This window comes from Ovis aries, chromosome X (assembly GCF_016772045.2).
Source record: "Ovis aries strain OAR_USU_Benz2616 breed Rambouillet chromosome X, ARS-UI_Ramb_v3.0, whole genome shotgun sequence".
Taxonomy (NCBI): Eukaryota; Metazoa; Chordata; class Mammalia; order Artiodactyla; family Bovidae; genus Ovis; species Ovis aries.
In genome coordinates this window covers 59,605,730-59,677,818 of record NC_056080.1, presented here as the reverse complement: position 1 = coordinate 59,677,818, position 72,089 = coordinate 59,605,730, and positions in this window count along the sequence as shown.

Here is a 72,089-nt window from a genome sequence, read left to right as displayed (position 1 = left end):
ATCTAGGTTGCTTCCTTGTCCTGGCTATTGTAAATAGTGCTGCAACGAATATTGTGGTACATGTGTCTTTTAGAATTGTGGTTTTCTCTGGGTATATGCCCAGTAGTGGGATTGATGGGTCATGTAGTATATTTATTCTTGGTTTTTAAAGGGATCTCCATACCGTTCTCCATAATATCTGTATCCGTTTACATTCCCACCAGTTTACATTCCCACCAAACGTTGGTGGGAATATAAACTGATACAGATATTCTTTTTTTTCCCACATGTCGCCAGCATTTACTGTTTGCAGAATTTTTTGTTATAGCCATCTTAACAGGTATGAAGTAATACTTGACTGTAGTTTTGATTTGAATTTCTCTAATAATTAGTGATGTTGAGCATCTTCTCATGTGTTTATTGGCCATCAGAAAGTCTTCATTGGAGAAATGTCTGTTTAGGTTCCTGCTCAGTTTGTGATTGGGTTGTTTGTTATTCTGGCATTAAGTGATATGCACTACTTATATATTTTGGAGATAAATCCTTTGTCAGTTGTTGAATTTGCAATTTCTTTCTCCCATTCTGAGAATTGTCTTCTAATTTTGTCTATGGTTTCCTTTGCTCTGCCAAAGCTTTTAAGTTTAATTAGGTCCCATTTGTTTATTTTGATTGTTATTTCTAGGAGGTAGATCAAAGAGGATCTTGCTGTGATGTTTGTCAAAGGATATACTGCCTATGTTTTCCTCTAACAGCTTTATAGTTCCTGGTCTTCCAAATAAGTCTTTAATCCATTTTGAGTTTATATTTGTGTATGATATTAGGAAGTGTTCTGGTTTTATTCTTTCACATATAGCTATCTACATTTCCCAGCACCACTTACCAAAGAGGTTATGTTTTCTCCATTGTATATTCTTGCCTTTTTTGTCCAAGATAAGGTGCTCATAGGAGCATGGGTTTATCTCTGGGCTTTCTATCCAGTGCCATTTGTTTATATTTCTGTTTTTATGCCAGGAACATACTGTCTTTAGGACTGCAGCTTTGTAATATAGTCTGAAGTCATGAAGGTTGATTCTTCCAGCTCCGTTTTTTCTTTTTCAAGATTGATTTAGCTATTCAGGGTCTTTTGTGTTTCCATAAAAAATTCAAAATTTTAAATTCTAATTCTCTGAAAAAATGCCATGGATAATATATGTATTGCATTGAATGTGTAGACTGTTTTGGAGAGTATAGACATTTGACAATACTGATTCTTCCTATCCAAGAACATGATATATTTCTCCATCTGTTTTTTTCTCATCCATGTCTTATATTTTGCTGGATACAGGTCTTTTGTCTCTTTGTGAAAGTGAAAATGAAGTCGCTCAGTCATTTCCGACTCTTTGCGAACCTTGGACTGTAGCTCACCAAGCTCCTCTGTCCATGGGATTCTCCAGGCAAGAATACTGGAGTGGGTTGCCATTTTCTTCTCTTTAGGTAGGTTTATTCCTAGATGTTTTAGTGTTTTTGTTGCAATGGTGAGTGTAATTGCTTCCTTAATTTCTTCCTGTTTTTTCATTGTTCATGATTAGGAATGTAAGGGATTTCTGTGTATCAATTTTATATGCTGCAATAATAGTGTTCATTGATTAGCTCTAGTAATTTTCTGGTGGTGTCTTTAGAGTTTTCTCTGTATAGTATCACATCACTGGAAACAATGAGTTTTACTTCTTCTTTTCCAATCTGGATTCATTTTTTTTTTTTCTTCTGTGGTTGCCATGTTAAAACTTTCAAAATTATACTAAATACTAGTGGTGAGAGTGGGCACCTTTGTCTTGTTCTTGATCTTAGAGGAAATGCCTTCATTTTTTCACTGTTGACAATGTTTGCTGTGGTTTTGTCATATATGGGTCTTATTAGGTTGAGACAGATTCCTTCTATGGAGTGGAGAGCCTCAGCTCCATGTCGCTGGAGCAGTGAGGGGCCAAGAGGAGATACCCCATGTCCAAGGTCAAGAACAGTGGCTGTGCTTTGCTGGACCGGCCGTGAGGAGATACCCCACGTCCAGAGTCAAAGAAATCCCTGTAAGATGGTAGGCGCTGGAGGGGCTGTGAGGAGATACCCTACATCCAAGGGCAAAGGAGAAACCCTAGAAAGATGTTTAGAATCAAAGCCTATTCCAGCCAGAGATGCTAAGAGGATTCAAACAAACCTTAATCCAGGGACCTCACAGAAACTGAGTCAGAACTGTATCTGAGCATCTCCTGTGGAGGTATGGGATAGCAGTGGACTGCTGCAGGGACAGGGGCTCTAGGTGCAGCAGACTTGGGTATGGCATAAGCCCTCTTGGAGGAGGACACCATTAAACCCACCATAGAGCTAACAGAACTTATAGAGGACTGGGATATAGACTCTTGGAGAGCACAAACAGAACCTTGTGCATCTGGACCCAGGAGAAAGGAGCAGTGACCAACACAAGAGACTGACACAGATGTGCCTGTGAGTGTCCTGGAGTCTCCAGCAGAGGCATGGTTTGATGGTGGCCTACTGCAGGGTTGGGGGCACCGAGTGCAGCAGGACATACATGGCATCTTTTGAAGGAGATCACCATTATCTTCACTACCTCCATCATACTTTCAGTTCAGTTCAGTTCAGTCGCTCAGTCATGCCCGACTCTTTGTGACCTCATAAATTGCAGCACGCCAGGCCTCCCTGTCCATCACCAACTCCCAGAGATCACTCAGACCTATGTGCATCGAGTTAGTGATGCCATCCAACCATTTCATCTTCTGTCGTGCCCTTCTCCTCCTGCCCCCAATCCCTCCTAGCATCAGGGTCTTTTCCAATGAGTCAACTTTTCCCATGAGGTGGCCAAACTATTGGAGTTTCAGCCTCAGCATCTGTCCTTCCAATGAACACCCAAGACTGGTCTCCATTAGGATGGACTGGTTGGATCTCCTTGTAGTCCAAGAGCGGAGAAGGCAATGGCACCCCACTCCAGTACTCTTACCTGGAAAATCCCATGGACAGAGGAGCCTGGTAGACTGCAGTCCATGGGGTCGCTGAGGGTCAGACATGACTGAGCGACTTCACTTTCACTTTTTATTTTCATGCATTGGAGAGGGAAATGGCAGCCCACTCCAGTGTTCTTGCCTGGGGAATCCTAGGGACAGGGGAGCCTGGTAGGCTGCCGTCTATGGGGTTGCACAGAGTTGGACACGACTGACATGACTTAGCGGCAGCAGCAGCAGTAGTCCAAGAGACTCACAAGAGTCCTCCAGCACCACAGTTCAAAAACATCAATTCTTCGAGACTGAGCTTTCTTTACAGTCCAACTCTCACATCCATACATGACTACTGGAAAAACCAGACCCTTGATTGCTGCTGCTGCTAAGTCACTTCAGTTGTGTCCAACTCTGTGTGACCCCATAGACAGCAGCCCACCAGGCTCCCCCGTCCCTGGGATTCTCCAGGCAAGAATGCTGCAGTGAGTTGGCATTTCCTTCTCCAATGTATGAAAGTGAAAAGTAAAAGTGAAGTCACTCAGTTGTGTCCGACTCCAGGCTACCCATGGACTTCAGCCCACCAAACTCTTCCATTCATGGGATTCTCCAGGCAAGAGTACTGGAGTGGGTTACCATTGCCTTCTCCATACACTTGACTGGACAGACCTTTGTTGGTAAAGTAATGTCTCTGCTTTTTAATATGCTGTCTAGGTTGGTCATAACTTTCCTTCCAAGGAGTAAACATCTTTTAATTTTATGGCTGAAGTCAAAATCCACAGTGATTCTGGAGCCCCCAAATATAAAGGCTGCCACTCTTTCACATTGTTTCCCTGTCTATTTGCCATGAAGTGATTGGAATGGATGCCATGATCTTAGTTTTCTGAATGTTAAACTTTAAGCCAACTTTTTCACTCTCCTCTTTCACTTTCATCAAGAGGCTCTTTAGTTCTTCTTCACTTTCTGCCATAAAGTTGATGTCATCTGCCTATCTGAAGTTGTTGATATTTCTCCCAGCAATCTTGATTCCAGTTTGTGCTTCATCCAGCACAGCTTTCTCATGATGTGCTCTGCATATCAGTTAAATAAGCAGGGTGACAATATACAGCCTTGACATATTCCTTTTCCTATTTGGAACCAGTCTGTTGTTCCATTTCCAGTTCTAACTCTTGCTTCCTGACCTGCATATAGGTTTCTCAAGAGAGAGGTCAGGTGGTCTGGTATTCCATCTCTTTCAGAATTTTCCACAGTTTATTGTGATCCACACAGTCAAAGGCTTTGGCATACTCAATAAAGCAGAAATAGATGTTTTTCTGGAATTCTCTTGCTTTTTCAATGTTCCAGTGGATCCTGGCAATTCGATCTCTGGTTCCTGTGCCTTTTCTAAAACCAGCTTGAACATCTGGAAGTTCACAGTTCACATATTGTTGGAGCCTGGCTTGGAAAATTTTGAGCATTACTTTGCTAGCATGTGAGATGAGTGCAATTGTGCAGTAGTTTGAGCATTCTTTGGCATTGCCTTTCTTTTGAATTAGAATGAAAACTGACCTTTTCCAGCCCCATGGCCACTGCTTAATTTTCCAAATTTGCTGGCATATTGAATGCAGCACTTTCAGAGAACGGACTTTTGGACTCAGAGGGAGAGGGAGAGGGTGGGATGATTTGGGAGAATGACATTCTAACATGTATACTATCATGTGAATTGAATCGCCAGTCTATGTCTGACGCAGGATGCAGCATGCTTGGGGCTGGTGCATGGGGATGACCCAGAAAGTTGTTATGGGGAGGGAGGTGGGAGGGGGGGTTCATGTTTGGGAATGCATGTAAGAATTAAAGATTTTAAAATTTAAAAAATAAAAAACTAAAATTAAAAAAAATAAAAATAAATAAAAAAAAATGAAATAGCTTAACTGGAATTCCATCATCTCCTCTAGCTTTGTTTGTAGTGATGCTTCCTAAGATCCACTTGACTTCACATGCCAAGATGTCTGGCTCTAGGTGAGTGATCATACCATTGTGATTATTTGGGTCATAAATATCTCTTTTGTACAGTTTGTCTGTGTATTCTTGCCACCTCTTAATATCTTCTGCTTCTGTTAGGTCCAGTATTGCATCCAAAGTGCAGTACTTGGATGCAGTCTCAAAAATGACAGAATGATCTCTATTAGTTTCCAAGGCAAATCATTCAATATCATGGTAATCCAAGTCTATGCCCCAACCAGTAATGGTGAAAAAACTGAAGTTGAATGGTTCTAGAAAGTACTGAATGACCTTTTAGAACAAACATCCAAAAAAGGTGTCTTTTTCATCTTAGGGGACTGAAATGCAAAAGTAGGAAGTCAAGAAACACCTGAAGTAACAGTCAAATTTGGTCTTGATGTACAGAATGAAGCATGGCAAAGGCTAATAGAATTTTGAAAAGAGAACACCTTGGTCACAGCCAACACCCTCTTACAACAACACAAGAGAAGACTCTATATGTAGACATAACCAGATGGTCAACACCGATCACATTGCTCATATTCTTTGCAGCCATAGATGGAGAAGCTCTATACAGTCAGCAAAAACAAGACCAGGAGCTGACTGTGTCTCAGACCATGAACTCCTTATTACCAAATTCAGACTTAAATTGAAGAAAGTAGGGAAAACCACTAGACCATTCAGGTATGTCCTAAATCAAATCCCTTACTATTATACAGTGAAAGGGAGAAATAGACTTAAGGGACTAGCTGTTAGAGTGCCTGATGAACTATGGATGGTGGTTCATGACATTGCACAGGAGACAGGGATCCAGACCATCCCCATGAAAAAGAAATGCAAGAAAGCAAAATGGCTGTCTGAAGAGGCCTTACAAATAGCTGAAAAAGAAGAGAAGCAAAAAGCAAAGGAGGAAAGGGAAGATATACCCATTTGAAGGGAAGATATACCCATTTGAATGCAGAGTTCCAAAGAATAGCAAGGAGAGATAAGAAAGTCTTCCTCAGTAACCAGTGCAAAGAAATAGAGGAAAACAATAGAATGGGAAGGACTAGACATCTCTTCAAGAAAATTAGACATACCAAGGGAATATTTCATGCAAAAATGGGCACAATAAAGGACAGAAATTGTATGGAACTAACAGAAGCAGAAGATATTCAGAAGATGTGGCAAGAACACACAGAAGAACTGTACAAAAAATTCTTCATGACCCAAATAATTATGATAGTGTGATCACTCACCTAGAGCCAGACATCCTGGAATGTGAAGTCAAGTGAATCTTAGGAAGCATCAGTACAAATAAAACTAATAGAGGTGATGGAATTCCAGTTGAGCTATTTCAAATCCTAAAAGATGATGCTCTGAAAGTGCTTCACTCAATACACCAGCAAATTTGGAAAACTCAGCAGTGCCCACGGGACTGGAAATGGTCAGTTTTCATTCCAATTCCAAAGAAAGGCAATGCCAATAATTGCTCAAACTAGTGCACAATTGCACTCATTTCACAGGCTGGTACAGTAATGCTCAAAATTCTCCCAGCCAGGCTTCAACAGTACATGAACCATGAACTTCCAGATGTTCAAGCTGGTTTTAGAAAAGGCACAGGAACCAGAGATCAAATTGCCAGTATTCACTGGAACATCGAAAAAGCAAGAGAGTTCCAGAAAAACATCTCTTTCTGCTTTATTGACTATTACAAAGCCTTTGACTGTGTGGTTCAAAATAAACTGTATAAAATTATTCAAGAGATGGCAATACCAGACCACCTGACCTCTCTCTTGAGAAATCTATTTGCAAGTCAGGGAGCAACAGTTAGAACTGGACATAGAACAACAGATTGGTTATTTAACTTATATGCAGGCTACATCATGAGAAACACTGGGCTGGAAGAAGCACAAGCTGGAATCAAGATTGCCGGGAGAAATATCAACAACTTCAGATATGTAGATGACACCACCCTTATGGCAGAAAGTGAAGAAGAACTAAAGAGCCTCTTGATGAAAGTGAGAGAGAAGACTGAAAAAGTTGGCTTAAAGCTCAACATTCATAAAACTAAGATCATGGCATCCAGTCCCATAAATTCATGGCAAACAGACGGGGAAACAGCAGAAACAGTGAAAGACATTATTTTTTTTTGGGGGGGGGGGGCTCCAGAATCACTGCAAATTGTGGCTGCAGCCATGAAATTAAAGGATGATTACTCCTTGGAAGGAAAGTTAGGATCAACCTAGATAACACATTAAAAAGCATAGACATTACTTTGCCAACAAAAGTCTGTCTAGTCAAGCTGTGGTTTTTCCAGTAGTCATGTATGGATGTGTGAGTTGGACTATAAAGAAAATAGAGTGCTGAAGAATTGATGCTTTTGTACTGTGGCATTGGAGAAGACTCGTGAGAGTCCCTTGGACTGCAAGGAGATCCAACCAGTCCATCCTAAAGGAGATCAGTCTTGAGTGTTCATTGGAAGGACTGATGTTGAAGCTGAAACTCCAATACTTTGGCTATCTGATGTGAAGAGGTGACTCATTTGAAACAACTCTGATGCTGGGAAAGATTAAAGCCGGGAGGTAAGGGGGCGACAGAGGATGAGATAGTTGGATGGCATCACCCACTCCATGGAGTTTGGGCAAACTCCAGGAGTTGGTGATGAGCAGGGAGGCCTGGTGTGCTGCAGTCCATGGAGTTGCAAAAGGTCAGACAGGCCTGAACTACTGAACTGAACTCACATTTCTTCTTTACTTACTTTCTGGATAATTTTTTGTCATAAATGGATGTTAGGTTTTGTTGAAAATGTCTCTGCATCTATGGAAATAATCATAGGGCTTTGATCTTTCAATTTTTTAACACAGTGTATCACACTGACTGATATGTATTCATTGAAGAATCCTGGCATCACTGGGGCAAACCCCACTTGATCACTGTGTATGATCCTCTTAAAATGCTGTTGGATCCTGTTGACCAGAATTTTGTTTAGGATTTTTCCATCTATGTTCATCTGTGATGCGTGCATGCTTAGTCACTCAGTCATGTACAACATTTTGCGTTCCCATGGACTGCACACTGCCAGGCGCCTCTGTCCATGGAATTTTCAAAACTAGTAAATTGGGTTGCCATTTTTTCCTCCAGGAGATCTTCTTAACCCAAGGATTGAACCTGTATCTCCTGCACTGGCACACAGATTCCTTACCACTAGGCCACCTGAGAAGCCCTTTATCAGTGATATTGGCCTTTGATTTTCTTTTTTTTTTTTTTTTTCTAGTATCTTTGTCTGGTTTTGATGTCAGGGTGATGGTGGTCTCATATAAAGTATGTGACAGTTTTCCTTTCTCTGTACTTTTCTGGAAGAGTTTAAGCAGGATACATATTTGTTTTTGTTGTTCACTCTCTCAGTCATGTCTGACTTTTTGAGACCTCATGGATTGCAGTATGTCAGTCTTCCCTGTCCTTCACCATCTCCTGGAGTTGCTCAAACTCATGGCCATTGAATCGGTGATGCCATCCAACCATCTCATACTCTGTCATCCCCTTCTCCTCCTGCCTTGCTCACACTCAGAGCTTGGCTCTTTGCATCAGGTGACCAAATTATTGGAGCTTCAGCTTCAGCATCAGTCATCATCAATTTGGCAGGTGACAGGTAAGGTGGTCTGGTATTAGTTCTTCTCTAAACATTTGTTAGAATTCTCCTGTGAAGTTATCTGGTCCTGGGATTTGGTTTGGTGGAAACATTTTTTATCACAGTTTCGATTTCAGTGATTGTGATTAGTCTGTTCATATTTTCTATTTCTTCATGATTCAGTCTTGGTAGGTTGTGCTTTTCTGAGAACTGTCCATTTCTTTCGGGTCCATTTTATTGACATATAGTTGTTTATAGTAGTCTCATGATCTTTCATATTTCTGCATTGTTTGTTGCAACTTTTCCTTTTTCATTTCTAATTTTATTAATTTATTTTCTCCTTTTTTGTTGAATTTGGCTAATAATTTGTTAATTTTGTTTATCTTGTCAAAGAGCCATCTTTTAGTGTTATTGATCTTTGTTATTGGCTACGTTTATTTTTCATCTATTTTTTTCCTTCTACTAACTTTAGTTTTTTCCTATTTTTCTAGTTGTTTTAGGTGTAAAATTAGATTGTTTATTCAATATTTTTCTTGTTGCTTGAGGTAGGCATATATTGCTCTAAAATTCCCTCTTAACACTGCTTTTGCTGCATCCCATAGGTTTTGAGTTGTCATGTTTTTATTTTCATTTGTTTCCAGCTTTTAAAAAATTTTTCCCATTGATTTTTTTCAGCAACAGCCTCTTGGTCATTCAGAAGTGTATTGTTTAGCCTCCATATGTTTATGTTTTTATTTTTTTCCTGTAGGTGATATCTAACATTATATTGTGGTCAGAAAAGATGCTTGAAATGGTGTCAATTTTTAAAAAATTTAACAAAGCTTAATTTGTGGCCCAAGATGTGATCTATCCTGGAGAATATTTCATGGGCACTTGAGGAAAGATTGTAATCTACTGTTTTTGGATGAAATGTCCTATATATATATCAATTAGGTTCATCTATCCAATGTAGTGTTTGACGCTGTGTTTCCTTATTAATTCTCTCTGGATGCACTGTTCATTGGTTTCAGTAGGGTGTGAAAATCCCCCACAATTACTGTGTTACTGTAGATTTCCCCTTTTATAAATGTAAGCATTTGTCTTATGTATTGAGGTATATATGTATACACACACACACATACATGTTATATCTCATTCTTGAATTAATCTTTTGATTATTACATAGTGTTCTACCTTGTCTCATATAACAGTCTTTTTTAAGTCTATGATATCTGATATGAGTATTGCTACTCCTGCTTTTTTTATTTATATTTGTATGGAATCGTTTCCATCCCATTACTTTCAGTCTGTATATGCCCCTAGGTATGAAATGGGTTTCTTGTAGATAGCATATACAGGGATTTTATTTTTGTATCCATTCAACCAGTTTGTGCATTTTGGTTGGGGCATTTAGTCCATTTACATTTAAAGTTATTACTGATATGTACGATCCTACTACCATTTACTCTATGAATTTTTTCTTTTTTAGTCACTTCTTTCTCATGTCTTTTCTGTAGAGCAGTTTCTTTAGCATTTGTTGTAAAGCTGGTTTGGTGGTGCTAAATTCTCTGAACATTTATTTATCTCTAAAGCTTTCCATTTCTCTGTGGAATCTGAATGACCACTTTGGTGGGTAGAATAATTTTGGTTGTAGGTTTGTTTCTTTCTTTTTCCTTTCCTCACTTTCAGTAAATCCTGCCACTCCCTTCTGGTCTGCAGAATTTCTGTCAAAATATCAGCTGTTAACCTTATGGGGATTCCCTCCTGGTTTTAATGCATTTTCTTTGTGTTTAATTTTCATCAGTTTGATTAAAATGTGTCTTTGTGTGTTTCTCTTTGGATTTTATCTTGTATCATAGTTTCTGGGCTTCCTGGACTTAGGTAGCTATTTCCTTTCCCTTGTTATGGAAGCTTCTGACTATCACCTTCTCAAATATTTTCTCATTCCCTTTCTTTTATTATTCGTTTTCTTCTGAGAGCCCTATAATCCAAATGTTGGCACACCTAGTGTTTTCCTAGAAATCTCTGAGACTGTCCTTTTTTCTTTTCCTTCTTTTTTCTTTATTCTGTTCTGCTTCAGTTATTTCCAGCATTCTATTTTACAGCTCACTTATCCATTCTTCTGCCTTAGTTATTCTCAGTTATTGGTTCTCTCTAATGTATTTTTACCTCTGTTATTGTGTTGTTCAGGACTTTCTTGGTGGCTCCAATGGTAAAGAATCTGTCTGCAATGCAGGAAACCTTGGTTCTATCCTTGGGTCAGGAAGATCCCCTGGAGAAGGAAATGACAACCCATTCCAGTATTCTTTCCTGGAAAATCCTGTAGACAGGGGAGCCTGGCAAGGCTACAGTCCATGAAGTCGCAAAGAGTTAGACATGACTAAGTGACTAACACTTTTTTTACATAATTTATTATGTTACTCATTGCTATCTATTTTTATTTCTCTAAGTCCTTGTTAAACGTTTCGCATATCTTCTAAATCTGTACCTCCTTTCTAATTATTTATCTATGCCTCTATTTTATTTCCAAGATTTTGGATCATCTTTACTATCATTACTCCGAATTCTTTTTCAGGTAGGTTGCTTATTTCTTCTACATTTGTTTGGTTTTGTGGATTCTCTCATGTTCATTCATCTGCTGCAAATTTCCCTATCTTTTCATTTTGTTGAATTTACTGTGTTTCAGTCCTTTTTTCATGGGCTGCAAGGTCATAGCTTCTCTTATTTGTGGAATCTGCCCCCAGTTTGGGGGGATGGACAAGTGTCCTGTGAAGGTTTCCTGGCTGAGTGGACTGGACATGTGTTCTGGTGGGTTAAACTAGATACTTTATCCCTAAAAGGCAGTGCCACATCCAGTGGTGTGTTTTTTGGTGTCTGTGGGCTTGGTATGGCTTTGAGCAACTTGTCTTCTTATAGAAAGTGTTATATTCCTGTTTCACTCATGGTTTGGCATAAGGCATCTGGCATTGGAGCTTGATGGCCTTGGATGAGAACTGGTCTTAGTGTTTTAGACAGAGGTCTTTGGGAGAGGTTTCATGAATTAATGTTCTATAGGATAAGGAGTCCTCTGGTGTTTCACCATCCTGGACTTGGGTATTTAACCTCAGAGGTTCAAGCCCACCCCCTTACTGGAGTCTCAAGACTTTACAAGCCAAACAAGACAGAAGAGGAAGAGAAAGGAATAGAGAAGGAAAAGGGGAAAAAGAGAAAAAGAAGTCAGACAAAGATACAAACAAACAACAACAACAACAAAACAGATGGACAAGACCCCAAGACAGATGGTGAAAGTGACAAATGGTGAGCAGCACTCAAAAGATAAGAACATCCAATGAAACTCACACACTCACAAAGAGAAGAGAGAAAATTCAGAGAGAAAAAAGAGAAGAAAAAGAATAAAAATAGGAACCAAAAAAAATCAAGTTATTAAACAAATATGTATGTGAAAATGGATACTAAAAAATACACTAACAAAAAATTAAAATAAAAAACATGGAAAATAATGCAATATAACTAAATAATACTGTAAAAATAGGGGAAAAAGAATAAAATAAATTTATTTAAAAATAAAATCTTTCAAAAGGAAAAAGTAAGTTGAAAAAATAAAGTTTAAATGAGTAGTAAAAAAGAAAAGCAATAGAACAATATAGAAAAAGACTGTATGTGTATGAAGTGAAGTGAAGTGTTAGTCGCTCAGTCATGTCAGACTCTTTGAGACTACATGGACTGCGGTCCACCAGTCTCCTCTGTCCATGGAATTCTCCAGGCAAGTATTCTTGAGTGGGTGGCCATGCCCTTCTCCAGGAGATCTTCCTGACCCATGGATTGAAGCCCTAGGTCTCCCGCATTCAAGCAGATTAACATCTGAGCTACCAGGGAAGCACCCTCTCTCTATATATAGAGAGAGAAAGGTAATAAGAATATCTTTCTGAGGCCTCTGTTGTCCTTACCACGCAGTGAGTTCCAGCTAATCTTCTTATTCAAGTCCTCTAATATTTCTAGGAAGGTCTCTGGACCTCCTGTGTGCACTGTGGGGTTAGTTCAGACTCAGTTCTGGCCTTACTCCAGCTTAAGCTTGCTTCAGAAATCTATAGTTGCCCTCCCTCCTCCAAAGTCCACAGTCTCAGGTTAATTATGGAGATTTAATCTGCTGCACTGGTGGCTGCTGGAGTAAATTCCCTTCATCTTCCTTGGTCATACAGCCCCTGGTGCTCAGGTTTGGTTCTGGCCCTGCCTATGCCTGTAGGCCACCCTCTAGTGTCTGTTCCTTACCCAGATATGAGGGGGCAAAAGTATCAGTTTATTAAGTCTCATTTACTTAGTGCGGCTAAGGAGAGGTAAGGTATGGCAGACACTGTTGGGGTGTGTGGGGAGTGCCAGCTGTGATTGAGACATAAAGGAAATCATGTGATTCTCCTGGGGAATTTGCCCCAGATCTTGTGTCCCTAGGCCAAGCAAAGCTGCACAGGCTCCTAGGGAGATGTGGGCAGTGCTCTGTACATGCTCACAGTTTGGTGGCAGTTGTGACCCCTGGGGTTGCGACCACAGTGACCTCTTGTCCTCTACCTCTGCCACCCACACCATCCCTGGCAGTGGCCAAGCAGTCTGCATTTCCCCCTTTGAGGCCATACACTGCAGTTGCTGGTAGTCCTGCCTCTGGCACTCAAACTTGCTTTGGTGTATCTACCTTTGGAATCACACTTCACAGTCATAGCTCTTCCCACCTATGGCACTCACAAAGGTGGTGTCCTGCAATCTGTGAGCTCATGGAGTTAAATGGTCTCAGTGGCAATAATCTCTTGCTTCTCTAGCAGGCCCAGACTTTCCCCTAAACTCCATCAGCTATGTTGTTCTAGCCCTCTCAGAGTATCTTCACTGCACTCAACCCCAGCCTTCGCTTTGGGATCTGATCCTTAAAGCCTGAGCTTTTACACCCAGCCCCTACTTGCTGCTGTGCAAGTGTAAATAGTATCTTGGCTGGGAAATTTTGGTCAGCACCACTTGGTGAATTCTCTCTATTTTGCCTTCCAAGAACTTGTTGCTCTGTTCTCCTCTGAGGTTCTGAAGCTCCCCCCGCCCAATTCCTGCCCATGCGGGGTTTTCCTAATGTACAGAAACTTTTCCTCCTTCACAGCTCCCTCCCCAAGATGCAGATTTCTGTACCAAATACTTTGTCTCCTCATTTTCCTATATCTTTTGCCCTACCTCATTCTTCAGAAATTAGCTTGCCTTTTTGGAAGTCTGAGGTCTTCAGCCAGCGTTCAGAAGGTGTTCTGAAGGATTTGTTCCACATACATATGTATTTTTGATGTATTTCTGGGGAGGAAGGTGATTTCCCTATCTTAATCATCTACCATCTTGAAAGTTCCCCAGAGATCATGGTTTTTTCCTTACCCTACTGCTCTCCACCCGGGTGCCCTTTCCCAATAAAATCTCTTGCTTTGTCAGCACATGTGTCTCCTTGGACAATTCACTTCCGAGTGTTACACAAGAGCCCAGTTTCGGGCCCTGGAAGGGGTCTGCCTTCCTGCAACAAATGGTGACTCTGGTGGGACTCTTCTTCACTGAGACTGACATCATGACCATTCAGGGTACTCAGGGGCCAGCTTGCCTGCCAATGGACTAGACTCAGCAGCCGCAACTGGGACCCTTTTGTCCCTGGTCTTCTCCTGATGTGGACAACTGGCCAGAGTGCCCCGACTGGTAAAGAACAAAACTTTATTGAGCTCTCTCTCCTTCCCTCTCTCTTTCCTCTCCTTAACCCTTCCTATCCTTCCCTGTTTTTCTAGTCCCCTGGTCCTGGATGCAAGAATCTGGTCAAAGGGCCCTCAGCCTGAGCTGAGGATTGGAGACTGATCACCTCCTCTTGGCAGAGAACTCGAATTCTGGTTCTGGTCTGATCTGCTTTCTGGTAGGGCCGAGTTTCAGTCCTTTCTTCTCTGGAGGCCCAGGGAAAAGTCCCATAATGCCTGGGTATCTGTAGGTGGCAGGAGACATCTGTAAGGCCACCCCTTTCGGCCCCCCTCTCCCACCTCCTCCCCCTTCTTCTTTCAACCTGGCTTCCTTTCCTCCCTTGAAATCTTTGATGTTAGTACTTGGATCTGAAGTTCTGTGTCTCTATAGGAGGTTTTCTGAGAGACTGTATTCTTGTATTTAAAGGGTTCCCTGGTGGTGCAGAGGTTAAAGCATCTGCGTGCAATGTGGGAGACCTGAGTTCAATCCCTGGGTCAAAAAGATCCCCTGGAGAAGGAAATGGCAACCCACTCCAGTATTCTTGCCTGGAGAATCCCATGGATGGAGGAGCTTGGTGGGCTATAGTCCATGGGTCGCAAAGAGTTGGACACAACTGAGTGATTTCACTTTCACCACTGAGTAACTGTGTGTACTTAGGCAAATTACTCCCTCACTTGTCTCCATTTCCTCAACTGTACAATTGAAAAGATGATTGCTGAGGATACTTCATTCTCTGAAATATTACAATTCTCTGTAAATGATGAGCTAGTTCTTCCAAGATATATTCTTGTGATAGTGAATAACATATTGGGAGCATGAGTGATGTCTTACTAGGTAGTGTTATCTAACCAAACTTGGGTCCACTTGCTCTGTGTGCAGCAGTCAATCTACTGACACTGGGTTGTGGTGAGAAAAAATACAGTGCTTATTGCAAGGTGCCAAGCAAGAGGAACAGGCAGCTAATGCTCAAAAGACCCAAACTCCCTGATCTGACTAGTTAATGGTGAGGTAACAGTTTTGAGTTTTTGGAATCCCTATTACCAGTTTTATGGTTCAAACAGGTCTCAGGCCTATGTGTCAATGGTCAACATGAACTTCTTTCATCTTGTGGGGCTTTCTGTAATCACTCAAGGATATGGTTCAGGATATTATTTATAGCCCTTGAAGAGGAGTTAAAAGTCATTGATTTTGTTTTATGGCTGAACTATTATTATTTTATCCTATTTGCATGTTTTCCTTTGTTTCTGCATTTTATCACTTATCTGATAAATTTGCCCTTTGGAACTCAGGGAGGGCCTGGAAGGCCAAAACTTCTTAACAAACAAGAAGGTAGGGCTCTGGGGGAGGGGAGGGATGCAATGGCCTGTTCCCAGGAATGCCCAACAGTGTTCTACTCAGTTTCAGTAGTAGTTAATTTATGTATCACTTTTCATGATATGCCTATCCCCAAGATAGTTTCTTCTACTCTTGTGTTAACTTATCTGAATAGAAACAGGATCAATCTTTTAGTTGGTTCTTGTTGTTTCATATTATTTTGAATGGAATGAGGACTGGCAATAAGAGCTGGGGATACACTTGATACTAGGAATACCATGCCTCAGATTCAAGTCTCTCTGGCTCAAGTCAAAAAGGCCCAGGAACACGTGCCGTGAGCAGGGGCAGGCCCAATGTGGCTGAGGCACTGTGAGCACACGCCAGTGTTATTTGTTTGCAGCGTCCCTCCCTCCTCACAGGGCGACTGAACAAGTGAGCCTAAAAAAAGTGTCCACCACTGCCCCCTTTGTGTCAGGGTGGAAATCAGACACTGAAGAGACCAGCAAACAGAAGAAGCTAAAACAGAGGGAACCGCCTTGGAAGTGACAACTGCAATAGATTAAAACCCTGTTGACTACATAGGAAGGGGCCTATAGATCTTGAGAAATATAAGCCAGACCAAGGAACTATCTGAAAATGAACTGACCCCACAATACCCACAACAACACCAGAGAAAGTCCTAGATATATTTTTACTATTTTTACGATCATTCTTTTTTTTTTAAATTTTTAAGTTCTCTATTACTCCTTTAATTTTCCCTTTTATAACCTACTATTACTTTGCAAAAAAAGACCTTATTTTTAAAGCAAACTTCATATATATATATATATATATATAATTTTTGTGACTTTGATTTTCTTTTTTCTTTTTTTCTACTTTTCTTTAATATTGTATTTTCGAAATTCCAAACTCTACTCTAGATTTTTAATCTTTGCTTTTTGGTATTTTTTAATCAATTTTGTACCATTAAGAACCCAATCTTCAGTACCCACATTTACTTGGGAGCGAGATTACTGGCTTGACTGCTCTCTCCCCCTTTGGACTCTCCTTTTTCTCCACCAGGTCGCCTCTGTCTCCTCCCTAACCCCTCTCTTCTTTACCCAACTCTGGGAATCTCTGTGTGTTCCAGACGGAGAACACTTAGGGAACTGATTACTGGCTGGATCTGTCTCTCTCCTTTTCATAACCCACTTTTATCCTCCTGGCCACATCTCTCTCCTTCCTTCCTCTTCTCTTCTCTGTATAACTCCGTGAACATCTCTGAGTGGTCCAGTTTTGGAGTGCACATAAGGAAGTGATTACTGGCTAGCCTCCTCTCTCTATTGATTCCACCTCATTTCATTCAGGTCACTTCTAACTCCCTCCTCCCTCTTCTCTTCTCCATGTAACTCTGTGAACCTCTCTGGGTGTCCCTCACTGTGAGAAACTTTTCATCTTTAACCTAGATGTTTTATCAATTGTGCTGTATAGAAGGAGAAGTCTTGAGACTACTGTAAAAATAAGACTGAGAACCAGAAGCAGGAGGCTTAAGTCCAAATCCTGAGAACATCAGAGAACTCCTGACTCCAGGCAACATTAATTGACAGGAGCTCATCAAACGCCTCCATACCTACACTGAAATCAAGCACCACCCAAGGGCCAACAAGTTCCACAGCAAGACATACCACGTAAGTTCTCCAGCAACATAGGAACACAGCCCTGAGCTTCAAAATACAGGCTGCCCAAAGTTACCCCCAAACCACTGACATCTCATAAATCATTACTGGACACTTCATTGCACTCCAGAGAGAAGAAATCCAGCTCCACACACCAGAACACCGACATGAGCTTCCCTAACCAAGAAACCTTGACAAGCCACTGATACAACCCCACCCACAGTGAGGAAACTCCACAATAAAGAGAACTCCACAAACTGCAGAATACAGAAAGGAGACCCCAAACTCAGCATATAAACAAGATGAAGAGACAGAGAAATACCCAGCAGGTAAAGGAACAGGGTAAATGCCCACCAAACCAAACAAAAGAGGAAGAGATAGGGAATTTACTTGATGAAGAATTCTGAATAATTATAGTGAAAATTATCCAAAATCTTGAAATGAAAATGGAATCAAAGATAAATAGCCTGGAGACAAGGATTGAGAAGATGCAAGAAAGGTTTAACAAGGACCTAGAAGAAATAAAAAAGAGTCAATACATTCTGAATAATGTAATAAATGAGATAAAAAACACTCTGGAGGCAACAAATAGTAGAATAACAGAGGCAGAAGATAGGGTTAGTGAAGTAGAAGACAGAATGGTAGAAATAGATGAATCAGAGAGGAAAAAAGAAAAACAAATTTAAAGAAATGAGGAAAATCTCAGAGACCTCCAGGACAGTGTTAAATGCCCCAACATTCGAATCATAAGAGTCCCAGAAGAAGAAGGCAAAAAGAAAGACCATGAGAAAATACTTGAGGAGATAATAGTTGAAAACTTCCCTAAAATGGGGAAGGAAGTAATGACCCAAGTCCAAGAAACCCAGAGAGTCTCAAACAGGATAAATCCAAGGCAAAACACCCCAAGACACATACTAATCAAATTAACAAAGATCAAGCACAAAGAACAAATATTAAAAGCAGCAAGGGGAAAACAACAAATAATGCACAAGGGGATTCCCATAAGAATAACAGCTGATCTTTCAATAGAAGCTCTTCAGGCCAGGAGGGAATGACAGGACATACTTAAACTGATGAAAGAAAATAACCTACAGCCCAGATTACTGTACCCAGCAAGGATCTCATTCAAATATGAAGGAAAAATCAAAAGCTTTACAGATAAGCAAAAGCTGAGAGAATTCAGCACCACAAAACCAGCTCTTCAACAAATGCTAAAGGATCTTCTCTAGACAGGAAACACAAAAAGAGTGTACAAACTTGAACCCAAAACAATAAAGTAAATGGAAATGGGATCATACTAATCAATAAATACCTTAAATGTACATGGGTTGAATGCCCCAACCAAAAGGCAAAGACTGACCAAATGGATACAAAAACAAGACCCCTATATATATTTTCTACAAGAGACCCACCTCAAAACAGGGAACACATACAGACTGAAAGTGAAGGGCTGGAAAAAGATATTCCATGAATATAGAGACCAAAACAAAGCAGGAATAGCAATACTCATATCAGATAAAATAGACTTTAAAACAAAGACTGCAAAAAGAGACAAAGAAGGGCACTACATAATGATCAAAGGATCAATCCAAGAAGAAGATATAACAATTATAAATATATATGCACCCAACATAGGAGAACCACAATATTTAAGACAAATGCTAACAAGTATGAAAGGGGAAATTAATAATAACACAATAATAGTGGGGGACTTTAATACCCTACTCACACCTATGGATAGACCAACTAAACAGAAAATTAACAACAAAACACAAACTTTAAATGATACAATAGACCAGTTAGACCTAATTGATATCTATAGGACATTTCACCCCCAAACAATGAATTTCACCTTTTCCTCAAGCACACACGGAACCTTCTCCAGGATAGATCATATCCTGGGCCATAAATCTAGCCTTAGTAAATTCAAAAAAAATCGAAATCATTCCAAACATCTTTTCTGACCACAATGCAGAAAGATTAGATGTCAATTACAGAAGAAAAACTATTAAAAATTACTCTTTCCTGAAAAGACCACGCAGGAATGGAAGGAAAGCATGGCAATGTTATTAGAGTCTAAATAAGAACCACTCTATGTCTTGGGCATGTTCAGAAAACCAATGAGAGATGAGATATCCAGAAATCTTTACTTGTAGAGACCCCAGAGTCTTGCACAAAAGCCTTCAAACAACATATTCCATTAAAGAACTTTGAAAAGGAAAAAAAAAAATTCAACATATGGAGGCTGAACAACACGCTGCTGAATAATCAACAAATCACAGAAGAAATCAAAAAAGAAATCAAAATATGCATAGAAACAAATGAAAATGAAAACACAACAACCCAAAATCTATGCAACACTGTAAAAGCAGTGCTAAGCGAAAAGTTCATAGCAATACAGACATACCTCAAGAAACAAGAAAAAAGTCAAATAAATAACCTACCTCTAAACCTAAAGCAACTAGAAAAGGAAGAAATGGAGAACCCTAGGGTTAGTAGAAGGAAAGAAATCTTAAAAATTAGGGCAGAAATAAATGCAAAAGAAACAAAAGAGACTATAGCAAAAATCAACAAAGCCAAAAGCTGGTTCTTTGAAAGGATAAATAAAATTGACAAACCATTAGCCAGACTCATCAAGAACCAAAGGGAGAAAAAGCAAATCAATAAAATTAGAAATGAAAATGGAGAGATCACAACAGACAACAGAGCAAAACAAAGAACTACTATAAGCAAGTATATGCCAATAAAATGGACAACATGGAAGAAATGGACAAATTCTTATAAAGTACAACTTTCCAAAACTGAACCAGGAAGAAATAGAAAATCTTAACAGACCCATCACAGAAATTGAAACTGTAATCAGAAATCTTCCAGCAAACAAAAGCGCAAGTCCAGACGGTTTCAAAGCTGAATTCTACCAAAAATTCAGAGAAGAGCTAACACCTATCCTACTCAAACTCTTCCAGAAAATTGCAGAGGAAGGTAAACTCCCAAACTCATTCTATGAGGCCACCATCACCCTAATACCAAAACCTGACAAAGATGCCACAAAAAAAGAAAACTACAGACCAATATCACTGATGAACATAGATGCAAAAATCCTTAACACAATTTTAGCAATCAGAATCCAACAACACATTAAAAAGATTATACACCATGACAAAGTGGGCTTTATCCCAGAGATGCAAGTATTCTTCAATATCTGCAAATCAATCAATGTAATAACACCACATTAAAAAAAAATCAAAAAATAAAAACCAAATGATTATCTCAACAGATGCAGAGAAAGAATTTTACAAAATTCAACATCCATTTATGATTTAAAAAAAAAACTCTACAGAATGCAGGAATAAAAGGAACATACCTCAACATAATAAAAGCTATATATGACAAACCCACAGCAAACATTATCCTCAATGGTGAAAAATTGAAAGCATTTCCCCTAAAGTCAGGAGCAAGACAAGGGTGCCCACTCTCACCACTACTATTCAACATAGTTTTGGAAGTTTTGGCCATAGCAATAAGAATAGAAAAAGAAATAAAAGGAATCCAAATTGGAAAAGAATAAGTAAAATTCTCACTGATTGCAGATGACATGATCCTCTACATAGAAAACCCTAAAGATTCCACCGGAAGATTACTAGAGCTAATCAATGAATATAGTAAAGTTGCAGGATATAAAATCAATACACAGAAATCCCTTGCATCCCTATACACTAATAATGAGAAAATAGAGAAATTAAGGAAACAATTCCATTCATCATTGCAGTGAAAATAATAAAATACTTAGGAATATATCTACCTAAAGAAACTAAAGACCTATATATAGAAAACTATAAAACACTGGTGAAAGAAATCAAAGAGGACACTAATAGACGGAGAAATATACCATGTTCATGGGTCGGAAGAATCAATATAGTGAAAATGTGTATACTACCCAAAGCAATCTACAGATTCAATGCAATCCCTATCAAGCTACCAATGGTATTTTTCACAGAGCTAGAACAAATAATTTCACAATTTGTATGGAAATACAAAAAACCTCAAATAGCCAAAGCAATCTTGAGAAAGAAGAATGGAACTGGAGGAATTAACCTGCCTGACTTCAGGCACTACTACAAAGCCACAGTCATCAAGACAGTATGGTACTGGCACAAAGACAGAAATATAGATCAATGGAACAAAATAGAAAGCCCAGAAATAAGTCCACACACCTATGGACACCTTATCTTTGACAAAGGAGGCAAGAATATGCAATGGAGAAAAGCTAATCTCTTTAACAAATGGTGCTGGGAAAACTGGTCAACCATTTTTAAAAGAATGAAACTAGAACACCTTTTAACACCATACACAAAAATCAACTCAAAATGGATTAAAGAGCTAAATGTAAGACCAGAAACTATAACACTTTTAGAGGAAAACATAGGCAAAACACTCTCTGATATAAACCACAGCAGGATCCTCTATGATCCACCTCCCAGAATATTGGAAATAAAAGCAAAAATAAACAAATGGGATCTAATTAAAATTAAAAGCTTCTGCACAACAAAGAAAACTATAAGCAAGGTGAAAAGACATCCTTCGGAATGGGAGAAAATAATAGCAAATGAAGCAAATGACCAACAACTAATCTCAAAAATATACAACCAACTCCTGTAGCTCAATTCCAGAAAAATAAAGGACCCAATCAAAAAGTGGGCCAGAGAACTAAATAGACATTTGTCCAAAGAAGACATACAGATGGCTAACAAACACATGAAAAGATGCTCAACATCACTCATTATCAGAGAAATGCAAATCAAAACCACAATGAGGTACCATTTCATGCCAGTCAGAATGGCTGCCATCCAAAAGTCTACAAGCAATAAATGCTGGAGAGGCTGTGGAGAAAAGGGAGCCCTCTTACACTGTTGGTGGGAATGCAAACTAGTACAGCCACTATGGAGAATAGTGTGGAGATTCCTTTAAAAACTGGAAATAGAACTGCTTTATGACACAGCAATCCCACTTCTGGGCATATACACTGAGGAAACCAGAATTGATAGAGACACGTGTACCCCAGTGTTCATCACAGCACTGTTTATAATAGCGAGGACATGGACACAACCTAGATGTCCATCAGCAGATGAATGGGTAAGAAAGCTGTGGTACATATACACAATGCAGTATTACTCAGCCATTTAAAAGAGTACATTTGAATCCATTCTAACAGGTGGATGAAACTGGAGCCTATTATACAGAGTGAAGTAAGCCAGAAAGAAAAATACCAATACAGTATACTAATGCATATATATGGAATTTAGAAAGATGGTAATGATAACCCTCTATGCGAGACAGCAAAAGAGACACAGATATAAAGAACAGTCTTTTGGATTCTGTGGGAGAGGGTGAGGGGGGGATGATTTGGGAGAATGGCATTGAAGCATGTATAATATCATATATGAAACGAGTCGCCTGTCCAGGTTCGATGCATGATACTGGATGCTTGGAGCTGGTGCACTGGGATGACTCAGAGGGATGGTATGGGGAGGGAGGAAGGAGGGGGCTTCAGGATGGGAAACACGTGTATACCTGTGGCAGATTCAAGTGATGTATGGCAAAACCAATACAATATTGTAAAGTAATTAACCTCCAATTAAAATGAATAAATTTATATTAAAAAAATAACCACATTAAGACCTGTTTGTATTGTAGGTCTGGTTTCAATAAACTTGGCCTTATGACTTTAAAAAAAAAAGGCCCAGGAATCTGCATGTGTAAAAAGTATCTCAGGAACTAGAAAGCCCCATGAAATTCCAGACTCATTGCCCTAGCACAAGATAATTTGTTACTTTTCTAAAGAGTTAAATATAAAGGTGAAATGAGGTTTTATTTATTTATTATACTCTGTCATGTAACTAATATTTTCTGACACATCTGTACTAGACTCTGAAGTAAATATAACATTTTCTATGTCTATGAAATACATAAGTTCCAATGTGTGAGATAGACAATTTAATAGATAACAAGTCATGATGATTAATACTATAACCAGATATATGTAAAAAGGCTTGAGGGGCCTTAACTGGTATAGGTGGGGTTAAAGAAGGTTAATTGGAGGAGGTGGTACTCCTAACAGATATTATAGGGTCGGTAGGGAAGGTGTTTCTGTTAGCTGTTTGAGCAGTTAGACTCTAGGATAAATGTTAGTGTGATCAAATAGCATATACTATTGTTCCTTGTTGTTGCTGTTGTTCAGTCACTCAGTAGTGTCTGACTCTTTGTGATCCCCATGGACTGCAGTACACCAGGTTTCCCTGTCCTTCAGCCTCTCCTGGAGCTTGCTCAAACTCATGTCCATTGAATCAGGGATGCCATCCAACAATCTTATACTCTGTCGTCCCCTTCTACTCCTGCCTTAAATCTTTTCCAGCATCAGGGTCGTTTCTAATGACTCGGCTCTTTGCACCAGGAGACCAAAAAGTATTGGAGCTTCAGCTTCAGCATCAGTCCTTCCAATGAATAGTCAGGGCTGATTTCCTTTAGGATTGACTGGTTTGATCTCTTTGCTGTCCAAGTGACTCTCAAGAGTCTTCTCCAACACCACAGTTTGAAAGCATCAGTTCTTTGGTGCTCAGCCTTCTTTACAGTTCAAATCTCACATCCACACATGACTAATGGAAAAACCATTGCTTTGATTACATGGACCTTTGTTGGCAAAGTAATGTCTCTGTTTTTTAATACACAATCCAGATTTCACAAAGCATTTCTTTCAAGGAGTAAGCATCTTTTAATTTCATGGCTGCAATCACCATCTGCAGTGATTTTGGAGCACAAGAAAATAAATTATATCTCTGTTTCCCTTTTTCCCCATCTATTTACTATGAAGTGATGGGACCAGATGCTATGGTCTTAATTTTTTGAATGTTGAGTTCTAAGCCAGTTTTTCACTCTTCTCTTTCAATTTCATCAAGCGGTTCTTTAGTTGTTCTTCAGTTTCTGAATAAAGGTGGTGTCATCTGCATATCTGAGGTTATTGATATTGTTCTTAGTCCACTGATCTACTATTGTATTGTTTATTTTTATGAGAACTGCTAGTCAAAGAGGTCATTCAGGAGACCTTAAGACTTGATGAGTTTAGCAAATTTAGCCATAAAGCTTAGTAGACAACAGAGATTATTCCCCATCATACACTCTTATCAAAAACTTTTGTTTAAATTAACACTAATATTGACCTTATATTCTCATATCTCAAAGATCATTTCAAACTTTTCAGTGGAGTTACCCTTATTCCAAAACTACATGAAAATGTTCCTTGAATTTCACTTTCATTCGTGGTTTATTCTCATGAACTACAGTCTCCCAGGCTTGTTCCTTTTTGAGGCTGATGACTACATACATATAAGAGCTGGGTAACCTTTACAGAATACTTATTTCAACTTTCAAAATTTAGAGGGAAAAAAGGGAGAAGAAAGAATTTTACCTGATGACTGATTTTAAATTTCTGATTTCTCTGATAACCAAAAACAAGTTTCCTTTTTTAAAAATTTGAAATGTTATTTCCTGGATTCTCTTTATAAAATTATTTTTTATTGGAATATAGTCATTTCACAATTTTGTGTTATTTTCTATTGTACAGCAAAGTGAGTCAACTATGTGTACACATGCCCCCTCTTTTTTGGATTTATTTCCTGCTTAGGTCACCACAAAGCATTGAGTAGATTTCCCTGTGCTATAGATTAGGTTCTCATTGCTTATCTGTTTTATACATAACAGTGTATATATGTCAATCCCAATTACCTAATTCATCTCACCCTCCCATTCCCCTTGGTATCCATATATTTATTATCTACATCTGTGTGTTTATTTCTGCAAAAAATAAGTTCATATGTAGCATTTTGCTAGATCCCATATATATGTGTGTGTATATATATATATATAATATAAACATATATACAATATTTGTTTTCCTCTTTCTGACTTACTTCACCTTGTATAACAGTCTCTAGGTTCATCCTTGTCTCTGCAAATGGTAAAATTTTGTTTCTTTTTATGGCTGAGTAACATCCCTGGTGGCTCAGATGGTAAAGAATCCACCTGCAATGCAGAAGACCCCAGTTTGATCCCTTGGTCAGGAAGGTCCCCTGGAGAAGGGAATGGCTACCTACTTCTTTATTCTTGCCTGGAGAATTCCATGGACAGAGGAGCCTAGTGAGCTACAGTCCATGGGATCACAAAGACTCAGACACAACTGAGTAACTAATACTTTCTTTCACTTTCAATATTCCATTTTATATATGTACCATATTTTCTTTATCCATTTCTCTTTTGATGAACATTTAGATTGCTTCTATGTCCTGGTTATTATAAATTGTGTTGCAATAAACATTGGGGTGCACTTATCTTTTTGAATTATGGTTTTCTCCAGGTATATGCCCAGAAGTGAATTTGCTGGGTTATGCAGTAGTTCTATTTTTAGGTTTTTTAAAGGAACCTCTATAATGGCTTTATCAATCTACATTTCCACCAACAGTGTAAGCAGGTTCCCTTTTCTCTACACATTCTCCAGCATTTACTGTTTGTCTTGTTCTGACCAGTGTGAGATGATAGAAAACTCATTGTAGTTTTGATTTGAAAAAATCTTGCTGAGATTCCTGTCAAAGAGTGTTCTGCTTATGTTTTTCTCTAAGAGTTTTATAGTGTCCAATTTTTTCAACAGTAGCTTATTAAGGTTGGATTTTACCAGGGGTTTGAGGCCCCAAAGATCTGAAAATTATATCAGTGGTTAACCGGTCAGAAGATTATATGAAAACCAGCTAAACAGACAATTACTTGCCATTCTTCAAGATCTTAAAAAATGACACTTTGTTATTCCTATCAGTAATTCTGATATTTCCTCTTCTTTGTGATGTATTGCCCAGCAGAGTACATAATATATTGTAGCTATCCCATATATATTATTTGTTGAATACATTTCTGGAATGGATTATTGCATCTTTTCTTTAATTTGCAAATACACCATGCATTTAGTATTGCAGTGATATAAGAACTATTTTAAACTAGATAAGTATATCAAAGAAGAAAATTCATTCTCGGTTCCAGTACCCTAATATTAACATTGCTGGGACTTTGACTTAGGCTTTTAAAACACATTTCTATGTATAGATAAAAAAAAAAAAAAACATGTATCTTTCTGTCCTGTCTTCTCATTTACCACTATTTCATAGCTTTTTAATGTTATTATGTACTCTTCATAATCACCATTTTTATGGTGCATCATACTATTAATTTCCTTATATTGGAACATTGTCATGACATTCTTATATCCTATGTTTTATTACACCTTCATCCTCCAATCTCACAAACAAGCACTAATTATGCAGCCAGAACTTTTTGACTGAAACGACTTCTTCATTCCCATCTTTTCTCTGACTATATTCATGATGTAGTATATCAGAGGAACCTATATGTTCCTCCTACTTATCTTTAAAGATTGACATGATGTGAGTAAAGTTCTTACTGTTGGTCCATAAACACTGGTATATGTATCATATTCTTGTTCCTATAGTTTCAGTTCAGTTCAGTTCAGTTGCTCAGTCGTGTCTGACTCTTTGTGATCCCATTAAGTGAACCTAATTAGGAGAGTCTTGGGCAAATTCCAACATGAAGAAAATTCCTGAAAAAGGAAGTATTTACATCCTGAACAGTTAGAAGCAGCACATCTTAAGGGTTACAGTGTGTGTGTGTGTGTGTGTGTGTGTGTGTGTGTGTGTGTTGGGGTATATAATAAGTGGAAGGCTGAGAAGAAAAGCTAGTTGGAATTCATATCCAGACAGGGCAAGATAAAGGGAAGAGTTCAGCTCTTTTCTGGTCAGTTTGGGAATACATCTCGGAAATATTACCACTGTCCACCATTATATATTATTTTTGGCTTCAGATATATGAACATGTGGTTCTCTGTGAGACTGGGTAACATAATGTGTGTGAGGATGAGTTTTTCTCACATTAGATATGCTTTTGCAATACGATAGGGTAACTGAAATGGGCCAACGTTATTTCCAGGAATGTTCTGAGACACTGTGTCATGGAACTATGTGACTTTGATGAGATGACACCTAGGATGTCTGAGTCAGTGTGGGGCCATTGGAGGCTCTGAGTGATGAAGACACAAGGAAGGAAGTCAGAGAGAAGCTGTAGACATGACTGATGAAGGCAGATGGTCTGATTGGCAGGGAAAGATTAAAGGAGATATGTTTTTCCAGACATACTTGATGATGAGACACAGTAAACAGACCACATGGTCTTCTAAAAATATCTGAAAGTCATTAACACTAATAGAAGAGAAGATAATTTATGGGGTGAGGTAGGATAAGAGAGCTAGAATTCATAGATGAAAGTAAAAAAGATATCAAACACTTGAGTTTCTTTAAGAATGTTTAAACATGACATTAAAATATTGACAACCTGTATAATAATTGCAATGATAAATCAGAATGGACTATGACTAGCCTATGACACTGGAGCAAGATCCTAGAGATCCAATCTTGTGTCAAGCAATACTATTTGATGGGCAAAGCCAGGGTAGGTATTGAGGAACTCAGGGCAGTAGGGAGAACATTTGACAGACATGAGGTGAATATTTACAAACTAGTATTAAGGTGTTTCAACATTTTAACAATTGATATGGACATACAGCTGTAGTTCTCAACTGGGTGTGATTTTATCCCCCAAAGGATAGTTTTGTAATGTCTGGAGACATTTGTGATTGGTAATGGGGTAATGCTACTTGAATCTAGTAGATAAAAATCAGGGATGCTGTTAAACATCTTACAATGCATAGAAAAGACCCCTGAACCCTCTCCTTCACTCCCAGCCAAAGCCCAATTCACGCAATGAAGGGTTATTCGACTCAAAACGTCACTCTTTCTAAGGTTAAGAAATCCTGGCCATACAGGTACAGATCAGTTAAATATCAGCCTTGAGAATGCCTCCATCACTGATGAGGCTGAGTTAGTGAGAGAGTTTCACAATGGAAATAACTGATGTTCATCTCTCTCTCTCCTGGACTCCCCTGACATTGTTGTCTCTCCAGGATGCTCAGCTAGAAACTTTCCATTTTCTTTACTCTGGTCCTCCTCTCCAACCCTATTTCCATTATCTTAATTTAGGTCTTTATCATCATCTCTTTTAAGACTACTTCAACAATCTCTAAAACAGTTTTCCAGAAACCATTCTTTTCCACTTTCAATGTATTTTCTATACAGTCTTCCTTGCTTACCATTGTAGCTCTGTGCCTGGCATACCCAGGCCATACCCAGAGTAGGCACTGAGTAAATATTTATTAAATTAATTAATAAACAAATAAATGCTGTTACATCTTTGCTCCAAAATTTCCAATAGTTCCTGGTAGCATACAGAATAAATGCAAAATCACATACAAGACAATTCAAAATATTATCCCAATTATAAAGTTGCATACAATTATTATATTCTATAAGATCACATAAATAAAAATGTATACAATTATAAAATTGTATATAAAATTATATACAACTTGAATTATTTGCAATTCAAAATATCATAGCAATCCCATCACGTACAAGACAATTCAAAATATTTTACCAATTTGTCTTTCCAGTTTAATTTCCTTGATTTTTAATCTCACCCTGATTTCACCCCACTATATGCACTTTATACTATAACACAATGAACATCTCCATTTCCCCCAAATGTTACATTTTTTTCCTTTTTATATTTCTCAAATACTATTATGAAATTCTGCTAGTTTCTAGTCATCTTGGTGTCTTTTCTCAATGGTCCTCAATATAGCATGAAGGTGGGGGGGGTGGGGCTCATCAAAAGAATACTCAAAATAAAAATTTCCAAACTCCATTACACATTTACTGAAATCTAGAAGAGGCAAATAGGCATATATATATATATATATATATATATATAATTTATTTTAATTGGAGGCTAATTACTTTACAATAATTTGGTAGTTTTTTTTGCCATACATTGACATGAATCAGCCATGAGTGTACATGTGTCTGCCAACCCTGAAAACCCCTCCTATCTCCCTCCTCATCCCATCCCTCTGGGTTGTCCCAGTGCACTGGCTTTGAGTTGAATCTACTTGAACTCAAATCTACATGAAACCCAGTGCCCTCTTTCATGCATCAATCTTGGCATGGTCATCCATTTCACATATGGTAATGCATCACATTCTTTCTGACCAGTTACCCTTACTTTATATGGGTCTATTTTGGGACTCTATTATTTTATGTATGATCTATATGTATGTCATTTCACCAGTACCGTGTTGTCAAATTTCAATAATATTTTCAAAGAATTCACTTTTAAATTCATTCAAATCAGTTCAGCTGCTCAGTCATGTCAGACTCTTTGCGACCTCATGGACTGCAACATGCCAGACTTCTCTGTCCATCACCAACTCCCGGAGCTTGCTCAAACTCATGTCCATCGAGTCTGTGATGACATCCAACTGTCTCATCCTCTGTTGTCCCCTTCTCCTCCTGCCTTCAGTCTTGCTCAGCACCAGGTTCAATCTTGCTCAGCATTCAATGAGTCAGTTCTTCACATTAGATGGCTAAATATTGGAGTTTCAGCTTAGCATTAGTCCTTCCAATGACCATTCAGGACTGATTTCCTTTAGAATTGACTGATTTGATTTCCTTGCTGTCCAAAGCACTCACAAGAGTCTTCTTCAACACCACACTTCAAAAGCATCAGTTCTTCAGTGCTCGGCTTTCTCTGTGTTCCAAGTCTCACATCCATACATGACTACTGGGAAAACCAAAGCTTTCACTAGATGGAAAAGTAACATCTCTGCTTTTTTAAATATGCTATCTAGGTTGGTCCTAGTTTTTCTTCCAAGGAGCAGACATCTTTTGATTTCATGATTGCAGTCATCATCTGCAGTGATTTTGGAGCCCAAGAAAATAAAGTCTGCCACTGTTTCCATTGTTTCCCCATCTATTTGCAATGAAGTGATGGGACTGGATGAGATTATCTTAGTTTTTTGAATGTTGAGTATTAAGCCAACTTTTTCACTCTCATCTTCCACTTTCATAAAGTGGCTCTTTAGTTCTTCACTTTCTGCCATGAAGGTGGTATCATCTGCATATCTGAGGTTATTGACACTTCTCCTGGCAACCATGATTCCAGCTTGTGCTTCATCCAGGTCAGCATTTCACATGATGTGCTCTGTATATAAGTTAAATAACAAAATACAACCTTGCTGTACTCCTTTCCCAAAATTGGAACTGGTCTGTTGTTCCATGTTCAGTTCTATTTGTTGCTTCTTAATTGGCATACAGATTTCTCAGAAGACAGGTAAGGTGGTCTGGTATTCCCTTCTCTTAATTTTCCACAATTTGTTGTGATCCACACAGTCAAAGGACTTAGCCTAGTCAATGAAGCAGAAGTAGATATTTTTCTGGAACTCTCTTGCTTTTTCTATGATCCAGCGGATGTTGGCAATTAGATCTCTGGTTCCTCTGCCTTTTCTAAATCCAGCTTGAACATCTAGAAGGTCTAGTTTCAGGTACTGTTGAAGCACAGCTTGGAGAATTTTCAGCATTTCTTTGCTGGCATGTGAGATGAGTGCAACTGTGCAGCAGCTTGAACATTCTTTGGCATTGCCTTTCTTTGGGATTGGAATGAAAACTGACCTTTTCCAGTCCTGTGGCCCCTGTTGAGTTTTCCAAATTTTCTGGCATATTAAATGCAACACTTTAACAGTATCATCTTTTAGGATTTGAAGTAGCTCAACTGGAATTCCATCACCTCCACTAGCTTTGTTCATATTGATTCTTCTTAAGGCCTACTTGACCTCACACACCAGGATTTCTGGCTCTAAGTGAGTGGTTATTTGGGCCATGATATTTTTTTCTATAGTTCTTCTGTGTACTCTTGCCACCTCTTCTTAATATCTTCTGCTTCTATTAGGTCCATACCGTTTCTGTCATTTTTGTGCCCATCTTTGCATGAGATATTCCCTTGGTATCTCTGATTTTCTTGAAGAGACCTCTAGTCTTTCCATTCTTTTGTTTTCCTCTATTTATTTGCATTCATGACTTGGGAAAGCTTTCTTATCTCTCCCTTGCTATTCTTTGTAATTCTGCATTCAGATGGATATATCTTTCCTTTTCTCCTTTGCCTTTAGGTTCTCTTCTTTTCACAGTTATGGTAAGGCATCCTCAGACAACCATTTTGCCTTTTTGTATTTCTTTATCTTGGGGTTGCTTTTGATCACAGTCTCCTGTACAATGTGGTGAACCTCCATCCATAGTTCTTCAGGCACTCTGTCTATCAGATCGAATCCCTTGAATCTATTTGTCACTTCCACTGTATACTGTAAGGGATTTGATTTAGGTCAAACCTAAATGGCCTACTGCTTTTCCTTACTTTCTTCAATTTAAATCTCAATTTTGCAATAAGGAATTCATAATCTGAGCCTCAGTCAGCTCCCAGTCTTGTTTTAGCTGACTATATAGAGCTTTTCCATCTTTGGCTCCAAAGAATATAATAAATTTTATTTCAGTATTGACCATCTGTGACGTCCATGTGTAGATTTGGCTCTTATGTTGTTGCGCAAAGGTGCTTGCTATGACCAGTGCATTCTCTTGGCCAAACTTTGCTAGCCTTTTCCTGCTTCATTTTCTATTCCAAGGCCAAACTGGCCTGTTATACAGGTATTTCTTGACTTCCTACTTTTGCATTGTAGCCCCCCATGATGAAAAGGACATTTTTTTTGGTGTTAGTTCTAGAGGGTCTTGTAGGTCTTCAACTTCAGCTTCTTCAGCATTACTGGTTGGGAGATAGACTTGGGTTACTGTGGTATTGAATGGGTTGCCTTGGAAATGAACAGAGATCATCTTGTCCTTTTTAAGATTGCACCCAAGGACTACATTTTAGTCTCTTTTGTTGACTATGAGGGCTATTCCATTTCTTCTAAGGGATTATTGGCCACAGTAGTAGATGCAATGGTCATCTGAATTAAATTTGCCCATTCTGATCCATTTTAGTTCACTGATTTCTAAAAGGTCAATGTTCACTCTTGCCATGTCCTATTTAACCACTTCCAATTTACCTTGATTCATGGACCTAACATTCCAGGTTCCTATGCAATATTGCTCTTTACAACATCTAACTTTGTTTCCATCTTCAGTCACACCCACAACTGAGTTTTGTTTTTGCTTTGGCTCAGCCTCTTCCTTCTTTCCTTCCTTCTTTACTTCTCTGGTCTTCTCCAGTAGCATATTGGGCACCTACCTACCCAGGGGTTTCATCTTTCAGTGTCATATCTTTTTCTCTTTTCATACTGTTCATGGGGTTTTTAAGGCAAGAATACTAAAGTGGTTTATCATTCCTTTCTTCAGTGGACCAAGTTTTGTCAGAATTCTCCACCATGATCCATCTGTCTTGTGTGGCCCTACATGGTACTGCTCATAGTTTTATTGAGTTAGACAAGGCTGTGATCCATGTGGTCAATTTGATTAGTTTTCTGTGACTGTGGTATTTATTCTGTCTGCCCTCTGATGGATAAGTATAAAAGGCTTGTTGAAGCTTCCTGATGGAAGAGACTGGCTGCGGAAAATCTGGATTTTTCTCTGAAGGGTGGAGCTATGCTCAATAAATCTTTAGGCCAATTTTCTGTTATCTTTATGTTTACTGACCCTTTAATCATTTGTTTATATTCTGCAATTTATTCCATCCAGATTTTTCTTGTTGTTGTTGCTCAGTTATAAAATTTCCATGTATTCTTCTCTACTTTTACTTTCTTTGGAGAGCCTCCATATTTTTCCATGTCTTTTAAGAATGCTCATCTTTATTGTGTAGAGTACTCATTGTTGAATTTAGTTTTTTTTTCTTTTTATTGATCTTCCTTCAACACATTTTATTTTTTAATTATTTTATTTTACTTTACAATATTGTATTGGTTTTGCCAAACATTCACCTGAATCCACCATGAGTGTACATGTGTTCCCCATGCTGAACCTCCCTCCCACCTCCCTCCATATCCCATCCCTCTGGGTCATCCCAGTGCACCAGCCCCGAGCACCCTGTACCATGCATCAAACCTGGACTGCCGATTCGTTTCACATATGATATTTTACATGTTTCAATGCCATTCTCCCATATCATCCCACCCTTGCCGTCTCCCACAGAGTCCAAAAGACTGTTCTATACATCTGTCTCTTTTGCTGTCTCGCATACAGGGTTATTGTTACCTTCTAAATTCCATATATATGCGTTAGTATACTGTATTGGTGTTTTTCTTTCTGGCTTACTTCACTCTGTATAATAGGCTCCGGTTTAATCCACCTCTTTAGAACTGATTCAAATGTATTCATTTCAATGGATGAGTAATATTCCATTGTATATATGTACCACAACTTTCTTATCCATTCATTTGCTGATGGACATCTAGGTTGCTTCCATGTCCTGGCTATTATAAACAGTGCTGCAATGAACATTGGAGGAAGACGTGTCTCTTTCGATTTTGGTTTCCTCAGTGTGCATGCCCAGCAGTGGGATTGCTGGGTCATATGGCAGTTCTATTTCCAGTTTTTAAGGACTCTCCACACTGTTCTCCATCGTGGCTGTACTAGTTTGCATTCCCACAAACAGTGTAGGAAGGTTCCCTTTTCTAAACACCCTCTCCAGCATTTATTGTTTGTAGGCTTTTGGATAGCAGCCATTCTGACTGGCGTGAAATGGTATCTCATTGATTTGCATTTCTCTGATAATGAGTGATGTTGAGCATCTTTTCATGTGTTTGTTAGCCATCTGTATGTCTTCTTTGGACAAATGTCTGTTTAGTTCTTTGGCCCACTTTTTGATTGGGTCTTTTATTTTTCTGGAATTGAGCTTCAGGAGTTGCTTGTATATTTTTGAGATTAGTTGTTTGTCAGTTGCCTTGTTTGCTATGATTTTCTTCCAGTCTGAAGGCTGTTTTTCCAACTTGCTTATAGTTTCCTTTGTTGTGCAGAAGCTTTTAATTTTAATTAGGTCCCATATGTTTATTTTTGCTTTTATTTCCATTACTCTGGGAGATGGGTCATATCCTGCTGGGGTTTATGTCGGAGAGTGTTTTGCCTATGTTCTCCTCTAAAAGTGTTATAGTTTCTGGTCTTACATTTAGATCTTTAATCCATTTTGAGTTTATTTTTGTGTGTGGTGTTAGAAAGTGATCTAGTTTCATTCTTTTACAAGTGGTTGACCAGTTTTCCCAGCACCACTTGTTAAAGAGATTGTCTTTTCTCCGTTATATATTCTTGCCTCCTTTGTCAAAGATAAGGTGTCCATAGGTGCATGGATTTATCTCTGGGCTTCCTATTTAGTTCCATTGATCTATATTTCTGTCTTTGTGCCAGTACCATACTTTCTTGATGACTGTGGCTTTGTAGTAGTGCCTGAAATCAGGCAGGTTGATTCTTCCATGTTCATTCTTCTTTCTCAAGATTGCTTTGGCTATTTGAGGTTTTTTTTGTATTTCCAACAAACTGTGAAATTATTTGTTCTAGTTCTCTGAAAAATACTGTTGGTAGCTTGACAGGGATTGCATTTAATCTATAGATTGCTTTGGGTAGTATACTTACATTCACTACATTGATTCTTCTGATCCATGAACATGGTATATTTCTCCATCTATTTGTGTCCTCTTTTATTTCTTTCTTCAGTGTTTTATAGTTTTCTATATATAGGTCTTTTGTTTCTTTAGGTAGATATATTCCTAAATATTTTATTATTTTTGTTGCAAAGGTGAATGGAATTGTTTCCTTAATTTATCTTTCTGTTTTCTCATTGTTAGCATATAGGAATGCAAAGAATTTCTGTGTTTTAATTTTGTATCCTGAAACTTTACTGTATTCATTGATTAGCTCAAGTAATTTTCTGGTGGAGTCTTTAGGTTTTTCTATGTAGAGGATCATGTCATCTTCAAACAGTGAGAGTTTTACTTCTCTTCCAATCTGGATTCCTTTTATTTCTTTTTCTACTCTGATTGCTATGGCCAAAACTTCCAAAACTGTGTTGAATAGTAGTGGTGAGAGTGGGCATCCTTGTCTTGCTTCCGACTTTAGGGGGAATGCTTTCAATTTTTCACCTTTGAGAATAATGTTTGCTGAGGGTTTGTCATATATAGCTTTTATTATGTTGAGGTATGTTACTTCTATTCTTGCTTTCTGGAGGTTTTTTTTTTTTTATCATAAATGGATTCTGAATTTTGTCAAAGGCTTTCTCTGCATCTATTGAGATAGTCATATGACTTTTATCTTTCAATTTGTTAATGTGATGTATTACATTGATTGATGTGCAGATAGTGAAGAATCCTTGGATCACTGGGATAAAGCCCACTTGGTCATGGTGTATGATCTTTTTAATATGTTGTTGGATTCTATTTGCTAGAACTTTGTTGAGGATGTTTGCATCTATGTTCATCAGTGATATTGGCCTGTAGTTTTCTTTATTTGTGGCATCTTTGTCAGGTTTTGGTATTAAGGTGATGGTGGCCTCATAGAATGAGTTTGGAAATTTACCTTCCTCTGCAATTTTCTGGAGGAGTTTGTGTAGGATAGGTGTTTGTTCTTCTCTAAATTTTGGTAAAATGCAGTTGTGAAGCCGTATGGTCCTGGGCTTTTTTTTGGTTGGAAAATTTCTGATTACAGTTTCAATTTCCATGCTTGTGATGGGTCTGTTAAGATTTTCTATTTTTTCCTGGTTAAATTTTGGAAAGTAGCTAAGAATTTGTCCATTTCTTCCAATTTGTCCATTTTACTTGCATATAGTTATTGATAGTAGTCTCTTATGATCCTTTGTATTTCTGTGTTGTCTGTTGTGATCTCTCAATTTTCATTTCTAATTCTGTTTATTTGATTTTTCTTCCTTTGTTTCTTGATGACTCTGGCTAATGGTTCATCGATTTTATTTATCTTGTCAAAGAACCAGCTTCTGATTTTGTTGATTTTTGCTATGGTCTCTTGTGTTTCTTTTGCATTTATTTTTGCCCTAATTTTAAGATTTTTTCCTTCGACTAACCTTTGGGTTCATCATTTCTTCTTTTTCAAGTTGCTTTAGGTGTAGAGATAGGTTATTTATTTGACTTTTTTCCCTTGTTTCTTAAGGTAAGCCTGTATTGCTATGAACCTTCCCCTTAACACTGCTTTTACAGTGTCCCATAGGTTCTGGGTTGTTGTGTTTTCATTTTCATTCGTTTCTATGCATATTTTGATTTCTGTTATTTATTTCTTCTGTGATTTGTTAGTTGTTCAGCAGTGTGTTGTTCATCCTCCATATGTTGGAATTTTCAATATTTTTTCTCCTGTAATTGACATCTAATCTTACTGCATTGTGGTCAGAAAAGATGCCTGGAGTTATTTCAATTTTTTTGAATTTACCAAGGCTAGATTTATGGACCAGGATGTGATCTATCCTGGAAAAGTTTCTGTGTGCACTTGAATAAAAGGTGAAATTCATTGTTTTGTGGTGAAATGTCCTATAGATATCAATTAGGTCTAACTGGTCTATTGTATCATTTAAAGTTTGTGTTTCCTTGTTAATTTTCTGTTTAGTTGATCTAGCCATAGGTGAGAGTGGGGTATTAAAGTCTCTCACTATTATTGTGTTATTGTTAATTTCCCCTTTCATAATTGTTAACATTTGTCTTACATATTGTGGTGCTGCTATGTTGGGTGCATATATGTTTATGATTGTTATATCTTCTTCTTCGATTGATCTTTTGACGATTATGTAGTATCTTTGTCTCTTTTCACAGCCTTTGTTTAAAAGTCTATCTGATATGACTATTGCTACTTCTGCTTTCTTTTAGTCTCTATTTGCATGAAATATCTTTTTCCAGCCCTTCACTCTCAGTCTTTATGTGTCCCTTTTTTTGAGGTGGGTCTCTTGCAGACAACATATATAGGGGTCTTGTTTTCATATCCATTTAGCCAGTCTTTGTCTGTTGATTGCAGAATTCAACTCATTTACATTTAAGGTAATTATTGATAAGTACGATCCCATTGCCATTTAGTTTATTGTTTTAGGTTTGAGTTTATACACCTTTCTGTGTTTCCTGTCTAGAGAAGATCCTTTAGCATTTGTTGGAGAGCTGGTTTGGTGGTGCTGAATTCTCTCAGCTTTTGCTTGTCTCTAAAGCTTTTGATTTTCCCTTCATATTTCAATGAAATTCGTGCTGAGTACAGTAATCTGGGCTGTAGGTTATTTTCTTTCATCACTTTAAGTATGTCTTGCCATTCCCGTCTGGCCTGAAGAGTTTCTATTGAAAGATCAGCTATTATCCTTATGGGAATCCCCTTGTGCGTTATTTGTTGTTTTTCCCTGCTGCTTTTATTATTTGTTCTTTGTGTTTGATCTTTGTTAATTTGATTAATATGTTGCTTGTGGTGTTTTGCCTTGGATTTATCCTGTTTGAGACTCTCTGGGTTTATTAGACTTGGGTGATTATTTCCTTCCCCATTTTAGTGAAGTTTTCAATTATTATCTCCCTGATGATTTTCTCATGGTCCTTCTTTTTGTCTTCTTCTTCTGGGACTCCTATGATTCAAATGTTGAGTCGTTTAACATTGTCCTAGAGGTGTCTGAAGTTGTCCTTATTTCTTTCAATTCTTTTTGTTTTTTCCCCTCTGTTTCATTTATTTCTATCATTCTATCTTCTACCTCACTTATCCTATCTTCTGCCTCTGTTATTCTACTATTGGTTCCCTCCAGATCTCATTTATTGTATTGTTCATTATATATTGACTTTTTAATTTCTTCTAGATCCGTGTTATACCTTTCTTGCATTTTCTTCATCCTTGTCTACAGGCTATTTTTCTATAACTCCAATTTGTTTTCAAGATTTTGGATCATTTTCACTATCATTGTTCAGAATTCTTTATCAGGTAGATTCCCTATCTCTTCCTCTTTTGTTTGATTTGGTGGGCATTTATCCTGTTCCTTTCCCTGCTGGGTATTTCTCTGCCTTTTCATCTTGTTTATATTGCTGTGTTTGGTGTGGCCTTTCTGTATTCTGGCAGTTGGTGGTTCCTCTTTATTGTGGTTGTTCCTCCCTGTGGGTGGAGTTGGATGGGTGGCTTGTCAAGGTTTTCTGGTTAGGGAAGCTTGTGTTGGTGTTCTGCTGGAGGGGGCTGGATTTCTTCTTTCTTGAGTGCCATGAAGTGTCCAGTAATAAGTTTTGAGATGTCAGTGGGTTTGGTGTGACTTTGGTCAGCTTGTATATTGAGGCTCAGGGTTATGTACCTGTGTTGCTGGAGAATTTGCATGGTATGTCTTGCTCTGGAACTTGTTGGCCCTTGTGTGGTGCTTGGTTTCAGTGTAAGTATGGAGACGTTTGATGAGCTCCTATTGATTAATGTTCCCTGGAGTCAGGAGTTCTCTGGTGTTCTCAGGATTTGGACTTAAGCCTCCTGCTTCTGGTTTTCAGTCTTATCCTTACAGTAGCCTCAAGACTTCTCCATCTATACAACACCAATGATGAAACATCTAGGTTAATGATGAAAAATTTCTCCATAGTGAGAGACACCCAGAGAGGTTCACAGAGTTACATGGAGAAGAGAAGAGGGAGGAGGGAGATAGAGGTGACCAGGAGGAGAAGAGGGGGAATCAAAAGGGGGAGAGAGCAAGCTAGCTAGTAATCACTTCCCTATGTGCTCTCCAGAGTCTGGATCCCTCAGAGATGTTTGTAGAGTTACATAGAGAAGAGAAGAGGGAGGAAGGAGACAGAGGTGGCCAGGAGGATAAAAGGGAGAATCAAATGGAGAGAGAGAGAGATCCAGCTGGTAATCAGTTCCCTAAGCGTTCTCCACAGCCCAGAACACACAAAGAGTTTCAACTAGTTAGGTAGATAAGAAAAGGGGGTGGGGGGAGATAGAGGCGACCTGATGGAGAAAAAGGAGAGTCAAAAGGGGGAGAGAGCAATCAGGCCAGTGATCTTTCTCCTAAGTAAAAATGGGTACTGAAGATTGGGTTCTTAAAGATACAAAATTGATAACAAATACCAAAAAGCAAAGATTAAAAGTCTTGAGCAGAGTTTAGATTCTCAAAAATACAATATTAAAGAACAACAACAACAACAGAAAAACACAAAGTTACAGAAATTATAATAAGTTTGCTTTAAAAATAGGGTCTTTCTTTTTTTTGGCAAGGTAATGCTAATGCTAAGTCACTTCAGTCGTGTCCAACTTTGTGCGACCGCATCGATGGAAGCCCACCAGGCTCCCCTGTCCCTGGGATTCTCCAGGAAAGGACAATGGAGTGGGTTGCCATTTCCTTCTCCAATGCATGAAAGTGAAAAGTGAAAAGGAAGTCATTCAGTCGTGTCTGACTCTTTGCGACTCCATGGACTGCAGCCTACCAGGCTCCTCCGTCCATGGGATTTTCTAGGCAAGAGTACTGGAGTGGGGTGCCATTGCCCTCTCCGAGGTAATAGTAGGTTATTAAGATGAAAATTAAAGGAGTAATGGGGACTTAAAAAATAAAATATTTTAAAATAAATTTAAAAAGTGATAATAGTAAATATATATCTAAGACTTTCTCTGGAGCTGTTGCAGACAGTGTGGGGTCAGTTAATTTCCAGATAGTTCCTTGGTCCGGCTTGTACTTCTTATTGTCTATAGGCCCCTTCCTATGTAGTCGGTGCTAACTACAGGGTTTTAATCTGTTGCACCTGTTACTTCCAAAACGGTTCCCTCTGTTTATGTTAGCTCCTTCTTTTTGCTGGTCTCTTCAGTGTCTAATTTCTGCCCTGACAGAAGGCGCACAGTGGTGGTCACTTTATTTTAGGCTTGCTTGTTCAGCCGTGCTTTGGGGAGGGAAGAACGCTGCAAACAAATATCACTGGCATGTGTTCACCATGATTCAGCCACACCGGGTTTGTCCCCGCTCACAGTGTGCGTGCTTTCCCAGTCTACACTTCTCAGACTCTAGGTTGCTCTGCTGGGAACTCTCTGATGTGGGCCCTGGTTTGCATGCACTTCCCAGGTCCAAGCCACTCAGGTTCACGTTCTCAGGTACTTCACAAAGGTGCAGACTTGGTTGGGCCTACATTTTTCACCCATCCCAGGTCCGAACAGCTCAGGTGACCAGGTCCTTGGCATGCATAGTCGCCCCCAGTTGAAGGTTACAACTTATCCCCTCCACCGTCCCAACTGCTCAGTTTTCTGGGTGTACAATGGGTGCACCTTCTCTCTTCTGGGAAGCTGATCTCTGACTGCGACCCTCCTGGCAGATGTCGACCATCCAGAATCCCAAGAAGTCTTGGTTAGCAAGGAAGTCTGCTTGCAGTTTGGTATAGGATGCCTCTCTGGGGCTGTGATTGCCCCCTTCTGGCTCTGGCTGTCCTCGCCTGCCTGTCTCAGGCAGGGGATGGGCTGGTCGCAGCAGGCTAGCTCTGCTCAGTCCTTTGGTATGTGAGCATGCCTGGTGGTGGTTAGGGCTTTTTGTGGGATCCCGGGATAGCTATCCCACAGTCTGGGTTGCTATCTCAAGCTAGTTCCCTCAGATTGCCCTCAGGGCATTCAGGCCCGCTCCTCCCTGTGCCTCCCCGTCTTGCTAGTGGGGGATGTGAGCATCTGGGCTGTTGCACTGCTGGGAGTTGCTGTTGGCCACATAATCTGTGGGTTTTAATTATTTATTTATTTTTCCTCCCAGTTATTTTGCCCTCTGAGATTCCAAGGCTCGCTACAGACCCATGGGAGAGAATGTTTCCTGGTTTTTGGAAACTTCTCTCTTTTTTAAGACTCCTTTCCCGGTACACATCTCCATCCCTACCTCTTTTGCCCCTATTTTTATCTTTTATATTTTGTCCTACCTTCTTTCAATAACAATGGGCTGCTTTTATGGGTGCCTGATGTCTTCTGCCTGCATTCAGAAGTTGTTCTGTGGAATTTGCTCAGTGCTCAAATGTTTTTTTGATGAATTTGTGGGGGAGAAAGTGGTCTCCCTGTCCTATTCCTCTGCTATCTTAGGACCACCCTGAATTTAGTTTTTGTAAAGTTTTATCTGATAATTCCAACTTCTGCATTATCTCAGAGTTAGCATTTTTTAGTTATCTTTCTCTTTATGATTTGAGATTTTCCTGTCTGTATGTGTGTGTGTATGACAAGTAATTTTGGATCGTGTCCTGGATCATTTGATTCCTATGCTATGAACCTAAGCATTTTTAAATTTTAAAGTGAACTTTGATTTATTTTTCACAATTTTTTAAAGTATTGTGTTATGTTCAGATTACAAATTTCAATTTACATTTTGCATGCTATGGTTCCAATGCCAATTTTTAAGTTTTTGAAGATGAATTTGAATCCGTCCAACATGAGACCTGGGTGGTAGTCTACGCTGCAATTCAGGTCTCAAAGCTTTAGACTTGCTGTTATGGTCAGATATGTGCATGCACAGTTGAGTGTGAGTCCAGAAGTTCATACGTGATTATACAGGATTACTTTCTTCATCTCCCTCCTTAATAATTTATTTGAATCTTTCCTCTTCACTTCCCCAATACGTTCTTACATTCTTGGCATTACTGTTTGTTTGTTTGTTTGTTTTTCAGGTCCCAGTTGGCAGAGGACAGAAGGATAAAGAAAAAGGCAATGAGACTTTTCCCAGTGGTCTTAGGATTACAGCCCCTCTCTGCAAAAAAAAAAAAAAAAAAAAAGGTTCTTTATCATCAGAGTTCTAGGCATCTGCCCAGACACCACCATAAACATCTTTAGTCTTCAGATACACTAACCCATGCATTCTCTTAAAAATTTATAACTGCATTCAAGGGTAAATACCATATTCCCTGGGCCATAGTACCATCTGACTTTTTTCATGATGTCTATATCTCTGTTGAATTAGCCATCTGTTCATGCTTGTAGTCTCCCTTTTTCACTGGATTCTTTAACCTATTAATCAGTTATTTTCAAATTCCTTTCTGAATGTTCCAGCATCTTAGTCAGCTCTGTCTCTGATTCTCTTGATTGCTTGTTATCTTGATATATTTTTTTTCCTTTTTTTTTTTTTTTGGTGTGTATCTCAAAATTTTAATTGAATGCCAAACAAAAAGAATAGAAAACACTGAGAAAATTAGTATTCATGCTTGAAAATGGATTTATGTCTTTTCCTGTCAGATTGTTAGTATGAAATTTTGAATCAGTTCACTGAGGAGTTCAGCTGGATTTGAGATATGCTGCTGTCGCCAATATTGTCAGTGTAATATAGGCTTCAAATTCTCCTAGAAGTGACATGTTACTACTCAGTTCAGTTCAGTCACTCAGTCGTGTCTGACTCTTTGTGACCCCATGAATAGCAGCACACCAGGCCTCACTGTCTATCATCAAGTCCTGGAGTTCACTCAAACTCATGTCCATCGAGACAGTGATGCCATCCAGCCATCTCATCCTCTGTTGTTCCCTTCTCCTCCTGCCCCCAATCCCTCCCAGCATCAGAATCTTTTCCAATGAGTCAACTCTTTGCATGAGGTGGACAAAGTATTGGAGTTCCAGCGTCAGCATCAGTCCTTTCAATGAACACCCAGGACTGATTTCCTTTAGGATGGACTGGTTGGATCTCCTTGAAGTCCAAGGGACTCTCAAGAGTCTTCTCCAACACCTCAGTTCAAAAGCATCAATTCTTTGGCACTCAGCTTTCTCCACAGTCCAGCTCTCACATCCATACATGACCACAGGAAAAACCATAGCCTTGACTAGATGGACCTTTGTTGGCAAAGTAATGTCTCTGCTTTTGAATATGCTATCTAGGTTGGTCATAACTTTCCTTCCAAGGAGTAAGCGTCTTTTAATTTCATGGTTGCAATCACCATCTGCAGTGATTTTGGAGCCCCCCAAAATAAAGTCTGACACTGTTTCCACTGTTTCCTCATCTATTTCCCATGAAGTGATGGGACCAGATGCCATGATCTTCATTTTGTGAATGTTGAGCTTTAAGCCAACTTTTTCACTCTCCTCTTTCACTTTCATCAAGAGACTCTTTAGTTCCTCTTCACTTTCTGCCATAAGGGTGATATCATCTGCATATCTGAGGTTACTGATATTTCTCCTGGCAAGTTCTACAACAATGAGCTGTTCAGATTCTAGACTCCATCTTATTGCCCTTCTAAGTCAGGGAAAATAATTCATAGCCACATCTAGTATTGAATATAGTACCCACCCTAACTAACTGGTAAATCTGACCAGAGAATCCAGATAATCATGGAGCCCAACTTACAGCCTTACTTGTGTAGGAAACTAAGCCAGAAGTCCCACCCAACTGTTCTCAGCAACATGAACACCCCCTCATCCTTGATGTCAGAGCTCAAATCGTTGCTTCATCCCCAAATATACTATAATATATGTCCCATCTACCCAAGGACACTACCAGGAGACACACAGAAACCCAAACTGAGTTAAGTAATGAAGAAGCAAACCTGTAAATTCTGGAAAAGGAGCTTAATTACTTTTAAAATTCAGACCTCCCCCCCTTTTTTTAAAATAAAGAACTCAAAGATCACAAAAAATCAGGTAAATTTGACACCACTAAAAAAACTAATGAAATTTCAATTGATCTTAAAAAAAATGGAGATGTATTTACAGTCAAATAATTCATAATAAACCACTTAAGGAAGCATAGTGAACTATGAAAAAGAAAATATACATAAACTAAACAAAATTAGGAAAAAGTTGCCTGAGTAAAATCAGAAGTTCAATATGGAAATAGTAACCACACACACACATACACACACACATTAAAAGTTCTGGAGTTAAAAAATAAATTAAGAAAACTGAATTGAAAAATTCAATAGAGATTTTCAGAAGTAGACTCAACCATGCAGAGAGAAAGAGCCAGCGACCTGGAGGGTGTGACATTAGAAATTAACCAGTAAGAGAAGTAAAAAACAAACAAACAAACAAAAGTATGGCAAAGAGTAAATAAAGCCTACAGAAATCACAGAACACAGCAGCAGAAAAAAAAAGCAAACTATATTTATGTTATGACAATTCCAGACGGAGAAGAGAAAGAGAAAGATGCAGAATAAACATAAACCAAAAGTGGCTAATAACTTCCAAAGATGGACATATATATCCATGATGCACAGAATATCTCAAATAAGTTGAATTCAAATAAGAATACAAGGAGACATATTCTCATTACATTGTCAAAAATCAAAGACAAAGAGAATTTCAAGAGCAGAAAGATTAAAGAAAGTGGTTAAATAAAAGGAACTACCATAAGACTATTAGCAGATCCCTCAAAGAGAACTTTTAAGGCCAGAAAGAAAAGGGATGACATTCAAAATTTTGAAGTAAAATAACTATCAACCAAGAATGATATACCTAGTGAATCTGCTCTTCAGAAATGAAGAAGGGATAAAGAATTTCCCAAACAAAAGCTGAGGGAGTTCATTATCACCAGACATGCTTTGTAAGAAAAGCTGAAGAGAGTTCTTTGAGTGGAAATGAAAGAATGCTAATTAACATCATAAAAAAATTAAAGGGTGGCTTAAATCTCACTGGAAATGGTAACTATGTAAGCATAGTTAGTTTCTATAATATGCTAATAGTGGTGCATAATTTACTTGCAATTCTAGTTTAAAAGTTAAAAAAGAACATAGCAAAAATAATAACTACAATATTCCCTTAATTACACAGAGCAAAAAGACTAAATTGTAACAGTATTAATTTAAATGTGAAAGTAAAGATAAGTAGAACTGTGAAAAGTTATGAATTCTTTTGAAGTTGTGTTCAGTATAAAATAGGGTGCTATAAATTTAAGATATTTCATGTAAGCCTCATGGTAACCACAAAGAAAAATCCTCTAATAGTTATACAGAAGAACAGGATAAATAAGTCATAGATATTAATACCAAAAGCCATCAAATCTCACACACATGCACAGACACACAACCAATAGGATAAGAAACAACGAATAATTGATCTTCAGAACAATCAGAAAACAATGAACAAAATAAAAATATTGTAAAGTAATTAACCTCCAATTAAAATAAATTTATATTGAAAAAACAAAAAAATAAATTAAATGAAAATGTTGTTAAAAAATAAATAAATTCATGATCCTAAACCTAAAAAAAAAAAAAAAGTAAAACTTTACTTCACTTTAAGTTTGAATTTGGCAATAAGGAGTTCATGATCTGAGCCACAGTCACCTCCCAGTCTTGTTTTTGCTGACTGTATAGAGCTTCTCCATCTTTGGCTGCAAAGAATATAATTAATCTGATTTCAGTGTTGACAATCTGGTGATGTCTATGTGCAGAGTCTGCTTTATTGACTATGCTAAAGCCTTTGACTGTGTGGATCATAATAAACTGTGGAAAATTCTGAAAGAGATGGGAATACTGGACTACCTGACCTGCCTCTTAAGAAACCTATATGCAGGTCAGGAAGCAACAGTTAGAACTGGACATGGAACAACAGACTGGTTCCAAACAGGAAAAGGAATATGTCAAGGCTGTATATTGTCACCCTGCTTATTTAACTTATATGCAGAGTACATCATGAGACATGCTGGGCTGGAAGAAGCACAACCTGGAATCAAGATTGCCTGGAGAAATATCAATAACCTCAGATATGCAGATGACACCACCCTTATGGCAGAAAGTGAAGAGGAGCTAAAAGCCTCTTGATGAAAGTGAAAGAGGAGAGTGAAAAAGTTGGCTTAAAGCTCAACATTCAGAAAATGAAGATCATGGCATGTGGTCCCATCACTTCATGGGAAAAAGATGGGGAAACAGTGGAAACAGTGTCAGACTTTATTTTTTTGGGCTCCAAAATCACTGCAGATGGTGATTGCAGCCATGAAATTAAAAGACGCTTACTCCTTGGAAGAAAAGTTATGACCAATCTAGATAGCATATTGAAAAGCAGAGACATTACTTTGCCAAAAAAGGTCTGTCTAGTCAAGGCTATTTTTTTTTTTTCCAGTGGTCATGTATGGATGTGAGACTTGGACTTTGAAGAAAGCTGAGCTCTGAAGAACTGATGCTTTTGATCTGTGGTGTTGGAGAAGACTCTTGAGAATCCCTTGAACTGCAAGGAGATCCAACCAGTCCATTCCAAAAGAGATCAGCCCTAGGATTCCTTTGGAAGGAATGATGCTAAAGCTGAAACTCCAGTACTTTAGCCACCTCATGCAAAGAGTTGACTCATTGTAAAAGACTCTGATACTGGGAGGGATTTGGGGCAGGAGGAGAAGGGAACGACAGAGGATGACATGGCTGGATGGCATCACTGACTCGATGGATGTGAGTCTGAGTGATCTCTGGGAGTTTGTGATGGACAGGGAGGCCTGGCTTGCTGTGATTCATGGGGTCCCAAAGAGTCGGACATGACTGAACCACTGAACTGAACTGAAATGAGAAATTTCTAGAATTGTTGTTTCCTACCTCTGTAAAAGCATCGTGGGAATCTTGATTGTGATTGCACTGAATTTATAGATGGTTTGAATGAACATTTTAATAATACAAATTTTTCCGATCCACAAACATGGAATACGTTTATATTTATTTTTTGTCTTTTTCAATGTCTCTCATCGGCAGCTTAGAGTTTTCAGTGTAGAGATTTTTCACTTCCTTGGCTAAATTTATTCCAAAATGCTTTATTGCATTAGATGCTATTTTATACTGGATAGTTTCTTTTTTCAGATAATTTGTTATTAGTACACACCAACACTACTGATTTTTGTATGTTAATTATGTATGCTGGCATTTGACTAAATGGATACATTAGATGTAACAAAATTTTGATAGAGTACTAGGGTTTTCTATACGTAAAATCATGTCATGTAGAAATAAAGACAATTTTAATTCTTCTTTTTCAATTCTAATGTTTTTTATTTCTTTTTCTTCCCTGACTGCTCTGACTGGGACTTCTAGTATTAGAAGGGATAATGATGAGGAAGAGTGTTGATTAGGAGTGATGAAGGTGGAAACCCTTGTCTTGTTCCTGATCTTAGAGGGAAAGCTCTCAAATTTTCACCATTGGGTATGATATTAGCAATAGTTTGCTACATATGAGTTAGATTTGGTTGAAATACATTATTTTTTATAACTGACATGCTCAGAATTTTCATTATTCTGTGTGAATTTTTCTGCCGAATTTTGTCAAGTGCTTTTTCTGCATCTATTGAGATGAAAATATTCTTTCATTTCAGTCTATTAATGTGATGTATCACTTTTATGTATGTATATATATATATATATATATATATATATATATATATATATAACCTTATTTTCACCCCAGGAAAAATACTATTTTATCATGATAAATAATTCTTTTAATCTACTACTGAATTCCAGTTGCTAGTAGTTTATTACAATATTTTGTAGGTTATTTATTTATTTATTTATTTTGGCATGTCAGATCTTAGTTCCCCAAACAGGGATTGAAACCATGTCTCCTGCATTGGAAGTGCAGAGTCTTAATCACTGGACTACCAGGAAAGTCCTGAGAAGTTTTGTTTCTATATTCATCAGGGATTAGTCTTCGTTTATGATTTTCATATCAGGGTAATGCTGAACTTGGGAGGGTCCCTTGGTTTCAATATTTTGGAAAAGTTTAAAAAGAATTTATGTTAATTTTTCTTTAAAGTTTTGGTAAAATTCACCAGTGAAGCTAATTGATCTTGAGTTTTGCTTCATTCAGTTCAGTTCAATTCAGTTGCTCAGTCGTGTCCGACTCTTAGCGACCCCATGAACTGCAGCTTGTCAGGCCTCCCTGTCTGTCGATCACCAATTCTCAGAGTTTACTCAAATTCATGTCCATTGAGTTGGTAATGCCATTCAATCATCTCATCCTCTGTCATCCCCTTCTCCAGCCTTCAAACTTTCCCAGCGTCAGAATCTTTTCAAATGAGTCAGCTCTTCGCATCAGGTGACCAAGTATTGGAGTTTCCGCTTCAACATTAGTCCTTCCAATGAATATTTAGGATTGGTTTCTTTTAGGATAGACTGGTTTGATCTCCTTGCAGTCCAAGGGACTCTCAAGCGTCTTTTCCAACACCACAGTTCAAAAGTATCAATTCTTTGGCACTCAGCTTTCATTATAGTCCAACTCTGACATCCATACATGACTACAGCAAAAACCATAGTGTTAACTAGAAGGATCTTTGTTGATTTCCTTCATTGGGAGATTTTTATTACTGATTCAATCTCATTACTAGTAAATGGTCTACTCAGATTTTTAATTCTTTCTATTTCAGTTTCAGTAAATTATACATTTACAATAATTCTTCCTTTTTTTTTCAGGTTGTCTATTTTGTTGGTGTATAGTTTTTCATAACAGTCTTTTGTGATCCTTTGAATTTCTGTGGCATTAAATTTAATGTCTCCTTTTTTATTTATACTGTTATTGGCTTGGCTTCTTTCTTTTTTCTTCGTTAGACTAAGTAAGGGATTGTTAATTTTGTTTATCTTTTCTATGAATAACTGTAATTTTAGTGAAGCTTTTCTATTGTTTTTCTGTCCGTATTTAATCTATTATGTTGTGGTCTTTATCATTTCCTTTCTTCTGCTGATTTCAGTTTAACTTTGTTCTTTTTTATACTTTCCTAAAAGATCTTCATGACCAAGATAACCACGATGGTATGGTCACTCACCTAGAGCCAGACATCCTGGAATGTGAAGTTAAGTGGGCCTTACAAAGGATCACTATGAACAAAGCTAGTGAAGGTGATGGAATTCCAGTGGAGCTATTTTAAATCCTGAAAGATGATGCTGTGAAAGTGCTGCACTCAATATGCCAGCAAGTTTGGAAAACTCAGCAGTGGCCACAGGACTGGAAAAGGTCCGTTTTCATTCCAATCCCAAAGAAAGGCAATGCCAAAGAATGCTCAAACTACCACATAATTGCACTCATCTCACATGCTAGTAAAGTAATGCTCAAAATTCTCCAAGTCAGGCTTCAGCAATATGTGAACCGTGAACTTCCAGATGTTCAAGCTGGTTTTAGAAAAAGCACAGGAACCAGAGATCAAATTGGCAACATCCACTGGATCACGGAAAAAGCAAGAGAGTTCCAGAAAAAGTTCTGTTTCTGCTTTATTGACTGCCAAAGCCTTTGACTGTGTGGATCGTAATAAACTGTGGAAAATTCTGAAAGAGATAAGACTACCCGACCACCTGACCTGCCTCTTGAGAAATCTATATGCAGGTCAGGAAGCAACAGTTAGAACTGGACGTGGAACAAGGGACTGGTTCCAAATAGGAAAAGGAGTGCATCAAGGCTGTATATTGTCACCCTGCTTATTTAACTTCTATGCAGAGTACATCATGAGAAATGCTGGGCTGGAAGAAGCACAAGCTGGAACCAAGATTCCCAGGGAAATACCAATAACCTCAGATACGCAGATGACACCACCCTTATGGCAGAAAGAGGAGAGGAATTAAAAAGCCTCCTAATGAAAGTGAAAGAGGAGAGCTACAAAGTTGGCTTAAAGTTCAGCATTCAGAAAAACGAAGATCATGGCATCTGGTCCCATCACTTCATGGGAAAAAGATGGGGAACAGTGGAAACAGTGTCAGACTTTATTTTGGGGGGCTCCAAAATCACACCAGATGGTGACGGCAGTCAGGAAATTAAAAGACACTTACTCCTTGGAAGGAAAGTTATGACCAACCTAGATAGCATATTGAAAAGCAGAGACATTACTTTGCCAACAAAGGTCTGTCTAGTCAAGGCTATGGTTTTTCCAGTAGTCATGTATGGATGTGAGACTTGGACTCTGAAGAAGGCTGAGTGCTGAAAAATTGATGCTTTTGAACTGTGGTATTGGAGAAGACTCTTGAGAGTCCCTTGGACAGCAAGGAGATCCAACTAGTCCATTCTAAAGGAGATCAGCCCTGATATTTCTTTGGAAGCAATGATGTTAAAGCTGAAACTCTAGTACTTTGGCTACCTCATGCAAAGAGTTGACCCATTTGGAAAAGACTCTGATGTTAGGAGGGATTGGGGGCAGGAAGAGAATGAGACAACAGAGGATGAGATGGCTGCATGGCATCACGGACTCGATGGACGTGAGTCAGGGTGAACTCTTGGAGTTGGTAATGGACAGGGAGGCCTGGCGTGCTGCGATTCATGGGGTCGCAAAGAGTCAGACATGACTGAGCAACTAAACTGACTTGAATATTCTGTTTATATAAGTACCACGTCTCCTTTATCCATTCTTCTGCTGATGGACATTTAGTTTGCTTCTATATCCTGGTGATTGTAACTAGTTACTGCTATAAAATTGGGGTGTATGTATCTTTTTGAATTATGGCTTCTCTTGGTATATTCCCAGTATTAGTATTACTGGGTGATTTGGTAGCTATATTTTTAGTTTTTAAAGGAATCCCCATACTATTTTCCATTGTAACTGTTTCAAGTTACACTCATAACTGGGACATTTTAAATACTTTTGATCCAAACCTTATCTATGTCTTATCAGGTTACCTTCATCTAAATCTTTTTCCATAGCTTGAATATGACAGGGGAGTTCCCTGGCAGCCCAGTAAGACTCTGATTCCAATTCAGGGAGTGTGAGTTTGATCCTTGGTCAGGGAACTAAGATTCCACATGCTGCTGGGCTTGCCCAACAAATTTTTAAAAATTAAAAAAAAATAAAAGAGAATGGTATATGTTATTCTACTTCTAAGTCAGTGATATTTTGAATATTGTCAAAAATATAAAACCTTATTAATGAAGGGCCCTGGGTATTGCTATTCCAATTTTTTCTCACATATCTAGCCCTGAATTTCATTCCTGACTTTTATTAATCTTCTTTCTGTTTTAGTTACAATCCTCCTCATCAGCTAGTGTTTTTAGAGATCTGACCAGTTTCAGTGCATTAAGTAATATATGTGATGCTCTTAGTAAATTGAATAGCCCAGTTACACGTCAACATTTATACACGATATATCAGTTTCTTGATTTTAGATATGGATAGCAATTTAGAGAGCAATGATCCCTGTGGTGTCCATCAAAATAGCCTGGAAAGTTGATTAAAATGTTAGCTCCCAGAGTTGTACCTCAAACCTAGTAAATCATAAGCAATATTATGGCTGATGCTTAGGCATGTGTATTTTTAACATGCTCCTCCCATGATTCTCATGTTCCACAAAGTTTCAGAGCCATTGACTTAATTTACCCTTTTCTTCTCTCATATCATATAAAGAACCTAGAACTAGAAAGGGGGTGTGACTTCCTCAAGTTCATAAAAATACAACTGGAAGGATGTTCAAAAGGAGAGTTGTGGATATAATTTCCAAAAGTTCTTTCTGTCTAGAAATTACATTTCAACATGCAAAAGTTAGACTCGGCTTAACAATAGCCAGTTCATTTAGGTCAGATTTCTGGGGCTTTGCACCTGAAAAAAAAAATCAAGCTTGGTTTTGAAAAGAAATCAAGCTTTGGTAATACTTATGCATTGATCAAAAATGGAAATGAGAACTGTATGTTTTTTGTTTTAAAGTTCAAGCCCTAAACTTTCAGCACTGAAAAAAGATAGGGAGCTTGGACTGTGGAGGCACAAAAGCCTTTGAGCTTCCCTCCAGGGAAGCCCTGAAGCTACAGTTCAGTTAATGGCTCTGGGGATTAACTGAGCTAAAAATAAAATACAAAATGTGTTTGAGGTGCTCTTTTCCCATTTATATTTACTCAACATTTGATTAAGAGATGTCTTTCTTAGAATATAAGATTAGATCTGCGTGGGATAAATGAAAATGGACAAGAATTTTGTATTTTCCCTGTAGCACTCCAACTACCTCTACAGAAGGCATCTGACAGGATTTTGGCCTTGAGCTCATGTTCTTTTGAAATTTTGAGTGGGTTCAGATATTTCTGAGATGGGTCCTCTCATCCGTGTCAGAGGAACAGTTTGATTCTTTGGTTCCTCTCCAAGTTAAAGACAGAGTCTATGAAGCCATTTTAATTTCCTCTTGCTGAAACTTCAAACCAGTAGCTAGGAAAGATATTTTTCAGTCAGTCAGTAGCCAGATACATATGCAAGCCTTGTACTTTAGATAAAATTTTTCATAGTGTTACACCCCAAACTCCAGTGATGTATCAGTGACTAAAGTTTGCTAACAAAGAGGACATCAGTGAATGAACATCTGGGAATTTGGAAAAGAGGAGAGGAAAATAAATGAAAACAGAGGGAGCAGCAAGGCATCTAAGACTGAAAGAAAAAGAGACAATGGTAAAGACGATTCCTGGAACTTCAAGGGTGATTTAGTTAAAAAAAAGTTTTCCCTCATTTTACAAATTTAATTTACTTTAAAAGGCATCAAGGTAAACTGTGACTGGTGGCTCAGACAGTAAAGAATTTGCCTGTAATGCGGGAGACCTGGGATCGATCTCTGGGTTGGGAAGATCCCCTGGAGAAGGGAACAGTTACTCACTCCAGTATTCTGGCTTGAAGAATTCCACAGACAGAGGAGACTGGCAGGTGATGGTCCATGCGGTCGCAAAAATTTGGACACGACTGACTTTCACTTTTCACTTTCAGAAAAGGACAAAATGTTGTGATTTGATGTCTTATTATAGTTGACACTAAAAATCTGTCCACTCTTCCTTGTCTGGATCTCATGTTCTTGAGGAACTTCCAAGTTCCTACTGAACCTGGGGAGTGTTGAAGAAGGAACGAGACAGTAAGAAACATAATAACTTGATTTTACATCCTTCTGAGAAAGAATTAGAGAAGTGATGCTGACCAACCCACTCCAGTGTTCTTGCCTGGAGAATCCCAGGGACGGCGGAGCCTGGTGGGCTGCCGTCTATGAGGTTGCACAAAGTCAGACACGACTGAAGTGACTTAGCAGCTGACCAACAATATCCTAATCCCTCAAAAAAATGAAAGGTTAAGATTACTGACAAGATGCTTTGAAGAGCCTTGGTAATGAAAAATGAATCTCTCCACTCATTCTACTCTTTGGTAAAACTCATTGCTTACTGCTGTCCTGAAGTAGGCAAAACTTTGGACACTGAATTTTGTTGGAAAGACATTGACTGAGGAGGTAGAAAGCCAAAGTCAAATCTTAGCTATACCATGGGATATGTAGCTTTGGGCAATTCATATGACATTTTCATGACCCACATATGTATTCCTGACAGAGTAATTGCATACAAGGGTCTTGTGGCAGGTAAACATCCTGTAATTCCAGGCTTTTCACCATTTAGATTTACCCAAATATTTTAATATTACTCTACCAAACCATCTAGCCCCAACTAAACCTATTTACTCATTCCTTAAACATGCTTTGGTCATCCTCTTCCTCTAAAACTTACATTATTATTCCTGTTTGAAAGGCCTACACCCTTTCTCTCCTTCCATCCAAGCTATTCTCAAGGCCCAATGAAAACCCTACCTCTTCAGAGGAATGTTTCCCTTGTGTCCCTCCGGGACTCTTTCCCTCCCCATTGCTCTCACTGTATACTAATCATGTGGTAATTCAAACTGGTTTTAGGAAAGGCAGAGGAACCAGAGATCAAATTGCCGACATCCGCTGGATCATGGAAAAAGCAAGAGAGTTCCATGAAAACATCTATTTCTGCTTTATTGACTATGCCAAAGCCTTTGACTGTGTGGATCACAAGAAACTGTGGAAAATTCTGAAAGAGATGGGAATACCAGACCACCTGACCTGCCTCTTGAGAAATTTGTATGCAGGTCAAGAAGCAACAGTTAGAACTGGACATGGAACAACAGACTGGTTCCAAATAGGAAAAGGAGTACGTCAAGGCTGTATATTGTCACCCTACTTATTTAACTTATATGCATAGTACATCAAGAGAAACGCTGGGCTGGAGGAAGCACAAGCTGGAAATCAAGATTGCTGGGAGAAATATCAATAACCTCAGATATGCAGATAACACCAGAAAGTGAAGAGGAACTAAAAAGCCTCCTGATGAGAGTGAAAGAGGAGAGTGAAAAAGTTGGCTTAAAGCTCAACATTCAGAAAACTAAGATCATGACATCTGGTCCCATCACTTCATGGCAAATAGATGGGGAAATAGTGGAAACAATGGCTGACTTTATTTTTCTGGGCTCCAAAATCACTGCAGATGTTGATTGCAGCCATGAAATTAAAGGATGCTTACTCTTTGGAAAGAATGTTATGACCAACATAGACAGCATATTGAAAAGCAGAGACATGACTTTGCCAAGAAAGGTTTGTCTATTCAAGGCTATGTTTTTCCAGTAGTCATGCATGCATGTGAGAGTTGAACTATAGAGAAAGCTGAGTACCGAAAAATTTATGCTTTTTGACTATGGTGTTGGAGAAGACTCTTGAGAGTCCCTTGGACTGCAAGGAGATCCAACCAGTCCATCCTAGGGGAGATCAGTCCTGAATATTCATTGGAAGGACTGATGCTGAAGCTGAAACTCCAATACTTTAGTCATCTGATGCGAAGAGCTGATTCATTTGAAAAGACTCTGATGCTAGGAAAGATTGAGGGCAGGAGAACGGGATGACAGAGGATGAGATGGTTGGATGGCATCACCGACTCAATGGAGATGAGTTTGGGTAATCTCCGGCAGTTGGTGATGGACAGGGATGCCTGGCATGATGCAGTTCATGGGGTCATAAAGATATGGACATGACTGAACAACTAAATGAACTGAACTTAATTTTTATCAGTGGACATGGCAACCCACTCAGGTTCTCTCGTACACAGAGTCCCATGGACAAAAGGGCTTGGCAGGCTACAGTCCATGGGTTCTCAAAGAGTTGGACATGACTGAAGCCACTTAGCACACTGGACATTGGTAAATTTATGTCTGTCTTTCCTCACTAAACTATAGGTTTCTTGGGTGTAGGGAGACTATTCTACTGCATGAATTTAGATATAAAATCTTTATAAATTGTCAATATGACAATTTTATGAATTTAGCAATAAATTTTTAATTTTTATTGAATTGTAATCAATTTGACAATTATTTTATGTCAGTTACTTTAAAATATAACTATAAAATAGTAAAGAAAGTATTAAGACATTTCTGGGTGCTGATATGGCACTTCACTTTATTTATTTATTTTTAGTTTATTTATTTTAATTGGAGGCTAATTACTTTAGAGTATTGTAGTGGTTTTTGCCATAAATTCACATGAATCAGCCATGGTTTACATGTGTTCCCCATGATTGGGTCATTTATTTTTCTGGAATTGAGCTGCAGGAGTTGCCTGTATATTTTTGAGATTAATTCTTTGTCAGTTGCTTCGACTGCTGTTATTTTCTTCCAATTTGAGAATGTCTTTTCACTTTGCTTCCAGTTTCCTTCGTGGTGTAAAAGCTTTAAGTTTAATTAGGTCTCATTTGTTTATTTTTGCTTTTATTTCCATTACTATGGGAGGTGTGTCATAGAGGATCCTGCTGTGATTTATGTTGGAGAGTGTTTTGCCTATGTTCTCCTCTAGGAGTTTTATAGTTTCTGGTCTTATATTTAGACCTTTAATCCATTTTGAATTTATTCTTGTATATGGTGTTAGAAAGTGTCCTAGTTTCATTCTTTTTACAAGAGGTTGGCCAGTTTTCTCAGCACCACTTGTTAAAGAGATTGTCTTTTCTCCATTGTATATTTTTGCCTCCTGTGTCAAAGATAAGGAGTCCATAGGTGCGTGGATTTATCTCTGGACTTTCTATTTTGTTCCATTGATCTTTATTTATGTCTTTGTGCCAGTACCATACTGTCTTGATGACTGTGGCTTTGTAGTAGGGCCTGAAGTCAGGCAAGTTGATTCCTCCAGTTCCATTCTTCTTTCTCAAGATTGCTTTGGCTATTAGAGATTTTTTTGTATTTCCATACAAATTGTGAAATGATCTGTTCTAGTTCTATGAAAAATACAGTTGGTAGCTTGATAGGGATTGCACTGAATCTATAGATTGCTTTGGGTTCTATACTCATTTTCACTATATTGGTTCTTCCAATCCATGAACATGGCATATTTCTCCTATTTGTGTCCTCTTTGATTTCTTTCATCAGTCTTTTATAGTTTTCAATACATAAATCTTTTGTTTCTTTAAGTAGATATTTTCCTAAGTATTTTATTCTTTTCATTGCAATGGTGAATGAAATTGTTTCCTTAATTTCTCTTTCTGTTTTCTCATTATTAGTGTATAGGAATGCAAAGGATTTCTGGTTCTCTGTGTTAATTTTTTATCCTGCAACTTTACTATATTTATTGATTAGCTCTAGTAATTTTCTGGTGGGGTCTTTAAGGTTTTCTATGTAGAGGATCATATCATCTGCAAACAGTGAGAGTGTTACTTTTTTTCCAATCAGGATTCCTTTTATTTATTTTTCTGCTTTGATTGCTGTGGTCAAAACTTCCAAAACTATGTTTAATAGTAGTGGTGAGAGTGGGCACTCTTGTCTTGTTCCTGATTTTAGAGGAAATGCTTTCAGTTTTTCATCATTGAGGATAATGTTTGCAGTGTGTTTGTCATATATGGCTTTTATTATGTAGAGGTATGTTCCTTCTATTCTTGCTTTCTGGAGGGTTTTTATCATAAATGGATGCTGAATTTTGTCAAGGGCTTTCTCTGCATCTACTGGATAATCATATGGCTTTTATTTTTCAATTTGTTAATGTAGTGTATTACATTGATTGATTTGCAGATATTAGAGAATACTTACATTCCTGGGATAAAGCCCACTTGATCATGAGGTATGATCTTTTTAATATTTTGTTGGATTCTGTTTGCGAGAATTTTGTTAAAGGATTTTTACATCTTGTTCATCAGTGATGTTGGCCTGTAGTCTTCTTTTTTGTTGTTGTTGTTGCATCTTTGTCAGGTTTTGGTATTAGGGTGATGGTGGCCTCATAGAATGAGTTTGGAAGTTTACCTTCCTCTGCAATTTTCTGGAAGAGTCTGAGTAGGATAGGTGTTATCTTGTCTCTAAATTTTTGGTAAAATTCAGCTGTGAAGCTGTCTTGTCCTGGGCTTTTGTTTTCTGGAAGATTTCTGATTACAGTTTCAATTTCCATGCTTGTGATGGGCCTGTTTAGATTTTCTATTTCTTCCTCTTTCAGTTTCAGAAAGTTATACATTTCTAAGAATTTGTTGATTTCTCCCAAGTTGTCCATTTTATTGGCATATGATTGCTGATAGTAGTCTCTTATGATCCTTTGTATTTCTGTGTTGTCCATTGTGATGTCTCCATTTTCATTTCTAATTTTGTTGATTTGATTCTTCTCCCTTTCTTTCTGGATAAGTCTGTCTAATGGTTTGTCAATTTTATTTATCTTCTCAAAGAACCAGCTTTTAGCTTTGTTGATTTCTGCTATGGTTGCTTTTGTTTCTTTCATATTTATTTCTGTCCTAATTTTTAAGATTTCTTTCCTTCTACTAACCCTGGTATTCTTCATTTCTTCCTTTTCTAGTTGCTTTAGGTGTAGAGTTAGGTTATTTATTTGACTTTTTTCTTGTTTCTTGAGGTAAACCTGTATTGCTATGAACCTTCCCGTTAACACTGCTTTTACAGTGTCCCATAGGCTTTGGGTCGTTGTGTTTTCATTTTCATTTGTCTATGCATATTTTGATTTCTTTTTTGATTTATTCTTTGATTTCTTCTGTGATTTGTTCGTTATTCAGAAGCATGTTGTTTAGCCTCCAGATGTTGACATTTTTAATGGTTTTTTCCTGTAATTGACATCCAATCTTACTGCATTGTGGTCAGAAAAGATGATTGGAATGATTTCAATTTTTCTGAATTTACCAAGGCTAGATTTATGGCCCAGGATGTCATCTATCCTGGAGAAGCTCCATGTGCAGTTGAGAAAAAGGTGGAATTCATTGTTTTGGGGTGAAATGTCCTACAGATATCAATTATTTCTAACTGGTCCACTGTATCATTTAAAGTTTGTGTTTCCTTGTTAATTTTCTGTTTAGTTGATTTACCCATAGGTGTGAGTGGGGTATTAAAGTCTCCCACTATTATTGTGTTATTGTTAATTTTCCCTTTTATACTTGTCAGCATTTGCCTTGTGGTGTTCCTATGTTGGGTGTATATATATTTATAATTGTTATATCTTCTTCTTGGATTGATCCTTTGTTCATCATGTAATGTCCTTCTTTGTCTCTTTTCACAGTCTTTATTTTAAAGTCTATTTTATCTGATATGGATATTGCTACTCCTGCTTTTTTTTTTTTAAGATCTCTATTTGCATGAAATATCTTTTTCCAGCCCTTTTCTTTCAGTCTGTATGTGTTCCTTGTTTTCAAGTGGGTCTCTTGTAGACAGTGTATATAGTCTTGATTTTGTATCCATTCAGCCACTCTTTGTCTTTTGGTTGGAGCATCTGACTCATTTATATTTAAGGTAATTATTGATAAGTATGGTCCCGTTGCCATTTACTTTGTTGTTTTGAGTTTGCGTTTAGACAGTCTTTCTGTGTTTCCTGTCTAGAGAAGATCTTTAGCATTTGTTGGAGAGCTGGTTTGGTGGTGCTGAATTCTCTCAGCTTTTGCTTGTCTGTAAAGCTTTTGATTTGTTCTTCATATTTGAATGAGACCCTTGCTGGATACAGTAATCTGGGTTGTAGGTTTTTCTCTTTCATCATTTTAAGTATGTCCTGCCATTCCCTTCTGGCCTGAAGAGTCTGTATTGAAAGATCAGCTGTTATCCTTATGAAAATCCCCTTGTGTGTTATTTGTTGTTTTTTCCCTTGCTGCTTTTAATATTAGTTCTTTGTGTTTGATCTTTGTTAATTTGATTAATATGTGTCTTGGGGTGTTTTGCTTTGGGTTTATCCTGTTTGGGACTCTCTGGGTTCTTGGACTTGGGTGGCTATTTCCTTCCCCATTTTAGGGAAGTTTTCAACTATTATCTCCTTGAATATTTTCTCATGGTCTTTCTTTTTGTCTGGGACTCCTATGATTTGAATGTTGCAGTGTTTGACATTGTCTCAGAGGTCCTAAGGTTGTCCTTATTTCTTTTGATTCTTTTTTTCTTTTTTCCTCTGTGCTTCACTATTTCTACCATTCTATCTTCAACCTCATTTATCCGAACTTCTGCCTCAGTTATTCTACTTTTCATTCCCCCCAGAGTGTTTTTGACCTCAGTTATTGCATTATTCATTGTTGATTGACTCTTTTTTATTTCTTCTAGGTCCTTGTTAAACTTTTCTTGCATCTTCTCAGTCCTTGTCTCCAGAATATTTATCTGTAACTCCCTTTTGTTTTCAAGATTTTGGATCATTTTTATTATCATTATTCTGAATTCTTTTCAGGTAGACTCCCTATCTTCTCCTCTTTTGTTTGGTTTGGTGGGCATCTATCAAGCTCCTTTACCTGCTGAATATTTCTCTGCCATTTCATCTAGTTTAGATTACTGTGTTTGGGGTTGCCTTTCTGTATGCTGGAAGTTTGTGGTTCCTCTTTATTTTGGGGGTTCCTCCCTGTGTGGGGGATTGGACGAGTGGTTTGTCAAGGTTTCCTGGTTAGGGAAACTTGCATTTGTGTTCTGGTGGGTGGAGCTGGATCTCTTCTCTCTAGAGTGCAATGAAGTGTCCAGTAGTAAGTTTTGGGATGTCTATGGTTTTGGTGTGACATTTGGCCGCCTGAATTTTAATGCTTAGAGCTATGTTCCTGCCTTGTTGGGGAATTAGCTTGGTATGTCTTGCATGAGACTTGTTGGCTCTTGGGTGGATCTTTATTTCAGTGTAGATATCAAGGTTTTTGGATGAGCTCTTGTCCAGTAATGTTCCCTGGAGTCAGGAATTTTCTGGAGTTCTCAAGTTTTGGGCTTATACCTCCTACCTCTGGTTTTCAGTCTTATTCTTACAGTAGCCCCAAGACTTCTGCATCCATGCCACACTTCTAATGAAGAAAAGATTCTCCACAGTGAGAGACACCCAGAGAGGTTCACCGAATAACATGGAGAAGAGAAGAGGGAGGAGGGAGATAGAGGTAACCAGGAGAAGAGCGGGAATCAGAAGGGTAGAGACTGATCTAGCCAGTGTTCAGTTCCCTAAGTTTTCTCTGCAGCCCGGAATACTCAAAGCAGTTCACAGAGTTGGGTAGAGACGAGAAGAGGGAGGGAGGAGATAGAGATGACCTGAGGAAGAAAAATGAGAATGAAAAGCGGGAGAGGGTAATCAAGCCAGTAATCACACTCCTAAGTAAAAATGAATACTGAAGATTGGATGCTTAAAAGTACAAAATTGATAATAAATACCAAAAAGCAAAGATTAAAAATCTAAAGTAGAAGTTAGATTCTCAAAAATAAAATATTAAAAAACCCAAAATCACAAAAATTATAAAAATTATATATGTAAATTGATTTTAAAATAGGGTATTTTTGCAAGGTAATAGTAGGTTATAAAAATAAAAATAAGAGTGATAAAGAACAAAAATTTTTTTAATTAAAAATTAAAAAAAATGATAATAGTAAATTATATCTAAGTATTTCTCTGGAACTGTTGAGGGCAGTGTAGGGTCAGTTCAGTTTCAGATAGTTCCTTGTTCCAGCTTATGCTTCTTCTCAAGGTCTATAGGCCCCTTCCAATATATTCATTGCTAAATACAGGGTTTTAATTTGCTGCACCTGTTACTTCCAAAGCAGTTCCCTCTTTGTTTATTTTGGCTTTCTCTGTTTGCAAGTCTCTTCAGTGTCTAATTTCGACCCTGACACAAGGTGGCAAAAGTGGTTACTTATTTAGGCTCATTTGTTTAATTGTGCTATGAGGAGGGAGGAAACCTGCAGACAAATATCACTGGCATATGTGGGGAGTGCTCACATTGTCTGGGCCACACTGGGTTTGTGTCCATTCACAGAGTGTGTGTTTTCCCGGTCTTCACTGCTCAGGTTCAAGGTTATTCTGCAGGGGAACTGTCTAAAGCAGGCCCTGGATTTTGTGCACTTTCCATGTTTAAGCTGCTCAGGTTCAGGTCTTGGGTATTCCACAAGGGTACAGACTCGGTTGGGCCTACGTTTTGTGCCCGTCTCAGGACTGAGTAGCTCGTGTGACCAGGTGCTTGGCAAACTCACTCTACCCAGGTGGGTGGTGCGTCTTACCACCTCCCTGGTCCCAGCAGCTCAGTTTCCTGTGTGTGCAGCCAGAGCGCCGTCTCAGGTGTGCTGTGTGTCTCCTCTGGGGAGCAGATCCTTGGCTGCAGCCCTCCTGGCAGATGTCAACCAGCCAGGATCCCAGGAAGACTTGGTTAGCAACTGGGAGCCTGCTCGCAGATTGGTAGAGGATGCCGTCTCTGGGGCTAAGATTGCCCCTCGCCCTCCAGCTCTGGCTGTTGCCAGCCTACCTCTCTGCCTCTGGTGAGGGATGGGCTGGGCGCAGTCAGCTAGCTCTCCTCTGGTATTTGCTCAGTCCTTTGTTCTGTGAGCACCCCAGCAGTGCCTTAGGTTAGAGCTTTTCACGGGAAAGTTCTCTCTCTCACTCTCTCTTTTTTTCTCTCTCTCTGGCTACCCCATGGTTTGGGTTGCTATCTAATGTTAGCTCCCTCAGATTTTCCTCAGGGCATTGAGGCCCGGTCCTTACCTGAAACAATGCAGCCCGTGCATCCCTGTTCATCCCCTGCTTTCTGGTGGCAGATACGAGCATCTGGGCTACTTCTCTGCTGGGAGTTGCGATTAGATGCATAATCTGTGTGTGTGTGTGTGTGTGTGTGTGTGTGTGTGTGTGTGTGTGTGTGTGTTTCCCCCTGGTTATGTTGCCCTCTGAGATTCCTAAACTCCCCACACACCTGGCAGTGAGAGGGTTTCCTGGTCTTTGGAAACTTCTCCTCATTCACGACTCCTTCCCCAGGATGGGTCTTCATCCCTAATTCTTTTGTCTCTCTTTTTATCCTTTATATTTTGTCCTACCTCCTTTCCAAGAGAACGGTCTGCATTTCTGGATTTCTGATGTCCTCTGCCAGCGTTCAAAAGGTTTTTGGGTTTTTTTTTTTTTTTAAATTTTTACTTCATTTTACTTTACAATACTGTATTGGTTTTGCCATACATTGACTTGAATCCACCACGGGTGTATACAAGCTCCCAATCCTGAATCCTCCTCCCAGCTCCCACCCCATATCATCTCTCTGGATCATCCCCATGCACCAGCCCCAAGCATCCTGTATCCTGTATCGAACATAGAAGTTGTTTTATGGTATTTTCTCAGCATTCAAATGATCGTTTGATGAATTTGTGGGGGAGAAAGTGGTCTCCCCATCCTATTCCCCAGCCATCTTAGGATCGCCCCTCCGGAGAAGACTCTTGAGAGACACTTAGAGAGCAAGACCAAGCCAGTCAATCTTAAAGGAAATCAACCCTGAGTATTCATTGGAAGGACGGATGCTGAAGCTTAGGCTCCAATACTTCAGCCACCTGATGTGAAGAGCTGGCTCATTGGAAAAGATCCTGATGCTGGGAAAGATTGAAGGTGGGAGGAGAAGCGGGTGACAGAGGATGAGATGGTTAGATGGCATCACCGACTCAGTGGACATTAGTTTGAGCAAGCTCCAGGAGTTGATGAAAGATGGGGAAGCCTGGCATGCTGTAGTCCATAGAGTTGCAAAGAGTCGGACATGACTGAATGACAGTACAACAGCAATGTTGTTTTTGTCCTTACTACTATTGGATTGTGGTTTTTCTTGCTTCTTCTCTCTGCCCTCTTGTAGATAAGGCTAAGAGGCTTGTATAAGCTTCCTAACAGGAGAGACTCATGATACATAAAACTGGGTATTGCTCTGGTGGGCAAGGCCTTTCTCAGTAAACTTTAAGTTTTTGCTTATATGTGGAATTGAATTCTGTCCCTGTTATTTGTTTGGTCTGAAACGACTCAGTCCTGGGGTCTATGGGCTCTATGGTAGAGTTAATGGTGACCTTCAATAGGGCTTACTCCATTAGGTGCCTTCCAGTAGTTTTGCTGCCAATTCCCCCATCACTGCGATTAGCCACTGTCAGCCAACTCCAGTGTTGGTTGGGTCCAACATTAGACCCTCCAGTGTTAGCAGATAGTTATAGTTCAGCGTCCTGTGGGTTCACTGCCTCTTTTCCCTGGGTCTTGGTATGTACAAGATTTTGTTTGTGTCTTCTGAAAGTGGAATACATCTTCCCACAGTCCTGTGGAAGTCTTGTGGATCTAATTCCACAAGGACCCTTAAAAATCAACCCATTTACCTGGGGTTGCCCAGTCCCTTTGCCAGATCCCTAGGCTGGGAAGTCTGACATGAGTCTCAGAACCTTAACAACAATGGGAAAACTTCTTTGCTATTATTGTTCTCCAGATTGTGGGTCACCCATCTGACAGGTATGGTATTTGATTTTATCATGTTTGCACCCCGCCTACCATCTCATTGCAGCTTCTTCTGTGTCTATTAGACATGGGGTATTTTTTGCTGTATTCCAGCATCCTCTTGTTAGTTGTTCCAGCAGCTAGTTGTGATTTTGGTGCTCTCCCAATAGGAGATGAGTGCATGTCCTTCTACTCTGCCATCTTGAGCCAGAAAGATTGAGACTCAACTTTAGGTTTAAGGACAAGTAAAGGCTGGAAGTGAGTGGGAATAAAAAGATATGTCATGTAAATGATAATCAAAGGAAAGTAGAGGTGGCTACACATACATTAGACAAAATTGGCTAAGAAAAATCTGTCAAAAGAGGAAAAATAGGTCATTACATAATGATAAAAGGATCAATTCAAAAGGACAATGTAGCAATTATAAATATATATGCACCCAATATAAGAACACTATATAAAGCCAACATTAACAGAATTAAAGGGAGTAATAGACAGTAATAATATAATACTAGGGAACTCTGATACTGCTCTTTCCATAATGCATGGGTCATCCAGATAAAAAATGAATAAAGAAACAGCACACTCTAATAGCAATGTAGATCAATTTCGTCTAACAGATTTACAAAGAATATTCCATCTAGCAGTAGCAGAATGTGCATTTCTTTCAAATGCACACAAAACTTCCTCTAGGAAAGATCACAAAGTTGGTCACAAAGTAAGCATTAAAATTTTAACAAGGTAGAAATTATTCCAATCATATGTTTTGACCTCAATGGAATAAAACTAGAAATCGGTAACCAAAGAAAGGAGAAAAAGTCACAAACATATGGAAATTGAAAAAAGCATGCTCTTTTTTCTTTCTTTTAAAACAGAAGACCAATTTTTTCCAATAAGAATTTATTTAATAAAAATTGAAATATAGCTTACATGAAGTGCATACATATTACATGAATAGCTCAACATACTTTTGCATATGAATATATTTTGTAATCAATATCCACAGAAAAATATAGACAGTTCCATTACTTCAGAGGGCTCCCGCACACAAGGGTGATCATTATAAATAATACACTCCTGAAAAAACCTTTGGATCAGAGAATAAGTGAAAGCATAAATTAGAAAATAGCTTCAGTTCAGTTCAGTTTAGTTCAGTCGCTCAGACATGTCCGACTCTTTGCAACCCCATGAATCGCAGCACGCCAGGCCTCCCTGTCCATCACCAACTCCCGGAGTTCACTCAAATTCGTGTCCATCAAGTCAGTGATGCCATCCAGCCATCTCATCCTCTGTTATCCCCTTCTCCTCCCTCCCCTAATCCCTCGCAGCATCAGAGTCTTTTCCAATGAGTCAACTCTTTGCATGAGGTGGCCAAAGTACTGGAGTTTCAGCTTTAGCATCAGTCCTTTCAATGAACACCCAGGAATGATCTCCTTTAGAATGGACTGATTGGATCTTCTTGCAGTTCAAGGGACTCAAGAGTTTTCTCCAACACCACAGTTCAAAAGCATCAATTCTTCAAAGCTCAGCTTTCTTCACAGTCCAACATTCACATCAATAAATGACCATTGGAAAAACCATAGCCTTGACTAGAAGGACCTTAGTCGGCAAAGTAATGTCTCTGCTTTTCAATATGCTATCTAGGTTGGTCATAATTTTCCTTCCAAGGAGTAAACGTCTTTTAATTTCATGGCTGCAGTCATCATCTGCAGTGATTTTGGAGCCCCCCAAAATAAAGTCTGACACTGTTTCCACTGTTTCCCTATCTATTTCCCATGAAGTGATGGGACCAGATGCCATGATCTTCGTTTTCTGAATGTTGAGCTTTAAGCCAACTTTTTCACTCTCCTCTTCCACTTTCATCAAAAGGCTCTTTAGTTCCTCTTCACTTTCTGCTATAAGGGTGGTGTCATCTGCATATATGAGGTTATTGATATTTCTCCCGGCAAACTTGATTCCAGCTTGTGCTTCTTCCAGCCAGCATTTTTCATGATGTACTCTGCATAGAAGTTAAATAAGCAGGGTGACAATATACAGCCTTGATGTACTCCTTTTCCTATTTGGAACCAGTCTGTTGTTCCATGTCCACTTCTAACTGTTGTTTCCTGACCTGCATACAGGTTTCTCAAGAGGCTGGTCAAGTGGTCTGGTATTCCTATCCCTTTCAGAATTTTCCACAGTTTATTGCGGTCCACACAGTCAAAGGCTTTGGCATAGTCAATAAAGCAGAAATAGATGTTTTTCTGGAACTCTCTTGCTTTTTCCATTATCCAGAAGATGTTGGCAATTTGATCTCTGGTTCCTCTGCCTTTTCTAAAACCAGCTTGAGCATCTGGAAGTTCATGGTTCACGTATTGCTGAAGCCTAGCTTGGAGAATTTTGAGCATTACTTCACTAGCTTGTGAGATGAGTGCAATTGTGCAGTATTTTGAGCATTCTTTGGCATTGCCTTTCTTTGGTATTGGAATGAAAATTGACCTTTTCCAGTCCTGTGGCCATGGCTGAATTTACTATCAAAACCAAAAATACAACATACTGAACTTACAAGTATAGCAAAATCAGTGATGAGAAGGCAATTTATAGTGATGAAAAATTACACTGAAAATATTAATAAAGATTTCAAATTAAAACTTTATTTTATACCTCAAAAAAGTAGAGAAAATCCTAAACTGAAAACTAAGAAAAGAAAGAAAACAGCAATTAGAGCCGAAATAACTGAAATTAAAAATTAAAAAAAAAAATGACAAAGCTAGAAGTTAGTTTTATGAAAGATTAAAAATGACAAATATTTAGCTTCACTAAACATGAAAAAAGATAAAATATCAAAATAAATTAAATCACATATGAAAGAGGAGACATTACAATTGATGGATGGCTCAGAAATGGAAAAGATTATGTGAGACTATTATGAACAATATGTGTCAACAAATCAGACAACCTAGAAGAAATAGATAAATTTGTAGACTTACCACTTACTAAGACCATATTATACAAAAATAGAAATTCTGAGCAAACTGATATTGAAACAAGATATTGAAATAATATGAAAAATATCCTCCAACAAAGAAAAGACCAGTACCTGATGGTTCCACTGGTGAATTCTACCAAACATTTAAACAAAATTAATGCCCATTCTTAAAAGCTCCCAAAATATAGATGATGAGGTAATACTTCCAAATTCATTTTGTGAGACCAGTATCACAATGATACCAAAACTAAAAAATATAAAATTAAAGAAACTACAAACCCAAATCCCTGAAACCATACATGCAAAACCCTCAACAAAATATTATAAAACCAAATTCAATAGTACATTAAAGGATCATGTACTGTGAAAAATTTGGATTCATCCATGTGATTTAAGAATGATTCAACAAACAGTAGTTCCCCCTCATTTTTATTTTATAAAGTATTAAATGGAAAATTCTAGAAATATGTTAAAAATCCATAAGTTTTAATTTGGCATCTGAGCGGCACTGGAGTGGCAGCTGCGTGGTGCTGGAGTGGCTGCTAGGAGATACCCCACTTTCAAGGGCAAAAGAGAAGCCCCACCAAGATGGTAGGAGGGGCGAATTTGCATTTAGAATCAAACCAGATTCCCATCAGAGATGTTCAGAAGGCTCAATCAAACTGTGTGTGCACCAGGACAGAGAGACCCCAGAGAGAGTGAAACAGAACTTTGTTTGAACATCTCCTGGGGAGGTACAGGTCAGCAGTGGACTGCCACAGGGACAGGGCTCTGGTTTGCAGCAGACTTGGGTATGGCATAAGCCCTCTTGGAGGAGGTCACCATTAACCCCACTATAGAGTTGCCAGAACTTACACAGAACTGGGAAATAGACTCTCAGAGGGCAGAAACAGAAACTTGTGCACACCAGGACCCAGGAGAAAGAAGCAGTGATCCCACAAGAGACTGGCTCAGACTTTCCTGGGATTGTCCAGGAGTCTCCAGCAGAAACGTGTGTTGCTGGTGGAATGCTGGAGGGTGGGGACAATGAGTGTAGCAGCATATGCATGGGACATTTTGAAGGAAGTCACCAATATCTTCATTACCTCCACCATAGTTTGATCCCAGGTAAATAACAGGAAGGGAACATGGCTCCAACTCTCAAGAGAAATTGGATTAAAGATTTACTTAGCATGGCCTGCCTGCCCCATCAGTAAAAAAGACCAAGTTCCTCCCTCAGTCAGTCTCTCCCATCAGGAAGTTTCCATAAGCCTCTTTTCCTCCTCCATCAGAGGGTTGCTGCTGCTGCTAAGTCGATTCAGTCGTGTCTGACTCTGTGAGACCCCATAGATGGCAGCCCACCAGGCTACAGTGTGCCTGGGATTCTCCAGGCAAGAACAATGGAGTGGGTTGCCATTTCCTTCTCCAATGCATGAAAGTGTAAAGTGAAAGGGAAGTCGCTCAGTCATGTCCAACTCTTCGTGACCCCATGGACTGCAGCCCACCAGGCTCCTCTGTCCATGGGACTTTCCAGGCAAGAGTACTGGACTGGGATAGTATTGCCTTCTCCCCCATCAGAGGGTAGACAGACTGAAAACCACAATCACAGAAAACTCACCAACCTGATCACATGGACCACAGCCTCATCTAACTCAATGAAATTAAGAGCCATGCTATGGCCACCCAAGATGGACGGGTCATGGTGGAGTGTTCTGAAAAACTGGTTCACTGGAGAAAGGAATGGCAAACCACTTCAGTATTCTTGTCTTGAGAATGCCAAGAACAGTATGAAAAGGCAAAAAGATAGGACAGTGAAAGATGAAATGCCCAGATTGGAAGGTGCCCAATATGCTACTGGAGATTACTGGAGAAGTAACTCCAGAAAGAATGAAGAAATGGAGCCAAAGAAAAAACAACACCCAGTCGTGGCTGTGGCTGGTGATAGAAGCAAATTCTGATGCCACAAAGATCAATATTAAATAGGAACATGGAATGATAGGTCCATGAATCAAGGCAAATTGGAAGTGGTTAAACAGGAGATGGTAAGAGTGAAAGTCGATATTTTAGGAATCAGCAAACTAAAAAAGACTGGAATGTGTGAATTTAATTCAGATGACCATTATACCTACTACTATGGGCAAGAATCCCTTAGAAGAAATAGAGTAGTCATAGTGAACAAAAGAGTCAGAAACGGAGTACTTGGATGCAATCTCAAAATGACAGAATGATCTCTGTTCATTTCCAAGTCAAACCATTCAATATCACAGTAATGCTTTAGAAGCTGAAGGGGAATGGTTCTATGAAGACCTAAAAGACCTTCTAGAATGAACACCCAAAGAAGATGTCCTTTCCATTATAGGAGACAGGGATGGAAAAGCAGGAAGTCAAGAAACACCTGGATAAGCAGACAAATTTGGCCTTGGAGTACAGAATGAAGTAGGGCGAAGGCTAATAGAGTTTTAGGAGAACACACTGGTCATAGCAAACACCCTCTTCCAACAACACAAGAAAAGGCTCTACACATGAACATCACCAGGTGGTCAACATTGAAATCAGATTGATTATATTCTTTGCAGCCTAAGATGGAGAAGCTCTATACAGTCAGCAAAACAAGAGTGGGAGCTGACTGTGGCTCAGGTCATGAAATCTTTATTGCTATATTCAGACAAATTGAAGAAAGTAGGGAAAACTACTAGACCATTCAGGTATGACCTAAATCAAATCGCTTACGAGAAACAGATTCAAGGGATTAGATCTGATAGGCTGCCTGAAGAACTATGGATGGAGGTTCATGACACTGTACAGGAGACAGGGATCAAAATCATCCCCAAGAAAAAGAAATGCAAAAATCAAAATGGCTGTCCTTGGAAGCCTTATAAATAGCTGAGTAAAGAAGAGAAGTGAAAGCAATGGAGAAAATGAAAGATACACTCATTTGAATGCAGAGTTCCAAAAGAATAGCAAGGAGAAATAAGAAAGTTTACCTCAGTGACTGGTACAAAGAAATAGAAGGAAAAAATAGTATGGGAAAGACGAGATCTCTTCAAGAAAATACGAGATATCAAGGGAACATTTCGTGCAAAGATGGGCATAATAAAGGACAGAAGTGGTGTGGACCTAACAGAAGAAGAAAGTATTAATAAGAGGAGACAAAAATACACAGAAGAACTATACAAAAGTGATCTTCATGATCCAGATAATCAAAATGGTGTGATCATTCACCTAGAGCCAGACATCCTGGAATGCAAAGTCAAGTGGGCCTTAGGAAGAAACACTACGAACAAAGCTAGTGGAGGTGATGGAATTCCAGTTGAGCTATTTCAAATCCTAAAAGATGATGCTGTGAAAGTGCTACACTCAATATGCCAGCAAATTTGGAAAATTCAGCAGAGGCCACAGGATTGCAAAAGGTCACTTTTCATTCCAATCCCAAAGGAAGGCAATGCCAAAAAATACTCAAGCTACTGCACAATTGCACTCATCTCAAATGCTAGTAAAGTAATAGTCAAAATTATGCAAGCCAGGCTTCTACAGTACGTGAACCATGAACTTTCAGATGTTCAAGCTGGATTTTTAAAAGGCAGAGAAACCAGAGATCAAATTGCCAACATCTGTTAGATCATTGAAAAAGCAAGAGAATTGCAGAAAAAAAAAAAAAAAAAACATCTACTTCTGCTTTATTGACTATGCCAAAACCTTTGATTGTGTGGACCACAATAAACTGTGAAAATTCTGAAAGAGATAGGAATACCAGACCACCTGACCTGTCTCTTGAGAAATCTGTATGCAAGTCAGGAAGCAACCATTAGAACTGGACATGGAACAACACACTGGTTCCAAACTGGGAAAAGAGCATGTCAAGGCTGTATATTGTCACCCTGCTTATTTAACTTATATGCAGAGTACATCATGAGAAATGCTGGCTGGAAGAAGCACTAGCTGGAGACAAGATTGCCAGGAGAAATATCAGGAATAACCTCAGCTATCCTGATGACACCACCCTTATGGCAGAAAGTGAAGAATAACTGAAGACCCTCTTGATGAAAGTGAAAGAGGAGAGTGAAAAAGTTGGTTTAAAGCTCAACATTTAGAAAACTAAGATCATGGCATCTTGTCCCATCACTTCATATAAAATAGATGGGGAAACAGTGACAGACTTTATTTATGGGGGCTCCAAAATCACTGCAGATGGTGACTGCAGCCATGAAATTAAAAGACACTTGTTCCTTGGAAGAAAAATTATGACCAACCTAGATAGCATATTAAAAAGCAGAGACATTACTTAACCAACAAAGGTCCGTCTAGTCAAAGCTTTGGTTTTTCCAGTAGTCATGTATGGATGTGAGAGTTGGACTGTGAAGAAGGCTGAGCACCGAAGAATTGATGCTTTTGAACTGTGGTGTTGGAGAAGACTCTTGAGAGTCCCATGGGCAGCATGGAAATCCAATCATTCCATCCTAAAGGAAATCACTCTTGAATATTCATTGGAAGGACTGATGCTGAAGCTGAAACTCCAATACTTTGGCCACCTGATGTGAAGAGCTGACTCATTGGAAAAGACCCTGATGCTGGGAAAGATTGAAGGTGAGAGGAGAAGGGGATGACAGAGGATGAGATAGTTGGATGGCATCACCGACTCAATGGACATGAGTTCAAGCAAGCTCCAGGAGTTGATGAAGGACAGGGAGGCCTGGGGTGCTCCAGTCGGTGGGATTGCAGAGTCAGACATGACTGAGTGACTGAACTTAACTGAACTGTAGTTTTAAATTGCATGCTATTGTGAGTAGTGTGGTGAATCCCATGCCATTTTGCTCAATTTTCCCAACATTGTGAACATCTTCTCCTGACATCCAATCATTAACTGACCTGTAGTTTTAAATTGCATGCTACTATGAGTAGTATGATGAATCCTATGCCATCTTGCTCAATTTTCCCAACATTGTGAACATCTGCTCCTGACATCCAATCATCCAATCCATCATCATGAATCCATGATATTGAATTATCTGAAATAGATTATCCACACTCTGATGTGTTGGAAAGTCGATAGTAACCTACTGTTATACTACAATGCCTACATTATTCACCTCATTTCATTTTATTATGTAGGCATTTTACTACCTCAATCCTCACAACAAGAGTGACTACAGTATAAGAAAAATTTTCTTCTCAATCTTTGAACAATGCCCTTTTATTTACTTGAAGGCAAACATGTTATATTCTTCAGTTCAGTTCAGTTCAGTTGCTCAGTCATGTCTAACTCTCTGCAACCCACTGAACTACAGCACACCAGACCTCCATGTCCATCACGAACTCCCGGAGTTCACTCAAACTCATGTCCATCCAGTCAGTGATGCCGTCCAACCATCTCATTCTCTGTTATCCCCTTTCCCTCCTGCTGCCAATTCTTCCCAGCATCAGAGTCTTTTCCCATGACTCAACCCTTCGCATGAGGTGGCCAAAGTATTGGAGTTTCAGCTTCAGTATTAGTCCTTCCAATGAACACCAAGGACTGATCTCCTTTAGAATGAACTGGTTAGATCTCCTTACAGTCCAAGTGATTCTCAAGAGTCTTCTCCAACACCACAGTTCAAAAGAATCAATTCTTCACCGCTCAGCTTTCTTCACAGTCCAATTCTCACATCCATACATGACCATTAGAAAACCATAGCCTTGACTAGATGGA